Source organism: Alexandromys fortis, unplaced genomic scaffold (genome assembly GCF_014885135.2).
Source record: "Alexandromys fortis isolate MF-2015 unplaced genomic scaffold, M_Fortis_MF-2015_v1.1 scaffold_150, whole genome shotgun sequence".
Lineage (NCBI taxonomy): Eukaryota > Metazoa > Chordata > Mammalia > Rodentia > Cricetidae > Alexandromys > Alexandromys fortis.
This window is the reverse complement of record NW_026068027.1, coordinates 4,081,291-4,150,750: the sequence shown is the minus strand read 5'-3', so window position 1 is coordinate 4,150,750 and position 69,460 is coordinate 4,081,291. Positions and strand designations below refer to the sequence as shown.

General features: G+C 49.6%; 3 protein-coding genes across 5 annotated transcripts in view; 1 reads left to right on the top strand and 2 right to left on the bottom strand.

Moving 5' to 3' along the window:
* The first annotated feature begins 14,133 nt into the window (after positions 1-14,133).
* Positions 14,134-34,562, top strand: Il17ra (interleukin 17 receptor A). The gene is made up of 12 exons (XM_050164095.1): positions 14,134-14,384; positions 22,264-22,288; positions 23,067-23,210; positions 23,873-23,994; positions 24,391-24,517; positions 26,101-26,148; positions 26,260-26,423; positions 27,525-27,608; positions 27,996-28,104; positions 29,059-29,160; positions 30,867-30,908; positions 31,839-34,562. Exons 1-12 carry the CDS (start codon positions 14,247-14,249, stop codon positions 33,338-33,340), a joined length of 2,607 nt encoding a protein of 868 aa, XP_050020052.1. The 5' UTR covers positions 14,134-14,246; the 3' UTR covers positions 33,341-34,562.
* Positions 34,563-41,436: 6,874 nt separating this feature from the next.
* Tmem121b (transmembrane protein 121B) lies at positions 41,437-45,116 on the bottom strand. The gene has a single exon (XM_050164105.1). The coding sequence runs from the start codon at positions 44,881-44,883 to the stop codon at positions 43,171-43,173; it is 1,713 nt and encodes a 570-aa protein (XP_050020062.1). The 5' UTR covers positions 44,884-45,116; the 3' UTR covers positions 41,437-43,170.
* Positions 45,117-57,725: 12,609 nt separating this feature from the next.
* Positions 57,726-69,460, bottom strand: part of Hdhd5 (haloacid dehalogenase like hydrolase domain containing 5) — a 19,844-nt gene continuing 8,109 nt past the window's right edge. The window contains exons 3-8 of one of the 3 annotated variants that reach the window (XM_050164079.1): positions 69,226-69,338; positions 66,135-66,228; positions 64,823-64,856; positions 63,054-63,228; positions 59,898-60,086; positions 57,726-59,726 (exon numbers count right to left, since the gene is read on the bottom strand). In XM_050164079.1, the coding sequence (XP_050020036.1) occupies positions 59,414-59,726; positions 59,898-60,086; positions 63,054-63,228; positions 64,823-64,856; positions 66,135-66,228; positions 69,226-69,338 (918 nt within the window). In that variant the 3' untranslated portion in view covers positions 57,726-59,413. The remainder of the gene's footprint in view (positions 59,727-59,897; positions 60,087-63,053; positions 63,229-64,822; positions 64,857-66,134; positions 66,229-69,225; positions 69,339-69,460) is intronic. The other 2 variants (XM_050164080.1, XM_050164082.1) reach the window with 2 other exon arrangements.

Below are 69,460 nucleotides of genomic sequence, written 5' to 3'. Positions count from 1 at the left end.
TGATGGAGGAAGGTCATTGGCTAATAAAGAAACTGGCTTGGCCCATTTTATTGGTTAGAACATAGGTGGGTGGAGTAAACAGAAGAGAATGCTGGGAGGAAGAGGAAGTGAGGTCAGAAGTAATGCAGCTCCTCTCAGAGCCAGACGCCTCAGACAGAGAGGCATGCTCCGTTCTCCCGGGCAGATGCACGCAATGAAGCTCCTCCGACCCAGGATGGACGTAGGCTAGAATCTTCCCGGTAAGCGCACCTTGTGGTGCATACACAGATGATTAGAAATGGGCTAAATTAATATGTGAGAATTAGCCTAGAAAAGGCTAGATAGAAATGGGTCAAGCAGTGTTTAAATGAATACAGTTTGTGTGTTGTTATTTCGGGCATGAGCTAGCAGGCAGCCGGGGTGCTGGGGATGCAGCTCCGCCACTCCTATTTCAACACGACCCCATAAATTCATTGCAATATTGCCTACATATGGCCTTAATTTTCCTATTTATCACTCTAGCCCTATACACTCAACCCATCTCATGCTTTTCCTTACTCAAGATAGGGTTCCAAGTCCCAGGAGCTGAACATTTACATTCTGAAGAGGCCAATACGGATGCCAAGATTCTGGGGTAATGATACTTACATCAGCACCTGTGTCCAGCAGGCCAGTAATAAAAAATGCCATTTACACACACTCTCAGCTTAGGTCTCTCATCTTTCTACAAGCAATACATCATTATTGCTTGTAACGGTAGGCATGGGGCTTCCTAATTGTCCTGACGAGGCACGTTCTCTGCAGAAACTGGAAATGACTGAACCATGTTTGCCATGGGGGCCTGTGAGGCCCCCCTTTTCACGTTTCCCATCTGTATCAGGTTGCCTTGGCTATCTCTTGTAGACCTGCATTCATTCATCCAATGTCTACCTTTTCCACATCTTCTACATAAACCTGAAGGCTGAGTCCTTCTATTTCTGTTATTTCTAGAAGATGCATTATTATTATTTCTGAAAATCCATTGTCTACAATTCCTTTTCATATGACCCATTTTGCCACAATTAAAACATTTGGTATTCTGGTGTCTCCTTTTACCATTGGAAATTGCTTCTTCTACCCATGCTTCAGTGCCATAATCAAATGTATCAACATCCAGTGTATGCAAGACCCATTCTTCCAAGGGTGCTGATCTGAACCTTAAAGGCCCCAAAATCTTTTTGCATTCCACATTTGCATTTTCATAAGCCAAAGACTCAATCATTATACGTCTTGCGTCAGGGTCAGGTATCCCTATTTGCACAGCCTTAGTAAGTCTTTGTAAAAAATCACTAAAAGGTTCTCTCAGACCTTGTTTAATTGTGACAAATGATTCCATTCTCTGTCCTGGGTCTTGTACCCTGTCCCAAGCCCTTAAGGCTGCTGTAGTGCATATGGAGAGTGTGTTTTCGTCCAAATTAGCTTGTTCCTGAGGGTCAGAAAAGCGTCCTTCACCTAGAATTTTATCTAGGGAGATGTCACTTCCCTTCGCCTTTTCTTGCTGTTCTAAAAGTCTAGCCTCTTGCCTGAACAAGCATTTCCATTTTAAGTGCGGCCCACTCTCAAGGACTGCAGAGCTCAGCTGGAGCCAGTCCAATGGCGTAGCTCTGCTTGTGGATGCCCAAGACTTTAGCATCTCTTTAACAAAAGAGGAATGCATCCCGAAAGTCATGACAGCCTGTTTAATTTCTTTGAGATCATTCATACGGACATGCTCCCATGTATCTTCCTTAATGACCCTAGGGTTTCTGGAACCAATCACCTTCTCTGTTGTTATTACTGGAAAGGCAGGTAGAGCTGTAGGTAGAGATTTGTGGAAATTGTCCCGGAGGGATTTACCCACAGATGTAGTTAAAATTTGCCTTTCTACCGTTTGTTCTTCTTCATCAGAATTTAGAAATTCCTCAATCTTTTCAATTCTATTCACCATTGCCTTCTGCAATGTCTGTATCTCCTGTCCAGAATTATGTTCCAAAGCCTTCATTGAGGATTCTAAAGTATGAAGTTTGTCCATTAGAGATAAGTTCTCATCTTTGGACATAATTTTTATGGCATAAACCGTGCCTTCTTATATTGACAATCTTTCTGCCAATCTGTCATAAGCTTTAGACAAAATCCGATTGTCACATTCAGCAGTTTTAATTCTCTCAGTTAATATTCCAGTTCCTACAGAAAGTGACTGAAGCTTACAATCCAAATCAGCTGTTCCCTCTTCCATAGTAATGAATTTCTCCTTAATATCAGCCTGTACCTTTTTTAAATTTTGCTCAGTTGATCGAGTCATGTTAAACAAAGATCTGTTCTCTTCCTGGAGAACTTCAAACTGATTCTTGTTATCATTCTCAATTGTTTTTAAGCGTTCAACCTCTGCCTTAAGAATCCTGGATTCGTCTTGTATAGACTTTATCATATTTCTTTTTTTATCATATTTCTATCAAACCATTTAGTGCCAAGGAAAACTACTAATCCCAGAAGGATCCATAGATGTGGGGTGATAGACACCTCTTGTAAAATCTCCCACATGGTATAATTAAAAAAAACTGTTAAATTCTTAAATGGTAACGTGTTCAGAAATTTTATTTATAAAAGAATTTTTTTTTTTACCTGCAACGACTGGTTCCTGCCGGTGGTGGTCTCTGTGGTTTTGGAGCCTGTCTTGGAACTAGCTCTTGTAGACCAGGTTGGCCTCGAACTCACAGAGATCTGCCTGCCTCTGTCTCCGGAGTGCTGGGATTAAAGGCGTATGCCAACACCACCTGGCCAGCCTCGAACTCACAAAGATCCACCTGCCTCTGCCTCCCAAGTGCTGGCGAGCAGACGGGGCAGAATGGGCCTGTGTGGCCGAGTGTATCTCGGGGCCCAAGTCACGAACTAAAAAACGGCACCCAGGAGCATGCTGTTAGCTAGCGGGCTTCGCGCTTGAGTCGGGGGCAAAATAGCCCGACATTGGACGCCAACAGGCTACTGGTTTAAATTAAGAGTTTAATATCTTAACTGGCAAAACTGAGAAGGTTTAGCCATAAACAGCATTTTTTATAAAACTGTTGTAGAATAAGTTTCATATTTAATATACACACTTGCCATAGCTGAATTATAATTAATATACTGTATTTGTTGATTATTGTATACTTTACCTGTTGATTTATTTTTTACCTGCTTGAGTACCTGTTAGGCAGCTTTAAGCTCTCTATTGGAAATTGTTTTTTGTAAAAATTTTACCTAGCAGCTCAAGGTCTCCCATAAGAATATTATAACTAGGGTTTTAACCATTGGACATCCAACCAAAAGTTTATAAGCTATCCTCCTCTTAAGTTTTTAGTCTGCCTTGTAGACAGGAAAAAGGAAGCATTTCAACCAATAATGCTGGCCTAGAAAAATGAAAATAGATCCATATCCATCTCCATGTAAATTTCTATGCCCTGAGGCAAGTCCCAGTGTTTGCAGCTTCGCAGACCCTCTGTGCTCCTTGGACGTGGAGCTGCCTAGAGCTCCTTGGCTTTGGAGCTGCAGCTGCTCACACTCCACTGCAAACTCCGGAGGCCTCCATAATTCGAACCAAATGAATATACCTCCCTTCCTTAGCGTACCTTGTTCAGTGGCAAAATTCAGCTCTCGACCAAGCCTATCCCAGGATGACACATTAAGATTGCCAGAGACGGCAAACCAAGAAGCAATTGTGTCATTCTCAGCTAAAAAACTTTCCAAAGCGCTCTGTAACAGCTCATTGAGAGCCAAAAAAATCAGGTGTGATGTTGAAGCGCCCATTCTAAAATCCTATTCTTCCTTTTAGTTTCATTTTAAACCGTCCACTTTGGTCGTGGCTATACTTTCTTTAAACCGTCCTCTGTAGTCGTGGCCCTATTACCCCCACTCTCCCTTCTTCTACCGGCGAGAGCGGAAAACCCACTTTTGTCGTGGATCCCCAACCTTACCTGGGGACTGTCTGGTGCACCCCCTGACGGGCCACCATCTGTTGTGTGACACCGGAGCTCTTCTCACGATGTCACCACTCCATGTGTTGGGTTCTGAATCCTCTTTGGCCCCTCACTTGGTACCAAAGCTTGTCCCAGCATCCCGGGTTTTGGCACCAGTTGCGGCGAACTCCCTGACCAGCAGGAAGGAACAGCCACCAGATGAGGATTCTTCCCAAATCACACTTTATTGGAGCCTCTTGGTTATAGGGAGAGCAGGAAGCGAGGGGCCCCGAGCTCTGAGCTGCAGCTGCTTATATAGGGAGTCTGCCAGCAACCTTTGATACTTTGATACTTTGATTGCTTTTCTGGAGATCTGGCCGGAAAGAAAGCAGGGGAACATCCTTGTCAATTACAGACCACAAGGAAGTTCCCCTGCCGGTCAGGTCGAGTGTGGGCAGCTAGATCACACGACTCACCCTGTTTTCTGGTGGAAGAACTGCAACCTTTAGTATGGAAACGAATCGTGCCTGGATTAGCCAATGCGTGCCTGTCGATGCTCCTGGCCACGGAATTGGCCCTAAGCACATATGCGAGAGGCATGGTTCCACTGCATTGCCTAATATGGAGTTATTTATCAAGCGAGGCCGGGGCCACATGCCATCTTGTAATGGTAGCCACTCAAATCGGCTCCCAGCACAACCCTTAGGTGGGTGGAGTAAACAGAACAGAATGCTGGGAGAAAGAAGCTGAGTCAAGGAGTGGCCATGATTCTCCTACCGGACACAGACGCAGGTTAAGATCTTCCCTGGTAAGACACCTCATGGTGTTACAGGGATATTAGAAATGGGTTAGATCGATATGTAAGAGCTAGCCAATAAGAGGCTGGAACTAATGGACCAGACAGTGTTTAAAAAAATATAGTTTCCGTGTAATTATTTCGGGGCATAAGCTAGCCATGTAGGCAGCCGGGTGCCAGGGACGCAGCCCCACTGCTCCTATTACAACACTTAATCCAGATTTAATCCAGAGAGCCCTATCAGTCAGCTCCCAGGAAGAATCAGGAAAGCTGATTTCCCTGAAGTCATGTTATAGAGCTGGGAGGAATAATTATCCCTAGATGAGATAATGTTCTTACCTTCCCCCAAAGCTCCCCACCCTGGCATCTGCTTACAGAGTTCCTCCCATGCCACACTGCTAAGCTTGCTCACTTTTCTGAGTTTTCCAGGCTTAATACTATCAGTAAAGATTGTGCATGCAGGACTGGAGAATGGCTCAGTGGTTAAAAGCACTGAATGCTCTTCCAGAGGACCTGGGTTTAATTCCCAGCACCTACATGGTGGTTCACAACTGTCTGTAGACCCAGTTCTGAGGGATGCGACACCCTCTTCTGGCTTCCGTGGGCACCAGGCATATATGCAGGTAAAAACACTAATATATGGCCATCAGCAGTGGTGTACGTCTTTAATCCCAGTAGGCAGAGGTAGGTAGATCTCTGTGAGTTCAAGGCCAACCTGTTCTCTACAGAGGTTGTTCCAGAACAGCTAAGGCTACATAGAGAAGCCCTGTCTCAAAAAACAAAAACAAAAACTTGCATATAAATGAACTGATTAATTAAAATTTAAAAAGATTACATATCTAGTCATGCAATAACAGGTAACCATGAAGGTGTGGAGAGCCTCCTGCCATGAACTTTTGTTATCTTGCTTCAGCCATAAAGTGAGGCACTCTTCGAGTGCAGAGGTTATCTTCGGTCTGAGCTCATAAAAACATGCAATGCAAACAGGCTATAAGCCAATGTCCTTTGACACTGACTCTGTCCACATTAACTCCTTCAGCCCAGACTGTAGGCCTCACCGGGAGGTGCGGCAGATCAGACGCCCGAAGGAGAAAGGACAAGGGGCTGATTTCTATCTGGTTCTTCAGGACACATAAACCACACATAGACACCTGCAGCTGAGAGGCTCACTCAGACATGTGAGGAAACAGCTCAGTCGGTAAAGTGTGTGCACAAGAATGAGAACTTGATAGCCTAGTGATGGTGGTGGCCCATGTCTTTAATCAGGAGGCAGAGACCAGGCTGGCCTTGAACTCACAAAAATCCACCTGCCTCTGCCTCCCAAGTGCTGGGATTAAAGGCGTGCACCTCCACTGCCCAATGTAAAATCAATTTTAAAGAGGGGCTAGAGAGATGACTCACTGGGTAAGAGCACTGGCTACTCTTCCAAAAGGCCCAAGTTCAATTCCCAGTACCCATGTGGTAGTAGTTCACATCCAGCTGAAACTCCAGCTCCAGGAGATCGGACACCTTTGGACCTCTGAGACCACTAGACATGCATGCGGTGCACATACATACATGTAGGCAAAACATTCACATATATATATATGTGTGTATATATATATATATATATATATATATTTAAAATAATAAAACGAAGGGCAATTGAGGAAGACACCCAACATGGGTTTCTGTTCTCCATATGTATTTGCACACACGTGCACATGAAATTGGCATGTACAGTCTGCATACATCCACTTGATCTACACAAATACACACGACAATATGATAACCAAGTCAGTATGACTCTGGGGGCAAGGAGGAGAATAGAAAATTCAATTTGATTGACTGCTGGTTGTCCACTTTGGTAGACTGACAGATGCCTAAATATTTCCTCATCTTACGAGTTAAACAATCCGACAGTTTGGTCAAGGACCTAAAAGGAGCAGAAAAGTGGAAGCACCTCTCGGAACTGTCAAAGGGAGATACACACCCCCCACCTGCCGCAATGCTTGATAATGAAGTGGACAAAACAATACTCTCTGTGCATGTCAGCTTCTTTCCCAAGCCACCACATTAATTTCTCAATGGATTCGTGAGCAAAGTGGCCTTGGTGACAGAGATGGAGGGTGTCCAAGAGCAGATCAAGATCCCCCCACTGAAGCAGGAACTGCTTCTGATGAGTGGTCCCTGACTAACAGTATATGCCAATGGTGAAGTCCATGAGGAGTTGTTTCCCTAGGCCACCATCCGGATGGTAATGGCAAGTTGATGACCTTTGCCCTCCCCCACCACTGTGAGAGGAGAAAGCTGTCCTCCTCTTTCCTGCCCAGTGCTTCTGCCAGCACCCCCATCTATCTGTAGACACAGGGACTGTCTCGTTCACTGTCACACCCACACATCATCCTCACAGATCACGACTGATCAAAGAATGAATCTCACAACAAGGAAAGTTGAGCAGGGGGTTTGTGCCTATGGATTCTTCCCACAATCCCCTATTACCCAGAAGCCCATGGGAGACTTCCTGAATATGTAGTCACAGTGCCAGCTGTGAGATGACACCCTAAAAATATAGAACGTGTCTCAAGGGTAGCGCTGGGTGATGTGAGTCAGAGACCTTGTACTGGGAACCAATGGGAGACAGTGAGACAAGTTCGTTCATCATCACCCCTTATAGAACAGCAGAATTTCTTTGTTTCCCATTGAGAAGCCCTGAACTTCCCTGGACTGGAGACCTAGGGTCTCAATGGGAATTAAAAGACATAGCAATGACTCCACCTTTAACGAGGTTACTACTGCTCAGTCCGTGGGGGCTCCGATGCCACAGAACCAGTGAGCGTAAAAAGAGGTTAAACTATTGGCTGGCCCAATAGACCCCAGCAGCAGTGGGAAAGTGGGCGGTGCCGCACAGGAGGGAATGAGGAGAACCCAGCATACTTTCCCCACCCAACAGTAAAGGTCAGTTAGAAACTAACAAGGAACATAATCAAGCCTCTCAGTGATGCTTTGGGTCCTCTCACCAGCGTACCAACCGCCAACTGGAGATGTTTTTATTTGCGAACAGAGAAATTTTTGTTTGTTGTTTTGGCTCTTTCTGTTTGTTTGTTTTGGAACTCACTCTGTGGACCAGGCTGGCCTTGACCCACAGAGATCTGCCTGTCTCTGCCCAGCAAGCTTGGCATTTTTTATGCAGTCCCTGCTTCCTCCTCTGTCTTTTCTCTTAGTGTTTTGTACACAGGTTGTTACAAGTTAACTTGAGGTTTGGCTCTTGGACAAGAGCGCCATCAGTGGGGCTGTACCTGCTCAAGTGCCTAGTGTGATGGACGGGATGTCTGTGGGGGCAGTTTGCTGCTTTAGGAGGGAGAATGAGCGCATCTCCCCCTGTGGTCAGGGCAGCTGCAGCTTGAGGGGTTGAAGCAGGGGTGTTTCGGTGTGTGGATGTTCAGACGTAGGAGGATGTGTATGGAAGCTGTGTGGTCAACAGGGCACGGTGCCAGCTGTCCTTTATTGCCTCTCGGCTCCAACTGTTCTCCCCATGCATTCAAACCAGAGCTGCACTGGGGGCACCTTCTCCTTTGCCAGATGCCTTCATGGTGGGATTGCCAATGAGCAATCCTGGAGAGACACGGGGACAATAAGGAAGGAAGGGGCTTCATTCCAATGTGCTGGTTTCTGGTTGGTTCTCTGTTGGCAGGGGCTCGGCAGCACTCACCGAGCAGCCCTTACGAACTGGCTCTTATCGAACCCTCTGCCAACCCTCTGTTCCTGCGGGTCAGCTCCCACAGGTCACCTGGTTTGTGGCAGCCACCTTCTGGCTCTTAGGAGCTGCTTTCTGAACTGCTGCATCTGGGTCCACTTTACCTCTGTGTAGATAATCCTCTTTTCCTTGTTAATACTGTGAGAGTCATTTTTTAAAATGTATTTTATGTGTTTGGGTGTTTGGCTGTATGTATTTCTTTTCTTATTTTTTTAAGATTTATTTATTTATTATGTACAGTGTTCTGTCTGTATGTTTGGCTGCACACCAGAAGAGGGCACCACATCTCATTATAGATGATTGTGCGTCACCATTTGGTTGCTGGGAATTGAACTTAGGACCCCTGAAAGAACCGCCAGTCCTCTTAACCTCTGAGCCATCTCTCCAGCCCCTCCTGTGTGTATTTCTGTGCTCCACTTGTGTGCCTGGCACCCAAGAAAAACAGAAGAAGGTGCTGGATCCCCTGGAACTGGAGCTAAAGAAGCAGTAGTTATAGATGGTTGTGGATCATCATGTGGGTGCTGGGAATTGAACCTGGGTCCTCGAGAAGAGCAGTCAGTGCTCTTAACCACTGAACCATCTCTCTAGCCCTGAGCATCTCATTCTTACTGGTCTCTAATATTTTATTCTTTTCCTTTCCACAAAAGGAAGCCTGGTTTTCCATCCCTGGCTTATGATGTGATGTCTCCATCAGAGACTTCATTCCTCCCTTTCCTATTGTGAAAACCCTCAGAAACCATCATAGAGCTGCAGGAGGCCTTTCATGCTATGGATGGGTTGGTGTAAACTCCTGACAAGGTTGCTCCCAGAGCCCATGCCGACCTCCTTATGCCAGTGAAGGTGCCCTCCAGATCAGGCCCCGTTCTACATGCCCAAATCACTTCCTCTGTCGCTGGCCCCTCTTGAGAGAGACGAGACCCTCAGATTGGAAGCCTGCATTTGCTTTGATTTTGAATATACATCTCAATCATATACAACCTCAGGGATGTTTTGGCCAACAAAGCAGGGCAGAGACTCAGAGACTGATTTTCTTCTGCTTCTCTTGGTTTGGGAGTTGTCTTTCAGAACCTCACCATTCACCCTAATGTTCCTATATCAGGAGAATGTCAAGGACAGCAGTCTTCAGTGCTCCCTCCCCTACGCCCCCTGGATTTACTCAACGCCCTCCTTCTACTGCCACCACCCACACAGGCAGGCTCCCTTATTCTTCCTGGACCTGTAGTTCCCCATTTTCAGCTCAGCCTCATGACTGACACCTCGGTCACACTCTGAAAACCCCCAACCACCAAGGCAGTGTTCTATAGTGCAGTTCTCCCTTGGTTCTTGTGTGGGGCTCATGTGGGCCTCTGTGCTGCTGGTTACTTCTGTTTTAGGGTTTCTGTCGGGCTTGGAATTCGAGTGCCTCTACATCCAGGGCCATGGGACAAGACCACAGAGTGTACCTCCCAGAGTGGGAATCAGTTCCCCAAGATCCTTGGTAATAAAAGGAGAGCCTTGTATTGGGCCTGGGGGTGTGTTTCAAGAAAAATGACCACACAATCCAACGTGATTCAGCAAGGCAATAAGTTTCATGTCTGCAGAAGGGCGCACAGTCATATCAAGGTGAGCACCCAAGCACATCCAGTGGGAGTCCTGCTGGCATTGCATTCCTAACTCAAAGGGTCCTGTGCCTAACTCTGGCTGGCCGGGCCTTTGCCTCACAGTCTTCCATGACCAGCTAGCTGTGAGCATCCTTCGCAGAAAGAACAACTGTGAGCATATATGTGATTACAAGAAGTGTTGGCCCCAGAGGAATTTGAATTCCTACCAAGTGGCTTTGAATTTTTTTTTTAAATGGAGCTTTGTGTTATTTAATCCTCTGATAGAAAAGACAGTACATTTTTGCCGGAAGCAAAGACCTGTATTTTGAGACCTGTGTTTTGTTTATCTTAAGTTAAGTAAGATTCACCTTTGCAGGGCAAGTTCCAGACCTAGGAAATTAACCTAGTGATTTCCTTTGTTAGTTAATATCTCTTTCTCTCAACCAGAGACCTTCCAGACCTGAATTCCAGCCTTCCGGACTTTCCTGACACCCTGCACCCCCCCACCCCGCCTGTTTGCTATATGAGAAAAAATAAAATTTGGCAACTTGATCAGAAAAGCCTGTCTTGCTGTCGTTTCTTGTGTCTCTTGTCCCCTCCATTCCTCTTCCTCCTCCAGGTTTATCAGGGACCCTCTGTTCTTGTCCAGCTGGACCAGATAGACATTTTGTTTATGTTTCCCACACTTAAGGTATGCCTTTTTAAAACAAAAACCTCAGTGTCTGTATGGGACACTTCCCCATGAGTGTCAGGTCAGGGAGGCCCTGGAGACTCCCAAAAGAACATTGTCTATTGCCAATGATCTTGACTGCACCCCATAACTAGATAGATGGTAGACACATCTAGGTTGCTGAAGACACGACACACTTTTCAGGACCCAGAAGTCCACCTGGCCTGACCGGAAAACTTCCTGTTGGCTAGCTTTCACAGTGTCCTTTCCAGCCCCCCCCCCCCAGGCTTACCACTGGGACACTCTCTCTCTCTCTCTCTCTCTCTCTCTCTCTCTCTCTCTCTCTCTCTCTCTCTCTCTCGTTTTTCGAGACAGGGTTTCTCTGTGTCCTGGAACTCACTTTGTAGAACTCACAGAGTTCTCTACCTCCCAAGTGCAGGGATTAAAGGCGTGCACCACCACTATTCGGCAGTAACACAACTCTTTATGACTCTTATGGGAGTAATCATAAGATTCTGGCTGAATTCGAGACCTGTCCCACAGGAAGGAATTCGTGCCTGGTTCTGCAAACACCGGAAAGTCCACAGTTAGGAAGGTCAGAGTTTCTAGAGAACCTTTTCATTTTTTTCTTCTTCTTCTAAATACTCATGTTCTGAAATTGCCTTCTAAATATTTATAGCCATGGGTGACTGCTGCTCTCAACTTTGGCCAAGGAAACTTTTTTAAAGGAAACTTCTTTTAGCAGTGGGCAGCAGTTAATGCAGAGATTCATAAAGGGTAAAAGCGCTGAGAACGCATGTCTGTTGAGCAGTCAGACCTAAAGGAGACATTTGTATCCACTCCCCACCCCCCACCCCCCATCCCCAGGCTCAGGAAATAGCCTGGAGAGGGCACAGAAAGGATAAAAGAGCCAGAGGATGGGGAGGAGTACTGGGAAATGCTGTCTTCTGCTCATAGCATGACAGTTGCACGAAGCCAGCATTTAGGCGGCGAGGGGCTCACAAGGCCCCACCCCAGCTGAGAAGCTATTGGCGGTTGATGGCTGCAGGAGAGGGTGGGGTTAGAGTCGATTTTCTCTGGGTGTGTGTGGCCTCTGAGAGTCTGCCCACACTCCAGTGAATGGCCCCACACCCTTGGGTATGTGGACGGGACTAATTGGGCTCAGTGAGTCATTTTTAAAGACAGAGACCATGAGCATGGGAGGGAGCTATATGGGGTGGGCAGGGGAAAGGAAGAAAAGAGTGGGTGGGTGTTGGCGAGTTACATTGTGTACATGGATCAAATTGTCAAAGAATAATTTTCAAGGCAAAAAATAAAATAATAATGTAAGTTGTATTGGCATAGCCACTACTGAAGAGTCTGTAGACCAGTTCTGTGTGAGCCTCGCATGCAAACCATTCCTTATGTGTCCGGTGGCAGTGGTGCAGTTCATGCACAGGTAGCAAGAGAGGTGAGTGCCAGGCCAGCTGATGGTCCTGCCAAGCACAGTGGATGATCAAGAAGGCCCAAAGGGGTGGAGACAAGGAGAAACACTTCCACTGAGCACACTTGTGCCAGACACTTTCCTACAAACTTGAACAGTGATGGACTCAGTCCTTAGACTGAACTTAAAAACCGGGCACAGCTATTACTGTATTATAGATAAGATAACATCCCATTTCTGCTAAACCAGATGGCGTTTAGATTGTGCTGCTCCTGGGGCGACAGCCGAATCCCCTAGCCTCTTGCAGAAGCCCATTTCTGTATTGGGAACCTCTCTCTGCCTACCAACTGCTACTCTGTCAGCTGCTATTGGGGAGCTACCCCATGGACTGTGTCTTTCTGGACTTTGCCAATCGTCCACTGTCTACCCAGGCCAAATGGAATATAATGATAAGCTCCTTGCGGGTAACAAAGTAGGATTTTTGGTGTCAGGAACCTGCTCTAAGAATAATCCGGGGCCTGGTGCTGTTGCTGTCTGACTCTGTCTCTTTTCATCAGTACGCACCTGGACTCCGGGGTCCCAAATGTCTGGATCTGGGAGAAGCCCTCAGTCTGTTAGCCAAGCAAGGTCACACCTCTCCATTCTTCCCACGCCTCCAGCCTGGCGCTTGCGCTCTGTGTCTTGCTTCAAAACTGAAAGCACACAAATACAAATCACCACCCAAGACCCTTGTTTCCCTCCAAGCCCACAAGCCTCCTTTCGCCATTTCAATCACCTCCTGTTCACAGTGGTGGAAAGGCCAGTCTCTCCAGTGGGCTCCGGAGCGCATCCCAGGAAATCTCAGGGACCCCATCCATTGTACTACCCAGCCCCAGGACCCCCCTTCCTTTAGTTCTCAGCTTCCACTTCTCTGCAACCCGGATCAGCATGGAAGCAAGCTCTCCCCTACCCAGCCGTTCTGCACTCTACTGCGCCCCACAGCGAGGCTCCTCCAAAGAACTGGCTGTCTATACAGACTCCCCTCCTCCGATTCACTCTTAATCCTTTAATCCTTCCCACTCCGCAATGTTCTTCCACCGCTTTACAGAACGAGGTGTTTGCTTTACTCCAGCTATGGGATGACTGATTTCACAGTTCAGATTGGTTTTTTTTTTTTTTTCACTTGCCTGACATTTCAGAGCTCCGTATCCAGTTAAAGTAATTCTGTTAATGGGACTTCATGGGGCGTTTACTTTCCAAATACTTCTAGTTTTATTGTTTAAGGTCATAGGTCACACTCTAAGCTCTAAATGTCCTTGGACTTGAACTTTCTAGATAGGCAAGAAAAGAAAAACTTGGCTCAATTTGTGGTTCAACTTACTTTGTAATTTTAAGGAATGGCTATGTAAGTCATACCACAAGTGTTGGGGAAAAACAAAAACAAAGCTGCATGCAATCCTTTAGCGCTAAATCCTCCGTGAGTGACATAAACAGATCTCACAGTGTTTGTTGAGCGTGGGAATGTATGATTCGAAGCTTAAAGGGAGAAAGAAACTACAGTATTTCATGGACTTGATAAATGTGACTTAAACTATACGGTCCAGCCATCAAAAACTAGAAAGATGTGCAGGAAAATTAGAACAAATGAGCATTACGACGAAAAGATGGGCTCATTTCTCTATTATCAGCGCTACAATGTATAAAACATATAGAGTGGAAAGAGACTGAGAAAACAGACTCCTTTGCGTCCCCAAGCCGGGGACTAGACGAAAATGACTAAATGGAGAAACAGATCTGGACAGGGTCAGAGTAAACGGGGAGGGTACGATGGCAAGGGCACTCCCGGCTCCATAGCAAGTTGGCAGAGGGCGGGGCCCGTAAGAGGCTCCAGTCCTCGGGGAGCCAAGGAGGCCAAGAGCGCACCTGGGCATGGCGGGGGCGGGGCCAGAGGAAGGCCCGCCCCGCACAAAGCCCGCCCCCCACCCCTCCCGGCCCGCCCTCGAAGGAGCCGGAAGCCGGGGGAAGGAGACCGTGCGAAGCAGACGAGCTAGAGTCCCGGGCTGGGAAAGCCCGTCTTGGGCCCTTTCAGGCCGGCCGAGCCAGCCGCGAGCGCTCCGCGACGGTGCCTGGGCCATGGCGACTCCGCGCCACCGGCCGCGGGTCGTTCCCGGGCCCGCGCTGGGCGGGCTGCTCCTGCTGCTGAGCTTGCTGGCCTTGGGCCGCGCCTCCCCGCGCCTCTTGGACTTCCCAGCTCCGGTCTGCGCGCAGGAGGTGAGACTGAAGCCCGGCGGAGCGGGGCGCAGCGAGGATGCTGGGGACGTCGGAGGTGGTGGAGGGGTGTCGTCGGACCGGCGGCGGTGGGAAGGGCGGTCGGGAGCGCGAAGAGCTGTCGAAGGTGGCGAAGGCCGTCGGGGATGCGAAGGGGTGGGTGGCCCAAGCTCCTGCGGGCCCGGGGAGGGACTCCGAGGAGGCCCCGGGCGTGAGCTCCGGGAGTGGAGTTGCGGTGCCTTCGCGGGATGAGAGGGACTTCTAGGGGAACTACGCGGGCGCCGGCAGCGTCACTGGCAGCGCGAGGCAGGAGTGACAATTCCGTTGGGGCCTTCAAATTGGGAGACGGAAACACCAGAGCCTGGCAGCTCTGGATGGACAGGGACCTAGAGAAGGGGCCTTAACCGGTTTGGACTGGCACCCATCTCCATGCTGCCTAGGAAGTCATCCTCCAGCTCCACCAGTATCAGTCACCCCAGCCCGGCCACAGGGGTCCCCACAGGTTGGGTAGTGCGGACCAGCCCGGTGCCTGGGGGAATCAAACAGGATGTGGCCTGGCCACCAGCGGAGGGCTGTCAGATACCGCCCAGCGTGTCTCTACATCACCATGTGTCCCAGAACCGAGAATCCCAGAATTGAGATTTAAACACGTGGGATGTGCCGAGTTGGAAGTCTGCCAATTTGTGACTGCCAAGGAGGAGGACCCCCCGCTGCGCTCGTAGGAAATTGACACACCCTTGTCAGTTGAACTTTGCTGTTAAACCTGACAATCATTGTCAAAAAAAAAAAAAAAAAAAACAACCACCTAACCGATGCAAAAACAGACCGTCTGTTCTACAGATAATTTTTCCTCCCCTTCTTCCCTCCAAGCCTTCTCTTTCCTCCACTGGTTTTCCCAGCCCCTTCCCCTCCACTTCACTGCTGACCCCAGAAACTATGTTCAGTAGCTGAGTCAGAGGATGTGAAACAAAAGGATAGTTTTCCTTATCTAAGTATGTAGATTTACCAAAAAGAGGGTGGAGAGAGGGTGACTATTTCACAGGAAAAAAAAAATGTGTTTTTAAAAAGTCTGAGTGAGAGCTGTTGGGAAATGTCGTAGTGATCCCCATATTGGGCAAAGCAGAGTGACATCTTCAGACAGGACAGAAGTGTCACAACACCGAGGCCTGCTGTTTGTGGTTAGTCGTTTGCCAACGGCCTTTTAAATACAAGTAAACTGAACCTGAAGAGAGATCTCCTGGGACTACAGTGTCGGGGTGAAGTTGTCTTGATGTGGGAACTGTCTTGCAAAGGCAGCCAGGAGCTAGTGTTCTTTGTACAACCGGTGAGGTTGCAAAATTCCAGGGAGAAGAAAAATAACTTCCAGCTGGGCTGTTTCTCACTGAAAAAACATTTGGGTGGTTCTGTGCCAGAGTGGGGGCCTCAGAAACAGTTTGGTTAAAGTATTCATTCCTTCTGGTGGAAGGTGCTTGGGCCAGTGTCCCTAGGTGAGGCAGTGTCTGGCTGGAGGAGGTGGATATCTGTGGGTCAGGAAAGGGAGATGGGGTGAGAACTGAGCTCAAGGGGTTGTAAAGTCTGAAAAAGCTATAAAAAATAAAAAAGGCTAACCTATGTTCCAAGCTACCAGCGCTGTCATAAAGGTTTTGGGTTTTGTGGTTGTTTTGGTTTTTAATTTAGATTCTGTTTATTTTTTATTGTATGTGTGAATGTTCTGCCCTCACAGATGTGGCTGGTGGCTGTGGAGTTAATAGGCTGTTGTATGCCCTGGAACTAGAGTTAAAGATGGTTGAAACATAGTAGAGCATATACGTTTGTTGTGTGATAAGGCCTCTCTTGGGTATATTCCCAAGAGTGGTATTGCTGGGTCCATGGGTAGGTTGATCCCAAATTTCCTGAGAAACCTCCACACTGCTTTCCAGAGTGGTTGCACAAGTTTGCATTCCCACCAGCAATGGATGAGTGTACCCCTTTCTCCACAACCTCAGGGCAGAGAACCCTGATTGCTTTTTGGGCTGACGAGGGAGGGGGACTTGATTGGGGGAGGGGGAGGGAAAGGGGAGGCAGCGGTGGGGAAGAGACAGAAATCTTTAATAAATAAATAAATTTAAAATAAAATGGTTAACTGAGAAAAAAAAAAAAAAAGATGGTTGAAAGCCACCCTGTGGGCGCTGCAGCTCTCACCAGGCTCTCGCAGCACAGCTGCTTCTCACTGCTGAGCCATCCACCTTTTTAGCCCCCTAAAGGGTTTGACTTTAATTGGAGAGGTGCTGGTGGCCACATTTCTCTTCAGCTTCCCCTCTCTTTCTTCCCCTCTGCTGGCTCACAGACAACTAAACTCCAAAGGCTGGCAGCTTCCCTGTTCCATTTGTAAAAGGGGCTGGAGCTAGGGGTGTGACTCAGTGGTCTCTGGGTCCAGCCCCAGAACTACAGAAAAGGAAAACCCACACTGTATCCATGACACAGTGTGGTTTATTTCCACACGAGAGGACTGGGTGGGACCTCTTAGAGGGAACCTGCCACTTTCTAAAAAGAAGAAAATGGCTGTTGAAAACTGATTTAGCTCTCAATGACTCCCTCCTGTGACTGGAAAGAGGGAGGCTTCAGCACACCTGCCTTCTTTCTTGCTCCATGCTGCAAGCACAGCCTAGGGGCTTGGTAAATACGTGTTGTGTGAAAGTACAAAAGAATAGAAGAAGGAGGGGAAGGTCCCCTGCTTTTCAGGTGGAGGTAAACTGAGGTAATCACACTTCTTCTGGCTGCCTGGAATTAGCACCTTAAAACTGGGGTGACTAATCTCCCCAAGAAAGTGACCCTGGAGACGCCATAAGTATTCCCCTGAATGCTTTTTCTTTGGTCTGCCTAGACTTCTTATAGTTCAGGTCCCCGCTAACTGCCATTCTTCAGGAAAGCTAGCAAGCAGTGCCCTGTTTACAGACAGGATGTATGTTACCATGACCAGTTCGTTTTCCTGAGTGCTTGCGGTTTTGACTCTTGGTAGAATGACTGTTTGGCATCGCCCTTTTGTGTGTGGTTGCCGGAAACTGTGCTCAGCCTTATCACTCTTCCCTAAGTCAAAGAGTTGTGCTCTGTGGTGCTCCTATGGTGGATGCTCTCCTGTAGGCAAAGCTACCGTGCCAGTGATGTAATCAGCAGGGAGCAAGCAGGTCCTGCCCCTGCTGACCAGCTCTCACCCTGGCTGCCCACTGCCTTTGTCAGGCTCATCTGCCAGCAGAAGACTCTGGCATCAGTTAGCAACCAGTCTGGAGCTCAGTCAGAAGACCTGGCCCCAGGCAAGCTTCCGCATCCCTTGAACTGCAGCCCTGTATCCTCCTCTCTAACAGGAGTGGTGCTCTCCTCACGGGTTGTGGGGAGACCTCAGGTTGTGCGCACTGGGATAGACCTGTATCAGGCTGTTGGTAATGTTGGCTCAATGCCCAGAGCTGAACCGTCATTCACTTCTTTTAATCATCCTGCTTTGAGTTCAGAGGAGAGGAGCAACATCTCTTCACTGGAGTCAGGGTCACAGTGCTGGGGCATGGTTCTGGAGCAAAGCAAGCTTACTGTAGATCTGGAACCTGGAGCCACCTAACGGTGGAGAGATGTTCTGAGAAGTGTCTTTGTAGGTGACTGTCCTCACGTGAACATCACAGAGTGCACACACACCGACCTGGATGGGACCATCAATGGCTTTGTAAACAGAGACTGCTTGTTCATTTTCCGGTCTCCCAGTTCTGAATAATCACATGGAAACTATATTAATTACAAAACTGTTTGGCTGATGCCTCAGGCGTATTTCTAACTAGCTCTTACATCTTAAATTAATCCATTTCTATTCATTTATATTTTACCACGAGGCTCGTAGTTTGTTACCTCTTGGGCACCTACATGGCATCTGCCTCCTTCAACAGCTACATGGCGTCTCCTTGACTCCACCTACTCTCTCTCCATATCTCTGTTCAGATTTCCCACCTGGCTTTACTCTGCTAAGCCATTGGCCAAAACAGCTTCTTTATTAACCAATGGTAATAAAACATATTCACAGCATCCAGAGGGGAATCCCACATCCTGGTTTGTGTAACCTCTTGATGTAAGCTAAGATGTGGTAAGCTGCTGCCAGCATCACAGTTTAAAGTACAGGATTACCCTCAAAAATAATGATTAAAAAAGGGGCAGTTCGGGCTGGAGAGATGGCTCAGAGGTAAAGAGCATTGCCTGCTCTTCCAAAGGTTCTGAGTTCAATTCCCAGCAACCACATGGTGGCCCACAACCATCTGTAGTGAGGCCTGGCGCCCTCTTCTGGCCTTCAGGCATAACGCAGAAAGAATATTGTATACATAATAAATAAATATTTTTTAAAAAAGGGGGGGCAGTTCAATGAGTCTCAGCTGCTATCATAATCTCTTCATCATTCTGAATATTCTCTGATTTCTATAAGGTGGCTAGCAAAGCTATTCATGAGAAAGTAGCTGATAAATGATTTTTTGGGTTTTTTGTTTGTTTGTTTTAGTTTGGTTTAGTTTAGTTTAGACAGGGTTTCTCTGTGTAGCCCTGGCTGTCTTGAAATTTGATCTGTAGACCAAGCTGGCCTTCAACTCAGAGAACCAACTGCCTTTGCCTCCCGAGTACTAGAATTAAAGGCATGAGTCACCACTGCCCAGAACTAAATAATACACTATTTTTAGATCTATCTATCGATCTATCTATCATGTCTACAGTGTTCTGTTTGTATGTTTAACTGCACAATACTAGAAGAGGGCAACAGATCTCATCATATGTGGTTGCGAGCCACCATGTGGGTGCTGGGAATTGAACTTAGAACCTCCGGAAGAGCAGCCTGTATTCTTACCCTCTGAACCATCTTTCCAGCCCAATAAATAATATCCTTGTCTTTCTATTTTGGGGGAATGAGTGGTTGGTTGGTGTTGGTGTCTGGGATGATATTCACACTTGCCTGTGTGATGTTGCGATTGAACCAGACTGTACATGTGCTAAACATTTCCTACTGAATGATGCCCTTACTCCTAGGGATAGGAATTTTGAAAGGATTAAGGAGGAAGCTGGGGAGAAAATTATTGGGAAAAATACAGAACAAGTTTTGTATTAGTAGTGTCCAGAGATACATCAAATGGGTCTTATATTATTAAGAAGATTACGGGGGCCAGGGCAACACAGACAAACCCTGTCTCAAATAAATAACTAAGATAACGGGCTGTTGTGGTGTGCAGTGGATAAAGGCACCTGCCTCCCAGCTGACAACCTGAGTTCTGTCCGTGGGATCCAGAGGGCGAAAGGAAAGAACCAACTCCTGAGAGTTGTCCTCTGACCTCTCCATATGTGCCAACATGTGAAATTCATACACACAACAAATACAAACAATAAAGAAATTGCAGGGGCTGAGGATGCGACTCGGTGGGTAAAGCGGCAAGCGTGAAGCCCTGAGTTCAGATCCCAGCAGCCGCATAAAGCAGCTGGGTGTGGCGGGTGCACCTGTAACCCAGTGCTGGAAAACAAGAGCAAGTGAGTCCTGGGCTCACTGCCGGCTTGAAGTGAACTCCAGATTCAGTGAGAGACCTCGTCTCAGAAAAAAATCAAATAAGGTAGAAAGAGAGACCCTGTTTCCAAACAGCAACAAAAGTTAGGAAATGACAGAGGAGGGCGTCTTGACATCCACCTCTAGCTCCTACGTATACCTGCACACATGTGCGTATGTACCTCCCACCCACACTAGTGTAAACTCTATACTGGAATTAAATTAGAAGAAAAGGAGAAAAGGCTCAGTGGTTAAGAACCACTGCTCCTGCAGAGGACCAGTGTTCAGTTCTCAACAACCATGTAGTGGCTCATGGCTGCTTCTAACTCTAGTTCCAAGGGATCCTGCTTCCTCTTCTGACTTCTGAAGTCTGCAGGCTGCAGGCATGTGTGTGGCATACAGACATACATGCAGACAAAACACCTATACACAAAGTAAAAAGTCCCCTATTTCCTTCCCTAAATAGCATTTTTATTTGCTTATCTCATTTTAAAATCTTTTGTTTAGATTAATATCATAAACTTTCATTTTAAATTCATTTTTATCAAGTAATATAGGGATTCCTTTAAAAGATTGTGCTGGTGTATTTAAAACAATAGCTCCCCACGTCACACCTAAACCTGCTCACCAAAGGCGGTCACTTAGGATAGGTCAATCCCCTCCTTTTGCCACCCTCGTATTTGTAACGTGCCCCTCGCCTACTGGTAGTGATGAACATCACCTCCCCTGCTGGTTCCTCACCATTCCGCCTGCACCACAGTGATCATCAGCCTAGTGTAGTTACAGCAAGGCAGCTGCTGGTTCTGGTGAGGCCACGGGTAGATTTTGATAGAATTGTTCTGGTAGTTTCTCCCCGCTCTCTTTCACAGATGATCATATGTCCAGTTAGTGACAGGCAAAACTGAAGCAGCAGCTCTTGAAGTACCAAGCTGCCAGATGTAGCATGCTTGGCCGCCAAGTGTCTCCCAACCCCTCCCACTTTGCTGCAACTAGTAGTGGGTAATAGAGAGTTACCCCAAATGGGGTTTATATGTTTGCCGTTTCTGTAAGAGTTCCCAATCTCAAGGCCAGTTTCTGTCCCTCTGTGTCCAATTCACAGGAGATACTGTGGTGTTTGTCTGTCAGAGTAAGCAGAGACAGTCAGATGGGTCTTGCTCTAAACTCGCAAGGACCATTTGGCAGGCTGTGGTGTGAGTTCAGGGACAGTGAAGGACAGTTAACCAACCACAAAGAACTGGGTCAGGTATAAGAAGGCTGGACCCCCGAGAGCATGTGAACTGATGTCCCAAACAGGTAGGACACAGATGAAACAGCAGACTCAGAAGGGATCCTGGCATGACATCAGGACTGTCCCTTGGCCCATTTTGTGAATGAAGCCTGCCTGGGGCATCACATTGCCCTGAGTCCTGCACTCTGGTACTGACTCCAGCTGGGTAGGTGTCAGTACCCATCGTACATATGATGCATCGTACATATGATGCATCGCTGTGCACCCATTACCCAGCTCCCTTCAGCTTCACATCTGACTCTGGTCATGGGGTGGGTTGGGCCAGTCTGGGTAGTTGAGCAGAGCTTGAATTCCAGGGCTTTGCCTTGCTGCCTTGCCAGCTCCGGCTCTGGAGTACTAGATGCCAGCTCTAGAGGAGGTACCCTACCACCTGGGTCAGACACTGTCTAGGAGGTGGCTCTCTGAGCGCTGTTGCTAGCTGAGCTGCGCATAGTGATTCTCTCAGGGTTCCGTGAGCTGTATGTTGATGCCCAGTCTGAGAAGCCCTGCCCATGAAGAGATCCTGTCTTGAAAAGACAAACGAACAAACAAAAATGTAAATTTGACCTTTCACCTCTTAGGAAAATTGAAAACCTCAAAAGGTTTTTTAAGGACTTCCTTTGCCAGACAACCCTCTCTGTTTTGTTTTTTGTCTTTGTTGTTTAAATTCGCAGCTCATAACAGTTATTCAAAAAGCCTCCAGTTCTAGCCCTGCCTGGTGGCCTTTAATCCTAGCACTCAGAGGCAAGCTGATCTCTGTGAGTTCCAGGTCATCCAGGTCTTATATAACAAGCCTTGGGCCAGCCAAATCTACATAGTAAGACCCTGTCTCAGAAGCCAAAAAAATCAAAACAAATTAAAAAGCCTCCAATTATATGTGTTGTCTGCCCACCACACTGGACATGTATCTCCTTGACTGGACAGAGGGGACAGAAGTGCAGGCTCCTGACCTGAGAACAGCGCAGCCCCCAGATATGAGGAGACAGGAGGGCTGTGGGAACTGTTCTCAAGGGGGTGTGACAGGTGGGCGGGCCGTGGCAGCCTGCTCTTCCTCATCTGTAATCACAACTGCTTTCTTCCCACAGGGCCTGAGCTGCAGAGTCAAGAATAGTAAGTCCTCTTTTTTGTTCCACTTATTGCTGCTCTGTTAATGAAGTGAGGGCCTTCTGCTGACTTCCGCAGGAGCGTCCTGCCTGCTCTGGGTGGGGTTATCATTGCTGGGGCCATCTTGTGTATAGGCTCCAGTGCCCCTCGTGGAAAACCTTCATTCGTTATGCAGAAGCTGGGCAGTACTAGGTGCCACCCGGGTTAGTACCCTAGTCTACCTGACCTTATACCTGATCCATTCAGTTTGTCACAGGCATCCATGGTGCTGGCTTGCTTTTTTATTTTTATTTGTTTACCCATTTGTTTTTAAATTTTTTATTTTGTCTATGAGAAGTATTTTCCTATGCTGGATATAGAACCCAGGTCCTCAGACACGGCAGACAAATACTCACCACTGAGCCACAACCACGGCCCCTGGTTTGTTTGTTTGTTTGTTCTTAACTGATGAGTCACCAGTCAGTGTCAGTGTCACTGGGAGTGATGACATAAAAACACAGAAGCTCTCATTACTGCCCCTTCCTCCTGTGCCCCCCATTTCCAGTGACTGCTTCTTTTCAAAACCCTTCTCTCCAGATGTTCTTTAGACCCAGACTTTGGTGAACATCCCAACCAGCATTAGAAAAGAGCAGGCAGGGCATAAAGCTTGCCAAGGTTACAGCCGGAAGGTCGAGAACATTTGCAGATGCTGAACCATCCATGTTGGATCTTGTAGCTCTCAGGATGCTTTAGGAGGTGCTCAGGGTCTTGGTTACAGGTCTCTGATAGTTGTTCTCCTGGCCAGGTACCTGTCTGGATAACAGCTGGATCAACCCTCCAGACCTGACCCCGTCTTCCCCCAAACATGTCCATGTCCAGCTGAACTTCTCCACCCAGCATGGAGAGCTAGTCCCTGTATTGCACATTGAATGGACACTGCAGACGGATGGTGAGTGGCCACATCAGCCAGGGCTTAGGTTTGCTCTTCTGAAGAGCACTGCTGACTCGTGTTTGGTGCTGGAAAGCTTTGTCCCCTATACAGCAAGAGCTTCTCTGGTGTTAGATATGTGTCTACAGAGTGTCTTCTATCCACACTGTCTTTGTGAAAGGCCTTTCCTTGCATTAACTTTTTATTACGTGGAAAGAAAAAGGCAGTGGTTAATTATATAAATAATTCCAAATATTTGCTAGAAAAAAATGGTAGCAGTTTGCCAGCTGCTTTTTCTCCTAGCTTAGGAGCCAGCACTTTTTAAAACATGCTCCAGACCTCGTTAGGGGGGGAGGACTGCAGAATTTCTGAACAGAGCAAGCCGGGATCTGTGAAGAGGCAGCAGCAAGTGTTCTCTGTAGGACCTACTGCTGTGCTCTATGCCTGCCACTGGAGCAGTCTCTGAGAGGGTGAGGAGGGCTGTCTTTGTCATTGTGTCCTGCTGGCTCTGGCCACAGGGTTGCAAAGTCTTTGTTTGTACTACTTCCTAGTATAGAGTGTCCCTTGTCCTTGTCCTGCTAGAAGGTACTTTCCGCAAGTAGGGAAGTGGGGAGTTAGGGAAGTGTTACACCCCGGGGGCTGGGGTTGTTTTGCATCTGTGTGCCCCTCTTTCTGGCCTGCAGCCAGCATTCTGTACCTCAAGGGAGCAGAGCTGTCCATCCTGCAGCTGAACACCAACGAGCGGCTCTGCGTCGAGTTTGAGTTTCTGAGCAGCCTGACAAATCAGCGTAACCAGCGTAACCGGGTGAGATGGCAACTTGACTGTTCAAGATGGCTGCCTGCTGGGAGCCCACCCACCCTTGCTTATTATTGTGCCTCCCACTTGACCTAGCTATCTTTTTTATTTTTTAAATTCCTAGTGCTGAGGGCAGAACCAAAACATTCTGTCAGCCTGTTTCATGTGTGTGTGTCTCCCCTATGCCCATCATTCTTCGGCATGTGAATGGCATGGCTTTCTACATGGATGTTTTTTAAACATGTAGAAAGGACAATGGCCTCATGCCTCTGATTTTGGATATCCTTTTATCTTTTTTTTTTTTTTTTTTGGCTGATTGTGGGGAGGTATGAGATTGGGACTTTGGATACAAGTGGCTGAGGATGTTTGTGTGACCCATTCCACCTCTTTTTCCTGTGTCCTCAGTGGCGGTTTTCCTTCAGCCACTTTGTGGTAGATCCTGGCCAGGAGTATGAGGTAACAGTTCACCACCTGCCCAAGCCCAGACCTGATGGAGACCCAAACCACAAGTCCAAGGTCATATTGGTGCCTGGTAAGAGTGCCCTTCCAAGTGTCCACTTGGTACTGGGCTCTTGGTGAAGAATCAATCAGGGCGCTCAGATAGCAGAATCCAACCTGCTCCACAGTGGCCGCAGATCCAGGGCCTGAGAGTGCCTCCCGCTGAGGCTGAAGCCTTTATGTCTTGAAGACAGAGTCTGTCCTCTGCTGACATGTTAAATGTGTAGAGATCCCAGGGGTGTGTTGGCAGCCAGAGAAGTTCTTCCATCCCAGAAGATGTCAGCTCCTGAAAGGGTGGTGCCTGTGCTGTCCTCCTGGACCTGGCTTCCCTCACTTTGTTCACGCCCCACATCCCACCTGCATTTGTCCAGCACGCATCCTGCATCCTGTCCTCGCCCCACCAGTCGGTGCTGTCTGTGGTCACCACCAGCCACATTTGAACCACATCTTTCTGTGTCATTTTTGTTTGGTTGGTTTTGGTTTTTCGATATAGGGTTTCTTAGCAGCTATAGTGCCTGTCTCTCTGTAGACCAGACTGGTCTCAAACTCACAGAGATCCGCCTGCCTCTGCCTACCAAGTACTGGGATTAAAGGCGTGCGCGCACCACTGCCCAGCTTGTTTGTTTTATTGGTGACTGTGGAGAGAGAATTCAGGGCCTTACACACTGAGCAAACACTTTACCACTTAGCCACACCCCAGCCCAAGAAATGCTTGTTAAAGATGGCAACAGCTCCTCCTCCAGAAGCACATGTCTGCTCTTCTGCTTCCTTTGTGTATGGAGTGTTGTCAGTTCACTTCCACTGGTTTCTTCTATAGAATTAACCTGAGAAAAACAGGAATTTCCACTGTATGTGCAGAGCCCAGGGCCACATCACACACGGGGGGGGGGGGGCGGGGGGGGGCGCGGGGGGGGGGGGGGGGGGGGGGGGGGGGGGGGGGGGCTCAATAAGTACCTGCTAAATGACTGGGAACCCGTTAGAAACACTGCTTCCCAGGTGCTCAGTGGCAAGGTGCCTGTCTGGGTTTGATCCTCAGTTCTATGAGCACAAAAAGAAATATATGAATGAATGGATACATGCTGACACTTGGCACCCAGCCAGTGGCGGACAGAAGGGCTTCTGGAGTAGAAAGGTAGAGGCCAAGCTGGACGAAAGACGCATACATAGAAAAAAAAAAAACAGGGATTTCTGGCCACGTGAAGCAAGCTCTGACTCAGGATCAGTATGTTTGAGTCAGGAGGGCTCCCTAAGATAGGAACCAGGTTGCTCCATTTGATGGGATCTCTGGCCAGGGTCAGCTGTCTGGGCCTGGAGCAGGCTGTGAAGGGGTGTCTTTGAACAGGCTCCCCAGGGGCATAGCAACCTTGGCCCCTGTGTCAAAAATGTGCAAGAACAGACTGGGTTTAGTGGTGCATGCCTTTAATCCCAGCACATGGGAGGCAGAGGCAGGTAGATCTTGTGAGTTTGAGGTCAGCCTGGTCCATAGTGAGTTCCAGGACAGCTAGGACTATGTCGAGCAGCCCTGTCTCAGAAAAACAAAACGAATGCCCAAAATCTTCAGGAACAAACTCTCTCAAGGCAAAGACTTACTGATTTCTCCTTTATTGGGGTTGGCAGACTGCGAGGACCCCCGGATGAAGATGACCACATCGTGTGTGAGCTCAGGTAACAGGCTGAACCAGGAGACCTTGACCTGGGCACATTAGCATGCACAACACACATGCTCATGGACACACATGCTCTCCTCATTCCCAACTCACCTTGTACCCTTGGCAGGCAGCCTGTGGGATCCCAACATCACTGTGGAGACCTTGGACACCCAGCAGCTGCGAGTGAGCTTCACCCTGTGGAACGAGTCCACCCCCTACCAGATCCTGCTGGAGAGTTTTCCACACTCGGACAACCAAAGCTGCTTTGATGACATTCAGCAAATCCCTGCGGTACCTGTATTTCCTGCCCCCTCAGACACAGATTAACACACCTCCCAAATCCTCCAATTTCCTCCCTTCTGGCTAACCCTATTGCCAGAGCCCAACACTGTGCTCAGGTGCACCTGGCTGTTGCTTTTCCCTCTCAGAAGGCAGAGGGTTCTGGTATCTTTGCGGTTTGTTGAGAATAGTTTGTGAGCATAGCTAAAGTGACTGAGGAAGCTTTAGACTGTGAATCTAAATACAGAGGTTTAAGTTCTCTCTTTCCCAAGCCTGTGGTGAAGCTCAGATTGGATTGCAATTGAAAGTAAAAAATGTCTCTTCCAAAGCTTCTGCTGTCTTCTCCCAGACGAGAGAAGTAGATTAAAGTAGTAAGGTATTAACTAAAATTTTATTTCATCCCATCAATCTTCTGGGGATTTGGCTTAATAACATCACTTGATTTGCATTTAACAGATGTAAGATAAAGGTTTGCAATCCTTAAATAACAGAAGTTAAACTTAAAAGTTTGCTTAGGCCTTTGAAGGCCTTGGGCTAATTTTGTCCTAAACTTGTAGTTAAGGGAACTAATTATTGGGGGAGGGTAGTGGGAGGGTTTAAGTGGCAAGAATAATTAGAGTGTCAGGTTTTGTTACTTTCTCTGCTTCCCTGATAGTTCATTGTTTTGAGGATCCCCTCATGACTAAATCTTCAGTTGTTAAGCAAGCCCACCGCCCCACCCGTAGTTCCACAACCCATCTAGTGCATGCTCTCCACGCCGCCACATTCTTGCCTGGCCTCTGTATTTATTCTACTTTCTCTCAAAACTTATTTGGAAATTTAAAAAGAAATGAGATTAAGACAGAGGGAAGTAGGTAAGATGAGGCCAAGAGAGCAGAAAGTGTGCTGTGCTCTCTGCACACCTGCCGCATACGCATAGAGCAAATGTGTCTGAGTTCACCACAGGCTAGTCACCCTGCAGAAATGACAGTTTTCCTGGAGCGGAAATCAGAAAAGCATTTCTCCCTCTGGGCTTGTAAGAGGGGCTCTGGCCCACAGAGGGTCACTTTCACAACAGCTTTCTTTGGGGATGTACAATCCCAAGTTCTCACCAGCTTCTGCTTCTCTCTCCAGCCCAGACAAGAAGAATTCCACCAGCGAGCCAATGCCACGCTCCCTCTAAGCAACTCTAACTGGTGCTGCCGCCACCACGTGCAGGTGAGTGGGTAGAATGGCAGGAGAGTAGTGTGCGCAGGTGGCCTTCCTCTGAGGCAGGCAAGGAGGGCAGCTCCAGCCACTACTGGCTAGGAACCTCTGGCTGCCTTCTCCTCCTGCTCTTCCCAGCCTGATATGAGTGGGAAACCTGGTCTAACAGCCACCCTGAAAAATAAGGAGCATAGGCCCATTGAGATGGAGTCTTACCGTATTCCCCACGCTGCCTTGAGGAGACTACCTTGGCTTCTCGAGCCCCTGGGGTCTAGGTACACACTACCACATGCGGCTCAACAGCTACATGGAGTCCCGAGCCTGGCCAACCAGGGCCTGTCACTCACATCTGATCCCAGAGTATGAGTAGGCATCTTCTTCACCCTTCTGCTCCCCCAGGTCCAGCCCTTCTTCAACAGCTGCCTGAATGACTGTTTGAGACATGCTGTGACCGTGTTCTGCCCAGACATCCCAAAGACCTCAGGTAGGAGAGAAACGGTTGTTGTTGGTATATATGGGGTAAGTGTGGATGAAGTCGTCCATGGAGAAAGGTCCTGACTGTGCGGAGAGGGAGATTTAGTTCTGAGCTACGGTAGTGAAGGAGGAACGCAGAATGACACCCGTGGGCTGGACTCACCACCTTGCACAGCTCTGCACCTGGAGGCAAAGGGCTTTCTTTGCCTTTCTTACCAACCCAGTTTCCTTGGCTGAAGAACGGGATAGTTATTCCCACCAGGTTAGAATTATGTACCACAGAAGTGCTTTAACACGCCAAGTTCATGTATGAGAAAACTGAGGCACAGGTATTAATTTGCCAATGTTCACACAGCAAAGACGTCGCCCCGGACTCCTACTTGAGCTTGTAGGGATTGGCAGCCACGTGTCCCTGGCTCTCAGCTTCTGCCGCGTGCAAATCAAATGGGGGCAGGTGTGGCACAGTGGTGGAAGGAGCCTTGGCCCCCATAGAAAGAATGGTATTGCTTTGAGCTTCGGCTGAAGGGGCTCCAGAGAGAAAGCTACACCAAGTGTATGGTGCCTGGCTGCAGGGTTAACGCTGTCTGTGCTGTCTCTGGTGGGGTAAGACATCAGCGAGCATCTCTGATAGGTTAAAGCCATTGGTGGGCATCTGTGATCGGTTAAGGTCATTGTGGGCATCTGTGATAGGTTAGGGCCGTTGGTGGGCATCTGTGATAGGCTTGGGTGACTGCTAATCATTAAGAGTAACCCTGTCCTGTTTCCTTTTGTTCTATTACAGATTCTCTTGCAGGTAAGTCCTTCCTACAGTCAAGGTCATTCCCAGGGGACCACACGAGGCCCCAGCTGATCCCTGAGCCAATCCAGGAAGACAGGCTGTACCCACAGCCAGCCAAAGGGTGAAACCATTAGTTTAGCCTGGTACAGGACAGAGCCTGGGCTGGGTATGTGGGGCCCACCTAGACTCACACTGTTCTGCTTGTCACAGACTCTATTCCCCTGTGGGTGTACGGCTTCATCACGGTCATTGCCATTCTGCTGGTGGGCTCTGTGATCCTGCTGACCATCTGCATGACCTGGAGGCTTTCTGGTAAGGAGTGTGCTGGGGCCTCCTCTCTTCTCTTTTCCCATGTGTCCTCCCTTCTTGCCCCAGCCTCACAGTCTAGACCTGTCATCCTGTGTTTAAGGGGTGTCCTTCACTCTGCCCTTCCATGCCTAATTAAGATCTCAGCTATCAGAAACCTAGAGCCAGGCACCAGTCTGACCTGGAATCAAAGATCAGCTCCATGTGGAGCTCCTTGAGCCTCAGGCTTCTCTATGACAAGATGGCAGTTCCAATGATCTGCACATCCTCAGGTGCAGGGAGGGCTAAAGGGAACAACAAGCGGGAATTCTCCCACAGAGCTTGGCTCCTGGTGTTTGCTCAGTGCCTTTCGCCACAGTGATGTTTTTGTTGTTCAAGTTAGTGTCGCTAAACTCAACAGATTGGAAGGAGCTAGGTTGGGATTTCCCCGCATCAGCCACGATCATTCAGACAGAGCAGCCTGAACAACCTCATCCTCAAGTCCCCAGCCTGTGCCTCTGAGCACAGAGACAATCCTGGGGCAGCAGAGTGTGACAGAGAAGACTGGGGCTCTCAACCCTGACTCAGAGAGCGGACTTTGCTCTCACCAACGAGTCACTTGCCCTTAGGTTTCATTTCCTTTTCGGTAAAATGGGTGCCTCCAAGAACCTGGAGTAACTGCTCAATCCCCACATCCTCTTCTACTGGCCAAGTTCTAATCAGGAGGAGGGGGATGACAGGCTAAAGGGCTAAGCTTTCCCTGTCCTGGGACAGAATGTGTCTTCAGTCTTCTGGGAAGCTATTTCTACACTTGCCGATATCCATGTAGACTATGGTTCATCTTGAACTGTGGGGTCCACAAGATCTGGGCAGAGTCATATGGCATCTCAATGTTAATGCTGAACCATGCCCAGCTGCTACTACGTTTCCTGCTGTTTCCTAGAGTGTCCCCAGCACAGGGAGTTGAACAGGAGAAACCTCACTCACTAGTCATTAGACTGGCTTTGACAGTTCTGGGCAAAGACCCAAAGAATGAGGGTTGAAATTAAGATTCTAAATCTTCTTTAGGAGCCGTAATTTAGAGGTAGAACACTTGAATAATATACATGGGGCCCTGGGTTCCCTCCCTGGACCAAAAAGAAGTAATCCTCCTGGTCATGTGTCCAAGGGCAACAATTACCTAAGAATATAGTTCCCCTTCCTCATCTTGAGAACATGAGGAGGAAGTGTAGCAAGGGCCATGGGGCTGCTTCTGGGAGGCAGTGTTGTAAGATGTCTGCTTCCTGCGTGGACCGCCCTTCCCTCCAGTGGAGTCTGCTTACAGAGGTCTGGGAAGCAGAACCCTAGAGAGGGGCTGCTAGGGAGGACACCCCAGCTCAGGTCTCTGGCTCCCCACTTGCTGAGTACCGCAGATAATCCATGCCCCAGCTGACTGAAGGGCCCAGCACTTCCCACACAGTCTCTAGACTGTAACACCACAGACCCATTCCTCAGGGAGAAAGATGGAGTGTCGGGCATTAATAGCTCTCTATTCATACAGCTTCCTGGAGCAGCTGACTTGGCCCTCACACCCACACAGCTATATGCCTCTGTCTCTGCAGAGGCCCGGAATATCTTGTCACCAACTAGGGCCTGCTCCCTTGTTCCCTTCGTCACTCAGTACCACTGGCCCGACACCTGTGAGCTGCTCCCTTTTCTCTTGAAGGCACTCAGTAGATTTCTTTTCCCTGCAGGTTCTGATCCTGAGAAACACAGCGATGACTCGAAATGCAGCGGTGAGTAGCATGTGCGCTGTGGGCGCAAGGCCATTCTCTAAAGCCTGGCCGTGAGCTCCTGGGGTAGATGGATAGAATGTGTCTCTAGTCAGACTTTCATACCAGAGGAAGGCTCCATCCTCACTTAGGACACGTATCCACCTCATGCAGAAAGGGCTTTTGGGTAACCAAAACACAGGGCCCAGAAATTAGAAATTTCTTTTTCTAATTGCTTAGCCAGAAAAGGGAAGGTGAACATTTTGTAGGGAGCACTCTTCCTGAGTGGGTGTTTCTTTTCCCTAGGCAGATCCTTGTACCTTTTAGTACTTTTATTTATCTTGATTTAGGAGATCTAGAGGTCTTACTATGCAGCCTTTCCTGGCCTGAAACTTACTATGTAAATCAAGCTGGCCTAGAACTCATAAAGATCCTCCTGTCTCTGACTCCCAAGTGCTGGAATAAAGGGGTGTGCCACCACAGCTTTTTTTAAAATTTAAAATGATTAAAGTATCAGCCAATAACCAGATGGAACTGTGGTGGGAAGAGTGTAGGGGTGAAGGAGGAGGGAGATCGGTTCTTCTTCACGCAGGCCCCTCACTGATTTCTCGAACATCACAGCAAGGCAGTGTAGCAGCATCTGGCCCACCCAGAAGGCTGTTAGCTGAAGACAGATAGCCAAGCTCTACCTTTGGTACAGGTAACTTGTAGGCTGTCTCTAGAGCAGTGGTTCTCACCCTTCCTAATGCTGCAGCCCTTTAATACAGTTCCTTATGTTATGGTAACCCCCCCAGCTATAAAATTATTTTTGTTGCTACTTCATAGCTATAATTTTGCTATTATGAATTGTGATATAAATACCTGATATGCCATAAGGTTGAGAGCCACTGCTCTAGAGGGCGCTGCCCAGGTCCAGCGTGTGAGCATCAGCTCGTATTCTCTTGTCTCTCACAGGCAATTCGCCGGTAGCTGAGCTGACTCCCCCACCTCTGAAGCCCAGGAAAGTCTGGATCATCTACTCAGCCGACCACCCCCTCTATGTGGAGGTGGTCCTCAAGTTCGCCCAGTTCCTCATCACTGCCTGTGGCACTGAAGTAGCTCTTGACCTCCTGGAAGAGCAGGTTATCTCAGAGGTGGGGGTCATGACCTGGGTAGGCCGACAGAAACAGGAAATGGTGGAGAGCAACTCCAAAATCCTCATCCTGTGCTCCCGAGGCACCCAGGCCAAGTGGAAGGCCATCTTGGGTTGGGCTGAGCCTGCTGTCCAGCTACGGTGTGACCAGTGGAAGCCTGCAGGGGACCTTTTCACGGCAGCCATGAACATGATCCTGCCAGACTTCAAGAGGCCAGCCTGCTTTGGCACCTACATTGTTTGCTACTTCAGTGGCATTAGTAGCGAGAGCGACGTCCCTGACCTCTTCAACATCACCTCCAGGTACCCACTCATGGACAAATTTGAGGAGGTTTACTTTCGGATCCAGGACCTGGAGATGTTTGAACCTGGTCGGATGCACCATATCAAAGAACTCACGGGGGAGAATTACCTGCAGAGCTCTAGTGGTGCGCAGCTCAAGGAGGCTGTGGGTAGGTTCCAGGAGTGGCAAACCAAGTACCCTGATTGGTTTGAGCGGGAGAACCTCTGCTTAGCCGGTGACCAAGATCTCCCATCCCTGGATGAGGAAGTGTTTGAAGACCCACTACTGCCACCAGGGGGAAGAATTGTCAAACAGCAGCCCTTGATGCGGGAGCCTTCTGAGGGCTGCCTGGTGATGAATGTCTGTGTCAGTGAGGAAGGAAGCGGGGTAGCAAAGCTTGATCCGCAGCTGTGGCCACAGAGAAAACCCGTGGCTCAGACTCTCCAGACCATGGTGCTGCCGGCAGAACAAGTGTCTGCGGCTCATGTGGTGGAGCCTGTCCCTCTCCCACATGGCAGTGGAGCTGCGGCCCAGCTGACCCTGGCAGAAGACAGCGAGGCCTGCCCGCTACTGGGGGCCCAGAGGAACAGTGTCCTCTGCCTCCCTGTGGACTCAGATGACTTGCCTCTATGTAGCACTCCGATGCTGTCACCTGACCACTTCCACGGTGATGCAAGAGAGCAGCTAGAAAGCCTGATGCTCTCGGTGCTGCAGCAGAGTCTGAGCAGACAGGCCCAGGAGAGCTGGGCGAGGCCCGTGGTGGTGCTCAAGGAGCCCTGCACTTCCTCTGAGGAGGAGCAGCGGCAGTCAGTGCAGTCGGACCAGGGCTACATCTCCAGAAGCTCCCCGCAGCCCCCTGACTGGCTCACAGAGGAGGAGGAACCAGAACTGGATGAGTCATCTGAGCCTCTGTCTCCTGAGGTCCTGCAGAACCTGAGGAACCTCCAGCGGCAGCTCCTCTTCCAGGAGCTTGAGAAGAACCCTGGCTGGGACAGTTTGGAGCCACGGAGACCAACCACAGAAGAGCAGGCTCCCTCCTAGGGCCTCCTGCTGCTGGTGCTTTAGCGGATGTACATTGTACTGGTGTGGGGGGTGGGGAAGCGGCAGCTTTGGAGATGTGCGTCTCTGAGTTTGACATAGTGGCGTATACCTGAAGTCCCAGCACTTGGGGCCTGAGACTTGATCCCCTGAACCAGGGGATTCAGGGCCAGTGTGGGCAACAGAGCAAGACCTCAGAAAAAAAATATAGACATTTTGATCCTGATCCCTAAACACCCCTTTTACTCGATAGGCACATCTGGTCATCATCATACAAGAATCCACAGCATGTTTCCAGGCTCTCATAGCCAAGTGGGTCACTCATTCCTGGAGCATCTGTTCTGTACCTTACTATGCATCAGGATTGGGGATTAAAAAATAAGTTACATGACACAGCCTTGGCCACCAAGAAACTTAAAAACCAGTAAGGATGAAAAGTTAGCCAGGATGATAATAGGAGACATGAGGCTGCTGCCCTGGCCACAGAAAGAACCCCAAGAGCCTGAGAGCGGAGGTCCTGGGAGGGGAGCAGCCTGTGGCTTGAGTATTATGCAGGAGCTGGAGCTCAGGGTGGAGAGAACTTTGAGGCTAGGGTGGGAGCAGCTGGGGACTCATTCCTAAGTGGATCTGTTGCCCTGTGGGGGAGGAAACTGCATGCCAAATATACCCAGAAGTCTTCTCAGATCCATTTTGTACAAAGAGTCAAGATAGAAATGGGGGCTGCAAAACTTAAGAAGCAGGAAGAGGCGTGTGAAATCCTGAGCTCAAGTGCTGGCAGCCAGTCTGTGGGAGGGCTGGTGCGTGGTTCTTCATGGAGTGCAGCCACCTGATCCCAGCAGCTTGGGGCCCAAGACCCCTCAGTTCTACCTCAGGGTTTAGTAGTGGAGCAAAGTAAGATGTGGGGGTTTTGTGATGGGGGACATGGCAGTGGGCAACACGGCGGGCCCTCTGAGATCAGAGGAAAGTATGTCACTGTGGGCCTAAGGCGTAAGGAAAGGTTGTGTAACGTAGCTCCTGGGATGCCCTCTTGGGGCAGATAGCAGGTTTGGGTCCTAGAGAATACACAGGTATGCAAGCCCTGAGCCCCATGCTGTCCACTGCCAGCCCTTCAGTCTTCAGGGAGAAAAGAACTACAGAGTCTGTGGGCAAAGCAAAAGCAGTGTTTCCGTGTGTGCATATGTGTGTGCCATAATGAAGACTTATTAAAGTTACTGCGTTGGTAAGAGCTCATAGTTGTTATTGATCACCTCTCAACCATAAGTAAAGAAGTTCCAGATAAATCTTGCCTGGTATTAGCAAGTCCTTAAGGTTCCTAGTCTCAGTGTGTGGCCCATATGCAGCCCTGCCGCAGCTAAGGGCCAGGGGAGAGAAAGAAAGCCCCTCCCACCCATCAGCCTTTGCCAGCTGTTTCCTCTCAGAAATTCTGGCAGTGAGCGTCCTTGGGTCTGGATGCCAGTTAAGCTTGTGACATCCCCCTAGCTTCACCTGTGGATGAAGCATCAAGGGGCTCTCCCAGCAGTGAGAGCCCCACAGCAGCACAGATCTGCCCCCATAGTTTATCCTCTCCAGCTTGGCCCAGTGCTCGTAACCCTCAGCTTCCAGCTGCTGCCCATTAGAGGGGATCAGTAAATAGATCCTTCTGCTCCCTTTTTCCCCCTAATATCTTCATTGAGACGTTCACACATCAGATAGTTTACAGTCGGCCCTCTATTGAGTGGTTTGGTGTTTTCAGAGTTGAGCAGCCGTCAGTAGAATCACCTTTACAACAGAAAAATGAAAGCAGGAAAAATGAAAAAAGATGGCTCTACAGGTAAAGGTATTTGCCAGCAAGCTTACTATCCTGAATTCAATCCCTGGGGCCCACCTGGAAGGAGAGAACATGATCTCAACACGAATTTCATGGCACATACAACACGTGACACACATGTCAATTAACAGGAATAAATGGAACCCTTTTGGGGGGGGCTAAGTATGACTCAGGGATAGGGCACTTTCCTAGCACACACGTGTCCTTGGGGTTGGAGGTAGCTGACGAGCATGCACTGCTCTTGCAGAGGACCAAGTACCACACACCCACACGGCAGCTCACAATTACCTGCAACTCCAGTTCCAGGGGATCCACTGCCCCCTTTTGGCCTCTTCAGGCACCAGGCATGTGCACGGTGCACATACATACAGCCAAAACACTCATGTACAAAAGTCTTTTTAAGATTTCATTTGCAGCACTCGGGAGGCAGAGGCAGGCGGATCTCTGTGAGTTCGAGACCAGCCTGGTTTACAGAGCTAGTTCCAGGACAGGCTCCAAAGCCACAGAGAAACCCTGTCTCGAAAAACCAAAAAAAAAAAAAAAAAAAAAAAAATTTCATTTGCAAGAAGAGCACCCCACTGATAGACGCCACTGCCCCCATGTTCTGCTTTCTTAACTCTTTGGTCAGCTCCTAGAAAGTAGCAGGAGAGGCTTGCTGAGTAGACAACATCAGTGAGCACATGACCAGAACGCACATGGGGCATGTACCCCAAACCAACTTCAGTGCATCCTCAGGCAAGCTCCTGACTGCGGAGGTGGCTCTGACCTCTTCCTACTTGAGCCTAATCAAGAAAGGAGGTGGGGGGGGGGGGGATAAACAAGGAATAAGGGACAATTAGACGGTGACCCGGGCATCACTTGATAAAGTGTTTCAGTCCAGATCTAGTTTCTGGCAATGCTTTGGGAGGCCCAGTGCTCAGTCCCTGCGCCATGCATTCTGGCTGGCATCTGTGAACGTGAAGCTCCCATTCTAAGTAACCAGTAGAGCAGGGCTTGCTCTACTCTGGCACTTCCTGAGAAAATGGCTCACCAAGGGCTGCCAACACCATGGGCTCTAGCCAGTGCAAGGGAGCAACAGCCCCAGCGCTCCCTGGTGCAGTCAGTGCAGGACCCGCACCGTCAGGGCTTGAGTCTCACATCTCACAGGGAGTGTCCTGGCCCCACTGCTCACCAGCTGAACAGCTTTGGCTATGACATCTCTCCAAGACTTCAGGTTACCATCTCTGAAATGGGCGCAGCAGTAGCTCCTCCCTCAGAGCGGTCTGTAAGGAGCTGGTGAAGTTCACAGGAGCAACACTGAGGTCTCCCCACCCAGGAAGTGCTGAAAACACGTTAACCACCCTGGGCCCCTCTGCAGCGCCCCACCACACTGCCGCCTCTCCCAGCCAGTCCAGCTCTCTCAGCCTGTGCCTCTGACCTGATTCTAGGGTGGAGCAGCTTGTGAATCCTGAGGCGTTGTTCAGCCTCCTTTCCTGCCGTTTACTGCGCTCTCCCTCTAGTGTTTGCTTTCTGAGATTATCAAAGCCACCTCTGTCCACCAGCGGCTCACACTGACAGTGATACGTCATTGTGGGAAAGCAGCCATAGGACAGCACGCTAGCTACAGAAGATTGTTATGAAGACTGTAACACACCAGTGCTTCCTCAAGCCTGTGGGAGGAGCTGGCAGAGTAGTGCGCTCCGACTTTCTGCTTCACCTCATACCCCAGTTGCTCCCAGGGCCACCTCCTTGTTCCTGCTCTTGCCCTTGCTCTCCACATTGTGGTCTCTCCTGACTCCTGGTCTCCACCCAGCCCGTCTATATTGGTCACCCACCCTGTGGAGCCAGCCTTTGTCTGTTAGTGGAACTTGACATCTGTTTCGTTGTTTACAAATGAGTAGAGGTCTTGCCCCCCTGCCCTGTCCACTCCTCACCTGGATACATTTCCCAGAGAATCACACTTGGGTTGTGGCTACCTAAGTAGGAGCTGACATCCAGATTCTTCATCTCAGACTGGAGAGGACGGCGGCATAACCTTGGCCTGAGGAGGGTGTGACCACACATAACTTGGCACAGTGCCCTGTTTGTTGGCCTTATTCTCGTCTTCCATGAGACCTGCTCAGAAAGCAAAAATCAGTTTTGTTTTCAGCTACAATTGAGCTTTGCCACAGGGAAAGTTGACCCCACTGAGCAGCCGGTATCTGAAGGCTTCTGTGGAGGGAAGGTCTGAGAGGTGATAGACCCAGGTTTAAAGCAGCTTCCTCCTGCCTGCAGGTAGCCTTCACAACTACTTATCTTCCAGTGCTTCAGGAAAAGGAGCTGACGCCACCTTATAGGTGAACACACCGGGGTAAGGAGCTGGTGTGCGCCAAGCCTGGCACCCCAGAGTGTGATGTTGTCGTCTTTGTTGGCACCAGCTCTGCAGCATGGTTTAACCTGTGGTTGCCTCCCTATCCCCACACTGAACCTGTCTTCCGGAGCCCTCCTCCAGCTTCCCCAGGTGTCTCTGAGGAGCTCCAGCTGGCCAAGCCCAACGGGCACTGCTGGCTCGCCTGGAAGATATGTCTAAAACTGTGTAACAGGCCTGGCCAGACTTAGGAAGCCATGACACTGGGCCTCATGGCCTGTAAATATCTTCTGCATACATCTTGGCCTGTGACATTTAGCACAGGCTCAAGAAAAGGATCATTTTGGTATAGGTCAGCTCGTTTAATTCTTTTTAAAAATGTTATTAGTTTTATTTACTTGTGTATTTATTTTGTGGGGAGGGAGCTTGTGCAAGTGCCATGTATACCTGCAGGGGTCAGAGGACATCTTGTGGGACAGCTGTCTTTCCATCACGAGTCCAAGGACGTGAGCTCAGGTTGCCTGGATTAGTGGTGAGTGAATGCCTTTGCCCTCAAACCCACCTTGCTAGTCCGCCTCATTCCATTCTTTGGGTGTTGCTTTGTGTATGTGACTTTTTTTTTTTTTTGAACAGGGTTTCCTCTGTGTAGCCCTAGCTGTCCTGGTATTTATTCTCTAGACCAGGCTGGCCTTGAACTCACAGAGATCCTCCTGCCTCTGCCTCCTGAATGCTGGGATCAAAGGTGTGCGCCACCACAGTGCTGTTCTCATTTCAATCTTAACATGGTCCTTCAAGGTGGCTGCCATGGCCCCTGGTTTTTTTTGTTTGTTTGTTTGTTTGTTTGATGTGTGTGTGTGTAAACTTATTTATTTGATGTCTGTATACCACATGTGTGCCTGGTGCTCGAGGAGGCCAGAAGAGGGCATCAGATCCCCTGGGACTAGATCAAGCTGTCTCTTGATAGTTGGTTAGGAGCCCTGTAGTGCTGGGAATGGAACATGGATCTTCTGGAAGAGCAGCCAGTGCTGCTAACTTTGAACCTCCTCTCCAGCCTGTTTTGATACAGCATCTTGCTCCGGACTGGTCTTGAATACTCGCCCTCTTGCCTTACCTCAGTGCTAGGAATGCAGGCTTGTACCGCCATCTCCCTCTTCTAACTGCTGCTTTAGAAAAGATGAAATACAGCTGGGCGGTGGTGGCGCACGCCTTTAATCCCAGCACTCAGCGGGCAGAGGCAGGGGATGGGATCTCTGTGAGTTCGAGGCCAGCCTGGTCTATAAGAGCTAGTTTCAGGACAGGTTCCAAAGCTACAGAGAAATCCTGTCTCAAAAAAAAAAAAAAAAAAAAAAAAAAAAAAAAAAAAAAAAAGAGAGGGAGGGAGGGAGGGAGGGAGGGAGAGAGAGAGGGAGGGAGGAAGGAAGGAGAGAAAAGATGATGAGCTAGCTCCAGGAAGGAATGAGAAGCTCACGGCCACAGCTAGGAAGAGGGAAGGGGTCAAGCATGGGCTCTCATTTGCCTCCAGAGCCCTGCTGGTGACAACAGAGTGTGATCTGTAATACTGGCTGCCTCAACACTAAGAAAAATAACTAGGACTTAATTTTTCTGAGCTTCTAGTTTTACTTTTAATTACTTCTATTTTTTAATTTACTTCTATCTTTAATTTTAATTAATTTGTGTATCGGCATATGCTTGTGCACTTGAGCGCAACGCCCAAGGAGGGCAGAAAGAGTACGCGATCACCCAGGGCTGGAGCTATAAAGAGCTGCCAGCGGCCCATGTGAGACTCTTGACCACGGAGCCACCTCTCCAGCCCTACAAGTTTCTTTGGCTGAAAACCCAATGGTCTGCCTGAAACTTAGTAGTCTCCTTCCTGTCTGTCTGTTATTTAAACAATGACTTTACTTACACCGAAATGGTGCTTCTAGTTGAGGAAAGCGCGACATCATAGGAGAGAGTAATGAAAGCTGATTTCTCTCCGGGCACATCCCTGTAGTCCCAGCCACTTTGAGGACTGAGGCAGGAGGATCCCTCGAACTTAGGTGTTTGAAACCATCCTGAGTAGTAGAGTAAGAACAAGGAGGTTCACCTCTCCTGCCTTCCACCCTGGTAAGCTACTCCCAATGTGAAAGCGAGGCAGCTCAACTGGGAAATTCCTCTGTGAACAGAAAGCCCAGTCAGACATTCCCAGGCCCAGGCCACAGTGCACTGCCTTCCCACATCACACCAAATACTGGTGAAGGTGTGCCCATCACAGCGACACCAACCTACAAAACGATGACAAGTGTCAGAGTGACATTTAAGAATTCAGGGAGGAAATCAGGACAGGAATGGTCTTACACCACACAGGAAGCGTGTCACAAGTCTCGAGTTTTTTATTTTCAGAACAGAGTCTGGTTTTATTTTTAAAAAGAGGGAAAAAATGTGATAAATGCTAGCGAGGTGCCGCTTCTCTGTTTCTTCTGGGCTCGAGTTCCCAGCTCTGCTCCCCACACACCCGGGCCTGGTTCCCAGCATGTTGGACAGGAAAAGCCTTGATTGGACAAAGCAGTGCACACCTGTTTCCTAGGGAGGCTGAAGTAAGAGGGCCACCTGAGCCCCAAGATTCTAGGACAGCCTTGGGAACACAGTGAGACAGCACTCAAAGACATTTTTAAAGGGTGGGTGCAAGTCTCTAGAGAGAGCGCAGTCTTTAGATTAAGACTCTGCGATAGAGATGCAGCCCAGGAGGCTTCGCTAGCATTGCCACGCGTGCTTGAGGCCCTGGGCTTGCTTACTCCTCAGCATTGCAAAGAAATTAACTCCTCTTTAGAAACAGGTACCATTCGGAACACAGGTAATAAGCCCTCCCCTTCCAGGCTCACCTGCTAGGAGCAGGCAGAGCTAAATTCTGAGCCCAGGCTTCTTTCCCATGATCTGTTCTTCTGGTCCAAGCCTCAGGACAGTGTACTGTCCTGGTCATGACACGTTGGGGACGTCTCAAGTATGATCCCTATCTACAGACACCCTAGAAAGCAAGAGGGGGGAAGGGCCTTAAGGGTCACGTGTGAATGGGACAGGGAAATGAGTAAAAAGACCCAAAATAAATACATCAGAAGGAAGGAGCCGGCCCCCTGGGCACAAAGGACTCAGAGAAGACGTGGAAGAGGAGGCTGGAGAGGCGCTGGGCCCTCACTAGGCCCTCACGGTCCTGGCCTCTGTCACAGTGGCCATGCGCTCATGTCTCTTGATGTGCTAGGGAGATGGCAGCCTTCCATCCTAAATCCAGTGGCAGTCTCTCAGCAGCAGACAGCAGTCACACAGGAGAGGGATGGCTATCCAAACAGTAGAGGGAGGGTGGGTTGGGGGCCAGACAGAGCCGGCCATGGCTCAGACATAATTTCTTTTCACAGTCATTGAAATTAGGTAGCGAGAAACACAGCGAAGCTGGAGAACAAATAGGGAGGAGTGGGAGGAGCTGCAGCCCCAGCCAGGGCTCAGGCTCAGGACTGCGAGTCCAATCAGGAGAGGAGTCATCCGGGGTGAGGAGGAAAGGCAGGTGTGTTGTGCAAAGCAGCCGGTCAGCCAGCACCGGCTGAGGGTGAGAGACCAGAGGCAGAGGCGAAGAACTCACGGACTGTAAACATCCTTCACATGGCCGCTCAAAGAACTGGGTAGGCCCCCCCCCCGAGAGGCAGGAAGGCCCCCCTGAGAGCCGGGCAGCCCCCCCCCCCCAGAGCTGGGGCTCCAGCCAAGTTCAGCCGCTCCTGTTTCCATCCACATAGATATCCTCAGCCCACAGCCCCAGGCAGTTGAGGAAGAGGAGCCCTTGGTTCTCAGAAGGTCTTAATAGAGCCAAAGGGGATGAGGGACTTGCGCCAGGTTGCTGAGTTAGTAGTCAGTGACTTGGCACTTTGGGCCTACCCCTGTGCTGTGGGCTTCAGAGGTCAGCATCAATGGGCCCTGCAATGCCTGTCCCCCAACCTAGTCTGCTAACCTCCCTTCAGCTCCCCCAAGACCAGATGCAAGGCAGGAGGAGGACTGTCCTCAAGTCCACCCTGGATAGCTCATCTCAAGTCTGCCTCCAATGGCAAAACTATGCCCAGAGCTTTCAAGTTCCAAACTCAAAGAATATCATCCTAGAAAGGTAACTGAAGCTGGGCATGGTGGTGCATGCCTTTAATCCCAGCACTCGGGAGGCAGAGGCAGGTGGGTCTCTGTGAATTAGATCGAGGCCAGCCTGGTCTACAAAGTGAGTTCCAGGACATCCAGGACCGTGGTACAGAGAAACCCTGTCTCGAAAGACAAAAAAAAGAAAGAAAGGAAGAGGGAGAGAAAGAAAGGTAACTGGGGCCTAGAAAATAAAAAGAACATAGCATTCAAATCTAGCAAATGACAGGCAGAACAGATCACAGCCCCTTGTCTAGGTTCATTACACCACACAAAACTCCCAAAACAAAGGGGAGGGGAACCAAGATTCTTCAGGTTCCCCCACACACACCCAATCCGCTGTGGGGGTGATTATATCCTGACCTTGCTCCCTAGGCTTCTGACCCTTGACTCCCCTCAGAACCCTTATCCTGCATTAGAGATTCCAAGGGTAACATCCCCTGTCAAGACTAGAGTAACCAACCCTGACTTTCCTTGAAGGACAGCCCTAAGGAGAGCTTCACCGTGAGGGCCCCGTGGGAGAAAGCTGGGCCAGGAGGGTCCCGCAGCAAGACTTCTCCCTGAGGAGACCTGAGCAGAGGAGAGAAGAAAGGTCACCGCCCTCTCCGCTCTATGCCGAGCTCTCCAAAAGAGCAGGTGGCGTCCCGGAGGGTCCCTAAGACCTCACACACCTTTGACCCAGTAAAGCAGGCGCTCTGAACCCAGTTCCAACCCAGCCAGTACCAACAGAGGCAGGATAAGAATTCTGGTGCCAAAGGAGGAACCGAAAGAGCGAGCCAATGGCTGATACTCCACAGACCCTGTAATATCTGGTACCAAACCCCAAAGGGATTCAGTGTCCATGTTGAATGCAACTTCTGAGTGGATTTTGTTTTGTTTTCGCGAGCAGCATCAATGTGTGATGGGATGAAAATCGAAAGCACAGAGGTAGAAATACACACTCACCCAAGAAAGGGCATCGCTGGGTCCTCACAGCAGAGACCCTCTCCTCCCCAAGCTGAGAACAGGAGCAGGAGTGAGGACGACCCTGGGTGAGCTTCTCCCTTGGAGTGTGGCAACTGAACAACTCCTGGGCATCCCGGTCATATCCCAGGTGGCATGTGGGGGGGGGCAGCAAGACCTCCCTAGATCGCCTTCCCACTGCAAGGGGCATGGGACAGACATCCAGAGAAACACCACACACACACACACACACACACACACACACACGCATGCACGCACGCACACACACACTTCATCTACCGAAGCCTACCATCCCTGCCTGAACACCCCCTTCCTCCAGTCTCCCCCACAGAACGAAGGCAAGAAGAGCAGGTGGCACATTCATCCAGTCCTTTGAATGTCAGAACAGGCAAGACTTTGGAGAAGGACCATGGTGAATATGGACCCTCCTCCCTCACAATATATTGCTGGTCTCCCTCCAAGTAGTCTCCACCCATAGGGTGCAGAAGAATTCGCTGGCCATCAGCCTTATCAACAGTGACCTTTTCTAAACACAGCCAAGGAGGCCGGAAACTCTCAAGCCAAGAACAGAGCCCCTGCCCTTCACCTTTTTCAGTTCTGAGAGGCCACAGCTAGAGTGTTGACATAGCCATGAGGACCCCCTTCATTTTCCAAGTGGCCCCGCTGGGACCCTCCCTGAGGTGGCGGTGGTGGAGGTGGTGGGGGGGCAGAGGGAGGAGCACCATAGCTGCTTCTGGCCCGACTTGGGGAAACCCAACTCCCTCGGTCCCAGCAGCCTTCCAAGGCCTCCAGGCCTCGGCAGCCAAGGAAAAAGAGGTTTTTGAGCATGAAGATGGACAGCGGCTGTTGGTAGCTCACGACCAAGAGGCTGCGCAGCGCCAGCAAGGGCACGTCCACCAGGCAGCCGCCCAGCAAGCGCAAAAGGCGGCTGCAGCTTCCAGGCCCGGAGGCCTGGCCCCAGGACGGAGCTGCTGCGGTGGTGTTCAGCTCGTACAGCCAGAGCACTGGGGAGGCAAGCGTGAGGAAGTAGACGGCGATGAGCAGGTAGCGCAGGTGCGCGGGAAGCGGCACACGGCCGTCCAGCATCAGCTCCACCAGCGTGAAGCTGTCCAGCAGGTCCAGACACGTGCCCAGGAAGCAGCCCGCAGCGCGATGCTGCTGTGGCTGCAGGAGCAAGGGACCCGCCGAGCCCGGGGGCGCGCCCGCCTCGCTGATGGCACGCACCAGGCTGTAGAGCAGCGGCACGGACAGAGCCATGGTGAGGCGGAAGCCCGTGGTGCCAAAGGGCGCTCGCAGCTCGATGAGGTCCAGGATAGACGTTCCCAGGATGAGCACAACCTTAGGAGTGAAGGCGATGGAGTAGATGAGCCAGGCCAGGTAAGCAAAGGCGAACTCGCCCACCGCCCCGGCCGGCCCTGGCCCGGCCCCCGAGCCTCCTCGGCCCCCGCGAGCCTTAGCCCCGGCCCCCGCGGACGCCGCAGTCGGTAGGTGCAGAGGCGGCGCCGAGTGGTGGTGGAGCTGATGGTGGTTGTGCGCGCTGCTTGCTGGACCGCCCCGACGGCCCCGGCTGTTCTTGGCGAAGAAGATGGCCCAGCCCACCACCACCACCAGGTCAGTGGCGATCCAAGAGCACCAGTACAGGTCGGTGACGGCGATGAGATACAGGTCCAGCAGACCACCCTGAGCCAGCAGCAGCACCACAGACAGCGCCTGGTAGCCCCAGCGGCATCCCGGGCTCGGCAAGCAGCCGTGGCGCCGACCCCTGCGGCCGGGCCTGGAGGGGCGGCCGCAGCAGCAACAGCAGCAGGAGCAGCAGGAGGCACCTCCGCCCGTCCCGGTGCCGCCTGCGCCCGCCGCTGAGCGGCTCCCGGGACCCCCGACGGCCCCGGTTGCGGCGCTCGCGCCAAAGTCCACGGCGGTCATGCTGCAGGAGGAGGTGGGCGTGGAAGTGGAGGAGGCGGCGGCGGGCGCGGTGGCGGAGACCGGGGCGCCCCCTTGAGCCGGGGGCCCCGGGAGCGCGGCGGCGGCGGCGGGCACCAGTGGCTTGCTGATGCTAATGCTCTCGTCGTCGTCCTCTCGCTCCGCGCCTGTGCTGCTGCTAGGGGAGCCGCCGCCCCCGCCGCGTCTGCCGCCGCCCCCACCGCGGCTGGTGCTGGTGCTGGTGCTGCTGTCTCCCGAGCCTCTCCGGCCGCGGGAGGAGCCCCCCCGGAGGAAGAGGGGCTGCAGCCGGGCGGCGGCGGGGGGCAGCGGGAAGGAGGCGGGCGCGGACGAGAGCGCGCGAGGGTGGCCCAGCGCCGGGTGCATTGTCCTCGGAGGGGCTCCCGGGGCTGCTGGGCCGCTCTCTCCCCCGCCAACCTCGGGCTGACGAGGCGGCCGAGGGAGCCGGGGCCAGCCGCTGCCGCCTCCTTCCCAGCTGCTGGAACTCGCACCCGGGTCGGGTGGCAGCGAGATCCGGACTGGAGCGGCCGGACTGGGCGAATGGAGACGCGGGTGGCTTGCGAGGCGGGGGTGCGAGAGAGGAGCCGGGGAGCCGAGCGGACCGCCGGGACTCTCGGAGAGGCGGGGGCGGAGGCGGGGAGCGGGCCCAGCAGGCAGAAGAAGAAGCTGGCAGCGGGGAAACCAGGACTGGATTCAAGGGGGAGAGGAGGCTAGAACAGAGGAGAAAGCCTGGCTAGCTGGATCAGCAGGACCGAAAGGAGGGGGAACTAAGAGCTCAGTGGGGCGGGCAGGGTGTAAGTAACCTGAAGGGCTAGGTGGTCTTGGTCTCAGTGTAGACCACACCTTCCTGCCTCCGAGCACCTTGCTCATTTCTGCCCCAAGTCTGCACAGTGCCTAAAGGAGGAAGCGGCGTGCCAATTTTCCCGCTCTCTGCGCTGCCGGCCACTTTGTATCTCCTCCCTTTAACGCCCTGAGAACTCAAAAGGAGTGATTTAAAAGAAAGAATAAAAGAGAACCAGAAGGTGATCGGGATGATGTGTCTCCATTGGTAGCGATCTTGCCTTGCATGCATTAAGTCCTGGGCTCCATCCCCAGCACCAAAATAAATAAATGAATAAATAGATAAATTTAAATACCCAAAGTTCAGAAAGAGCAATCCCGAACAAATATTGCCTATTTACACATCCAACACTGTGTCTTCTCTCCCCGGTGGGATCTCAGTTTCCAGTAGCTGGGAAGGCTCCCCGGATACAATTGCTGAGAAGAGAGCCTAGGAAAGGGGGCTGCACTGACTAGCTCTGGAGTTAGGGGAGGCCAGAGCCAAGGCATGAAGTAGATCTGGAGACTGCCAGGTGGGGGTGGTTCAGAGAGTACCCTTTGCTTACTTAGCCAGGATCATCTTCGGTACTCTCAAAGATTTTTACCTAGCATAGATGAAATGCTGGGTTCCTCCCCAACACCCCATAAAACTAGACATGGTGGCCCACGTGTGTGTTTCCAGGTCTGAGATAGAGCAGAAGAATCAGGAGTTCAAGGTCATCCTCAACTACTTAGCAAGTTTGAGGCCATCTTGGGTTACACGAGACCCTGCCACAAAAACAAACAAGTTAGGGCAGGAGTTGAAATAACAGGGAACTATGTTTAGCAAAGAAGGGAAAAGGGTCTTTAGAGGTGTGGAGTGCATACAAAACAGACTCCAGCTAGGCCTGGCCTCACAGGCCAGCTCCTCCATAAGCCACTCAGGAAGCTGAACCGGGAGCATTCTAAGTTCAAGGCCAGCCTGGACAGTTCCATGGGCTGATTCTGCCCAGAGGCTGGACCTCCAGATAGGACCCCTGTTTTTAGGGGTAGGGGAGGAAAAAACTACTATATAATTTGAGACTCAGAAAGGTTCCACTCCCAGCCCAAAGGCTTGCTGGTGCCTTACTCCCTGTCTCATAGATTGTATGTCTCTGGCCCCGATGTCACCTCCTCAAAGTTGCTGCCACAATTGTCTGCCTGGGGGCGGGGAGACACCATCATGTTGGTGGCCACAGCCTTGCCCTTAAATCTGCCTCTTAGGAGAAAAATCTGGAGCTATAGAGATGGCTTAGTGGTTCACCCGCTAATTTTATAAAGGACCCAGATTCAGTTCCCAGCACAAGCCTGGCAGCTCACAACCATCTGTCACTCCAGTTCTAGGGAATCTGGCGCCGTCTTCTGACTTCTGCTGGTACCAGGCATGCAAGTGCTACACAGATGTACACGTAAACAAAACACTCATAAAGTAAAATAAATCTTACTCAGAAAGTAAATAAAAAACCAAAAAAAAATTCTACTTTTATTTTTCAAGACAGTGTTTTTCTGTATAGCCCTGGCTGTCCTGGAACTCTCTCTCTCTGTAGATCAGACTGGCCTTGAACTCACAGAGATCCTCCTGCCTCTTCCTCCCAAGTGCTGGGATTAACAGAATGCACCATAACCTGTGAAAAATGAAATTTCAAAGAAGAACCTGCCTCAGCTATGCCTACTTTGTCTGGCTTCTTAGAGAATGGTCTAGACAAATCCAAGACGCACATATAATTTGGAACTTATGACTTATGCAATCTTACTACCCCTCACCCTGGCTCAGACAACCTTTGCCCAAATGTCCAGAAGGCAGAGCAGGTGGAAGTGTGGGACCCCACAGCCCCAGCTTCATCACACAGCCTGTGGCAGCTGAGGCCAGTCAGCTCACCTCTCTGTGCTGGGGATAATGCTCTTCTACACTGTAAAAACTTGTTCATTTGTGTTGGTTTAATAAAACACTTATTGGCCAGTAGCCAGGCAGGAAGTATAGGTGGGGCAACCAGACTAGGAGAATTCTTGGAAGAGGAAAGGCAGAGACGCAGTCACAAGCCAGATGCAGAGGAAGCAAGATGAGAAAGGCTTACTGAGAAAAGGTACCAAGCCACGTGGCTAACCATAGATAAGAATTATGGGTTAATTTAAGTTGTAAGAGCAAATTAGCAGTAAGCCTGAGCAATAGGCCGAACAGTTTATAGTTAATATGAGCCTCTGTATGTTTCTTTGAGACTGAATGGCTGCAGGACTGGGTGGGATAGAAACTTCCATCTACAACTCTGAGCTTCACACTGATCTGGACAAAGTGACCAGCACTTACTTTAAGGAAATTTTGTGTTGAGAGATTGTGTGTGCAGCTTAGCCTAGTGCTGGCTCGGAGTGCAGATTCTGTTAAAGAAGCTGGTGTTTATCTACTCAGTCTACACCTCAGTCTCCCAGGGGACACCTGCTCATAGCATGGTGGCTGTCATCTGAGCCAGGTTCCTTCTCAGGCCTGCAGTCAGGGGTCTGCTCCTCTAAATCTTTACCCTTTAGCAAGTACTAGGGAGTATATCCCTAGTCTTGAAAAAACAAAACAAAACGACAACAACAAAAAAGCACTGGTTCTTTTCTTTTTCTTTTTTTTTTTTTTTTTTTTTTTTTTTTTTTTTTTTTTTGAGACAAGGTTTCTCTATGCAACAGTCCTAGCTGTCCTGGAACTAGCTCTGTAGACCAGGCTGGCCTTGAACTCACAGAGATCCGCCTGCCTCTACCTTCCGTGTGCCAGGATTAAAGGCGTGTGCCACCACTGCCCAGCAAAGCACTGGTTCTAAATCGGCCTTCATAAACCTCATGGTATGGGGGAGCCCACTGTGTCCCCTGGTGCCAAGGCCACTCACTTGGGGCAGAGGGGAATTGACTGCTTCAAAGATGCAGTCTGTGCTCGCTCACATCCAGGTCCAGCAGTCGTCTGGGTAAAAGGGGGAGCTGGGGAACTGCCAGGTTCTGATGGGAGCGATTATAGCCAGTTTCCTAGTCTTCCCCGGGGAAAGCGAATGTGGAGGCTGGCCTGAGATCCCTTCTTAAGCCAGTGAAGTGGATGAAGAGATAAAGGCAGCTGAAAAGAGCTGAAAACAGCAAAAGCAGTGGGACTCCTGAGCACACTGGAGAACCCAGCCCCCCGTCACCGGTCCCCCGGCTGCAGAGCCAACAGTCAGGATGACCCTTCATTCACCAGGGCCAGATCATTTTATTTAACTATCTTTTGACGTCTACTATCATCCAATGGGATGAACTTCCCTTTTATTTCATCATTATTGACTTATGTATACAGGTGTTTTGTCTGCATGTATCTCAGCACCACCTGTGTGCCTGGTGCCCGCAGAGGCCAGAAGAGTTAGAGCTGGTCGTGAGCCATGGCTTGGATGATGGGAATCGAGCGTGGAAACAGCCGCCAGCATTCTTAACTAATGAACCGTCTCTCCAGCTGCTACACAGAGTTAATTTTTTGTAAGAGGTTCTTTATCTGAATTTCCTGTAGATCCCAAACTCCGAGTAACAAGAACACCAGTAATCAGGCTAAGTCAGCATAACTATGGGATAAGTTAGTGGCCAGAGGACTGGGGGCATCTCTCCTCTCTTTGGATTGGATAATTTCCAGCGTTCTCTAACCTCCCCCCCCCCCCCCGGCACAGGGTTGGGGATGGGGATGAGTTAACTACAAACATCTCAGAAGGATCTAGAAAAGGAAAGAAATAGTCACAGAGCCCCTTACAGGCACCTGGAGTGGGGGTAGGGGTCTGTGCTGGGCGCCTTCCACATAGCACCTGGAAACGGAATACACAAACTCAACCTACCCAACTCATATTACTATTGAAGAAGTGCAGACTAACTAGGGTTCTGCCTGTCAGCCTGGCTCCCATTCTCTTCATAAACTCGGATGTCAGCAGCTCAGAGACATTGGAGGAAGGGTCAGTTAAATCTTAAAAAAAAAAAAAGAAAGAAAAAGACTTGAGTCATTCCCAGTGTGCCCTCCGTCTCTGTTCCCTGCTTGTGAGCTCTCTAATGTCCTTGCTGCTATGTCTTTGCTATGCCATCATGGACTCTAGCCCTCTGAAACCATAAACCCAATTAAATACTTTTTGTTGTTGTTGTTGTTTGAGACAGGATTTTCCTATGTAGCTCTGGCCATCCTGGAACTCTCTCTGTACACCAGGTTGGCCTCGAACTCTGAGATCTGCCAGTCTCTGTCTGCCTCTTGAGGGCTGGGATTAAAGGTGTGAGTCACACCACCCTGTTAAACACTTTCTTTTATGAAAGTCATGGTGTTTCGTCACAGCAAGAGAAAGGTAACTAAGACACCCACCCACTTTGGACAGCCTCATTCCCTGGGCTGGTATCCCGGGCTGCACGAGGAAGAGAATGTAGGCTGAGCACAAGCATTCACTATTCTCTTTCCTGGCCGCAGATGCAGTGTGGCCTGAAGCCTCAAGCTCCTCACCCTGCGACTTCTCTACCATGGTGGACTGTAGCCTCAAACTGTGGGGCAAAATAAAACCTTTTCCTGTAAGCCGCTTTTGCTGGGGTATTCTACCACAGTGAGCATATTCTAAAGGCAGAGCATCTAGGTTCAAATCCTGCCTCTACCACGTAGAAGCTGATTGATTAGCTATAGTCCTCTGGAGGACCAGAATCAATAGAATGAATCCGTAGTAAAAGGGGATTAGTTAGACTGGCTTCCAAGGTACAGTCTGGGTAGTCCAACAACACGTGTATTCAAGCTGGAGAGGATGAGAACCTCTCTCTGCTCAGTCCATGAAGCTGGATACCTCAGCATTCAGTCTGGAACTGAAGACTGAAGGATTCCCAGAGAGCCACGTGGTCTTCAGTTAACACTGAGTGGAAGAGGGTTGGTTCTGTTCTCAGTGAGGAGCAGCAGTGGTGGTGGCGGCAGCCTCATCCAAACTCACGGTGAGGACAGGCAGACAAGCAGTCAAAAAGCCAGGGTTCCCCTTGGACTTTCTATCTGTGCTGCCACTGGCAGGCACCACCCACATTTAGGGCGGGTCTTCCCATTGTAAATAACCTAATCAAGAAAAGCCTTCCGGACTAGCCCAGAGTGGTCCTGCATCTTGTCAAGTTGACACAAACCATCACAGACGCCAAGTGTGAGGTGACGGTTGGTCTTAGCTGTCAGCTTTCCTGGAGCTATTTAGGATCTCTAGATGTGACTGTGGCGGCATCTCCAGAGAGAACTGACATGCTGGGCAGTGTCTGAGAGTGAGAGGGTTTCCCTCTAATTCGGATGGCACCAGACAACGGGCTGGGGTCGTGAATGGAAAAGTAAGAGGAAGCCAGCAGACGCATGCAAGCTGCAGTCTTCCTGAGCCCATATGTCTCTTGCTGCTGCCGTGGCCCACAAACATCTAACTTCTGGGCCTTATGATGTGACCTCAAAACCAGTGACTCTTCAGGAGCTCTCAGGCCCTGCTCTTCCTTTCTTCTCTTAAAGAAAATGAACCCATTCTTATTTGTTCATTTCTTGCATCTGGATTATTCTTCAATGACATCGTTGGCCTGAGATTTTTCACCATCATCCTTAACCACTACACAACTGTAACCAACCATTTTACAGGGTTTTCATTCTCCACCAACTTTGCAGAGGCCTCTTTATTGCCCTAGTTTTTTGTTGTCAACATTTAGGTCAATTTGGGGCTCAGCACACATGACCTTCACTAATTTTGACATGCATAGTGTATTAGTTCTAAAGGAACAGAACTGATAGAAGGAGCACACACACACACACACACACACACAGGATTCACTAGAGTGGCTTACAGGCTGTGGTCCAGGTAGTACAGCGATGGCTGTCTACCAAGAATCCCATAGCTGTTTAGTCCACAAGGCTGGATGTCTCAGCTGGTCTTCAGTAGATGCCAGAATCCCAAAGAAGCAGACTCTAATGCAAGTGAAGGGATGGATTTGCAAGCGAGAGTGAGGGGAAGCAGGCAAACAGCAAAATCTCCCTTCCCCCACGTCCTGTATAGGCTGCCCCTGTAAGAGGCGACCCAGATTAAAGGTGGATCTTCCCACCTCAAAAGATCGGGATTAAATGTGGGTATTCCCACTTCCAACGATTTAAGAAAAACTCCTCACAGGTGTACTCAGCTGATGGGTTTTAGTTAATTTCAGATGTAGTCGAGTTGACAACCAAGAACAGCCACCACACATAGGCTCATCAATGCAAGCACACAAAGACGAGCTTGGCACAAAAATCCTAAAATCAGACACTTCGACAGCAAACATAGGCTTAATATCTGATTTAATATAGAGCCCGATCTGCTGGCTGATGAGCCTCCCGTCTATCTACTGACTAAGCTGTGCAACCTGCAGCTTTTGCTGGGGAGGAAACAGAGCAGGAGGAGCAAAGGAAGAAACAGACTCTTGGGTAAAAGGAACGTGCCCTGCCCTCCAAAGAGAACACTGTGGCTCTGCAGGAAGCGTTGGTAGTTAGGGTGGAGGGAGGTGGGAGGGCGTCAAGCTAGACGCCTATCCTCCAAGAGAAAAATGGCACAGCTTTGGAAGCGAGAGCTGAAGGAACCTGGAAGCAAATGTGCCAAACCTCTGTCAACTTCCTAGCCGTTCACACTGTGTGCTGTCTTCTCACCTCTGGGCCCCAGGCAGAGAAACAGGCACCCTAACATGACCTGCCTCAGCAGAGCAGGAAGCCCTGGGAAATGACAGAATCATGCTAAACACACACACACACACACACACACACACACACAATTTTAGCTCGTGTGTTTTAAAATTCCTCCCTGAAGGCAGCATCGGGTTGCTACAGCAACCCTGGCTCTGTAGGGTGTCCGGGTTGCCACATGCCCCCTGCACCTGCAGTCCAGGGGTGTTCCTCAGCAGCTCTGGGGGCTGCCAGAGTGGACCTCTGACACGGTGCTCCAGCAGTCACATCTGTTCACTGCCAATGCCTGACAGCAGCCTTGTCCCAGATTGACAATTTCATGGAAAATACGGGCTCATCAGACAGGGTGGCACAAGCCTATACGGAGCACTGCGGAGGTAGAGACAGGGGATGACTTGAGTCCAGGTGTTCAAGACCAGCCTAGACAGCATCCTGAAGCCCATCCCCCAACATAAAATAAAAGTAAACTACAGGCTCATTGCCCACCATGTAGGATTTCTTGGGTTCGATCCCAACATTGATGTAGGGGGTTGGATGGGGTGGGGTGGTCGTGGGGTGGTCGTGGGAGCCAGGTGTGGTGGTATATACTTGCAATCCCTGCACTTGAGAGGTGATGGCAGGCAGCTCAGGAATTCAAGCTCATCCTCCCTTAAAGCAAGCTTGAAGCTAGCCTGGGCTACAAGACCCTATCTCAACAAAAACAAAATGGAAGTGTTGAAAGCCTTGCCTCGCACGCACAAAAGCCCTGACTGAGTTCTACTTTCAGCAATGCAAGAATAGTTTCATTGTTTTAAATATTTTATTTATATGTATGAATATTTTGCCTGCATCTATGTCTGTGCATGACACGTGTACCTGGAGGTCTGAGCAAAAAATAGTAGTTTTCAAAAGGCTTACATCCTATTCAAATTGATATATGGCCTTTTTGCTTGTTTTGTTGGTGTTTGTTTGTAACGACTTTTTGGAAATCTAATAGAATTGGCTGTTCCAGAGGGCTTTTGTTTTATTGCCTCATCAAAACACACGCAGTCACATTCCCATCTCGTTTGATATTGAGCAAATGAAGGCAGTTGGTTTTGACTCTAGTCTCCACTTCGCATTTGGCTAAAGCCCCTGGGGACAGGACCGGACCTGCTGCTGAGTGGCGGTGCCCTCCTCCCCACAGAGCCATATACACAATGTCAGTACACATGCCAGGGTTCTGTACCCAGTCAGGAGTCATATATCATGTCCTTACAAAACCTGGGCAAGTAAGAGAAGAAAGGACCACTGTTCACAGTCCCTGGGACTGTGCAGAAGGATCTGAGCTAGAGTCCTGGCGCCCTCGCGTGGCCACTCTTGTTGTTGCCCTTCTGGTCTCTTGAATACCTGCTGCTCGCCACACAAGGTCAACCTGCCGGGCCCAAGGAACAGCTAGCTCCTTGACTGCAGCAGCGCTTGGAGGAAGATGATGATGATGCCTGGCCAAGTGGCAGGAATGATGGTTCTGAAAGGAATAACTGAATGGCTTCTGCCTTTGTGCCTTATTTGTAAAAAATGGGATAGGTAAGCATTGCCTCTGTTGCCAGGCAGTGGTGACACATGCCTTTGATCCTAGTACTTGGGAGGCAGAGGCAGGCAGATCTTTGTGAGTTCAAGGCCAGCCTGGTCTATAGAGTGAGTTCCAGGACAGCCAGGGCTACCCAGAGAAACCCTGTCTCAACTCAGCAGGGACCTGTGTTTTCCATGCAAGCCTGGCAACCTGATTTCAATCCCCAGAACCCACATGTAGGTGGGAGAGAACCCAACTCCACAGAGCTGTCTTCTGAACTGCACACATACCTCCACACACACTACACACATAGTAAATACAATTTCACAAAATTTGGAGTCAGGTGTGGTGGCTTCTGCCTATCATACCAGCACTGGGAATGTGGGGACAGGAGGATTCTAGGGTTCACTGGCAGCCAGACTAGCCACGTCTGTAAGCTCCTAACTCAGTAAGAGACCCTGCAACACACAATAAGGTGGTGCGGAGGTTAAGAGCGCTGCTGCTCTTCCAGGCGACCCACAAGGAGATTAACATCTGCGATTCCAGTTCCAGGGGAATCTGCTGTCTTCTTCTGACCTCAGCAGGAACCAAACACAAATACAGTATGCGCTGCACAGATATGCTGCAAGCGAAACAACCATATACATAAATAAAATTTAAACATTAGATAAACTAAAATAAGGTGGAGAATGATTGAGGAAGACACCAGGCACTGACTTTTGGCTCCAAATGCATGTGCACATAGGTGTGTATGCACGCTCATATGCCTCCACACACACACACAAAGAGAGAGAGAGACAGAGATACACAGAGAAACAAAACAAAAGAAATAATCACCGTCCAGATGTCAAAGCACATTCATCTAATCCTAGAATTTGGGATGTTGAGACTGAAGAATTGCTGAATTCACAGCCACACTAAGTCCCAAAGCAAGATTCCGGCTAAAAAAAAATAAGTAACTGTGCTAGGGACATAGTTCAGTTGGTAGGGGGCTTGCCTAGAATGCACGAAGGCCTGGGTTCGAGCCTCAACATGGTATAAGTCAGATGTGGTAGATTATGTCTGTCATCAACACAGAAGGTGGAGAGTCAGAGCCAACCCTGACTACCTAGCAAGCTTGAGACCAGCCTGGGATACGTGAAACTAAATATATTTTGGGGGTGTGGGGTTCAATGCAGGGTTTCTCTGTGTAACCCTGGCTCTCCTGGAACTCACTCTGTAGACCAGGCTGGCCTCAAACTCAGAGATCTTCCCGCCTCTGCCTCCCGAGCACTGGGAATAAAAGTGAGCGCCACCACAACCCAAAACAATAATTTTAAAAAAGTAAATTAAAAGCTAGAAGGTGGTGGTGCATCATGCCTTTAATCCCAGTGTGAGTCAGAGACAGGCAGATCTGTGAGTTTGAGGCCATCTTGGTCTACAGAACAAGTTCCAGAACAGCCAGGATCACACAAAGAAACCCTTTCTCAAAAACAAACAAAAAGTACATTAAAAGGCAAAACAAAGGGCTGGAGAGATGGCTCAGAGGTTAAGAGCATTGACTGTTCTTCTAGAGGTCCTGAGTTCAATTCCCAGGAACCACATGGTGGCTCACAACCATCTGTAATGAGATCTGGCGCCCTGCAGGCATACATGCAGGCAGAATGTTGTATACATAATAAATAAATAAAATCTTTTTTTTTAAAAAGCAAACAATATGGCAAGAAGTGTTGTTCAGTGGTAGACTACTTGCCTAGCACACTCACGGTTCCCTCCCCTGCTAAATAAACCACAGCAGTAACAGCTCAGTGCCATCCAGGTGCCGGGCACTGGAGTTGTGTTGCTTGGTTCTGGTCCAACAGGCGCTCTACCACTACTCTTGCTAAGCAGAACGTGATTCTTTAATATTATTTTGTTTTTGTTTTTGTTTTTTTTTGAGACAGGGGTTCTCTGTGTAGCCCTAGATGTTTTCGAACTCACAGAGATCCGCCTGCCTCTGCCTCACGAATGCTGGGATTAAAGGCGTGCGCCACCGCTGCCCAGCTGACTCTTTAACATTTGAAAAATTATTACAGTTATATATTTTAAGGGTGTGAGGGCACATGTACCACAGAGCAGGGGGTCGGCGGCCTCCTTTCACCACATGGCCCGCCCCACGCAGGCCGGAAGTCAGATTGTGCGCAAGCTCCTTGACCCACCCAGTCGTCTCTCTGACCCCACAGCCTGAATCACTGTACTCTGTCCCTGCCTGGGTGAGCGGGCCTGGGTGACCACACCACGGTAGCCATGGGCGCATTCTGGAAAGTTCCATCCTCTCCCTCCGTGCAATGTGCATATCCAAGCACAAGGATGATGGGACAAACTTCCATATTCTCTTTTCTTAATTTATTTATCTTTATTTTATGTGCATTAGTGTTTTTCTTGCATATATGTCAGTGTGAGGGTGTTGGGTCCCCTGGAACTGGAGTTATAGGCAGTTGTGAGCTGCCATGTGGTTGGTGGGAATTGAACTCAGGAACTGTGGAAGAACAACCAGTGCTCTTAACCGCTGAGCCATCTTTCCAGCCCCCCAAACTCCCATATTCTCAAGCACAGCCCTGAGCAGTTCTTGCAGTCACAAAATGCTGAACCTGGACTTCCTAGTGCCCAGAAAAAAATGGTTCTATATGAGAAATTCTGGACTTTAAAAAGCTCAATGGCTCCCTCTTATTTTTTGATTCGGGGCTTCATAAAGCAAGGCTGGCTTTGAACTTAATGTAGTCAAGAGTAACCTTGAACTTTGGGTCCTCCTGCCTTTACCTCCCGAGTGATGGGATATGGTGTGTGCCACCATGCCTGGTTTGTGTATGCCAGACCCTCTAATAAGGGAGTCTCCAGCTCTCATTTATTTCTGACAGAAGCCTGCAGCAAAGTTACAGTGAACACAAACTCCCCGTTGAGAAAAACAATGAAGTCTTGAAAAAGTGAAGGAAATGCGCCAGATCATCCAGCAGAGTAGCAGAGCTGAGATTCATTCCAGGTTGACCTAGTCTTCCTTCCTGCCATAGTCCCCAAGGAAAAGGGGATCCCTACAGGAAGGCAGGCGGATCAGCAGGAACCAGCTATTGAACACACGTCTACAGACAGAATGCTGCCAGGTCCCACAAGCCTGTGCGGGGGACACGATGATGCGGCCCCAACCCATGGAGCTTCTATTTCAGTAGAATAAGATGAGCAAGTATCTATTTAGGTCTAGGAATGTAAGCATGAGGAAAAACTTGGGCAGGTAAAGGGGGTGTGAGCTGCCATGTGGGTGCTGGGAATTAAACCTGGATCCTCTGCACGAGCAGTGAACTACTGAGTCATCTCTCTAGGCCTGAGAGAGCTATTTCTCACAGATGTCTGAGGTGACCTGCCCACAAGCAGGGAGGAAAAAGGAATGGCATAAGTGTAGGACAGAGGCCCTGGGAAGGACATGCTGGGGACTTCTGGGTATACACGGTGAAGGAGCAGGCAAGGGCCACAGGTGAGGTGGTGGGACGGCAGGATGGAGAGGTGGTTGCGCTGTGGTAAGAAATTGTGGCTTTTACTCAATGAAACAGGAAATCACAGGAAGGTTTTGATCACAAAATAGATCCAATCTATAACCTGACTGATTTATGGGACAATGAGAGAACAGCAGAAGGGGGGTAGAGAGGGAAGGGACGAGACAGGTAAGGAGTCTTGCGGGGAGTGCAGGAAGCCTGAGCGTGTGGAGTTCTTGCGTTGTGTGTTGTTGGCATGAGCAGGCATGTCAAGGACCCCTAGCCTCAGACCCATGGGAAGAGTGCAACCCCACCCCACCCCCAGGGGAGACTGAAGAACGGCAAAGTCTTCCTCTGATCCACGTGCAGATGTTCACACATCTGCACAAAGTGTCCATCATCGCTTTCTCTCTGGGATACTACAGCCTCAAGACTGCTCCCTTATAGAGCCTGCTCCTACCGAGTACTTAAAGCTCCTTCTCGTGCAGTGGACACAGTAACTCTGCCTCATTCATTATCTGTGTGCACTAACCCATCTCCTCGTTCAGATGTGTGCACTAACTAACCCATCTCCTCGTCATCTGTGTGCACTAACCCAGTTCTCTGTCCAACCCTATATAATAGACATGCTGGGCTCACAGGGTGCTGCAGCTTCTCCACCAGAGCTCAGTGGTGGAGAACCTAAGCTTTTTTCCCTTCCTCATCCTATCTCTGGGGCACAAGAAGAAGGGGGACCTCAGTAGGGGCAGGAGGTGAAGGTGAGCAGCACTCCCACATTGTACACATCAAGAACAAAGCTGACATGGGAAACAGGGGAAGAAAGCATGACTGTAAGCCTTAGGGAGACAGCAGGGGAACTGTGTGACTTGTGAGGTGCCAGAGTGGGTGGGCCTGTGGATGGTGGGCATTCAACAACTGCATTCAGCTCCCAGGACACCAGTTCTCCATTCTCCTCTCCCCCTGGCCACTCCCTCACCTCTAAACAATGAAGCACCCAGAGGGATCAAGAAGTTAGTCAGGTGTAGCCAATGGTTTTTTAAGAAAACTGAGCCCGGCATGGTGGCACACCTCTGTAACTTCAGCACCTGGGAGGTGAAAGCAGGTGATCAGGGTTCAAGGCCAGGAAGACAGGGAGACAGGATAAGGCGGGGGTGGAGTCAGGAGTTTGTACCTGGTGCACCAAGGACTACAGTAGAACTGGGCAGGCACTGACTGGGGTCCTCAGTCAGGGGTTTTTGTTTTGTTTTTTAATTTTTACTTCTTCAGACAGTAGTATGCTATGTGTCCTAGGTTGTCCTCAAACTCAAAATCCTCTTGCCTCGGCCTCCAGAACGCTGAGAACGCCACATGCCATGAGATCTAATTCTCAGTGTTCTGCTGGAGACAGTAACGTTCAAACTATAGCACCAAGGATCTGACAACTACCAAGGTTCTAGGAGAGACAAACAAGACCGAGCTGGAGTAGGATTCCCCGGGGGACAGAACACAGGTAGGATGTACCTCTGGACTCACTGTGGGAAAAGCCCTCGGGACAGACACGAAGATCTGTTTTCTTTTCCACACCAAGAAAGGTGCTAGGCATATGTCAAAGCCAGAGGAAGTCATTCCCAGACAGAGCCCTGCCTGGGATGAGGAGAGGCAGCCGTAGAGGAGGAGACACCATGCTCAGGGAATGAAATGTCACAATTGTTCTGCCTCTTCACTCCCCTCATGGGACAGCCCAGACAAAGTTTCACAAGACACAACCTAACAAATACTAGGATAGCTTTTAATAATAATAATAATAAAAAAAAAGCCCACCAAGTCTGTGGGCAGTGCTCTAAAATACAGCGGAAACCACCATGAGTACCAGAACCTCACTTCACTGGCGTGCGGGGTCCCTCAGTGAGAGCAAAGGCTTTCCAGAAGTTTCCACATAATTGTACGCTGTCCCCGTTTTTAGAAGGCCCTTACTGAAGCAGGTATGGTGACACACACCTTTGATTCCAGCACTCAGGAGGCAGAGGAAGACAGGTGTCTCTGAGTTCAAGACCAGCCTGGTCTACAGAGTGAGTTCCAGGACAGCCAGGGCTACAATAGTGAGACCCTGTCTTGGAGGGGAAAAAAAAAAGTCCTTACTGAGAGGACACGAGGCACAGAGGTAAAGGAACTGGTATGAGGTCAGACTGCAAGAGACACACAGGAAGGACCAGAAATCCATCCCCTCCTGAAATGCTACCCAAGGGTCATTCTATAGCTACTGAAGCTGCGATCTTCTTCAGGAAGTAGTGGCAAGGGCCAGGCTGGGACTTTATGCCTGTGACCTGGACCACAGCCTGGCACACAGGATTCCCTGAGGCGGATGCCCCAACAGCCCCTTGTCTGTGATACATCTCCTTACTATCAAGCCCAACCCTCCTGGCGGAAAACCAGCTGCACAGCTTCATTCACATCATGAACAATGTGGGAGGCCTCTAGGAGCTCCAGACTGAAGCTGAAGTCTCGGTGGCCGTGGAATGGAAGCTGCGCCCCTTCGGAGCCTGGGTCCTGAGAACTGTGTATGCCCGTGCATACCAGGATGGAGACACAGCTCTGGATTGTTGAAGGCTGCCGCTTCTGCTGTCCACCAGTCCCACGTTCCTCCTCTCCACGCTTTGCCATTTGCAGGTGCTGGTTGAACAGGTTGGCGCCATAGACATCAGACACAGGGTTATCACTGGTAGGGCAGCAACACCGAAAGAAAAGAGGAGAAAACCCAAAGTTAATGTGGCAAAGCCACCAGGGCAGAGATCAGCCTGGGAGGAGGGGGTGTGACTCAGCTGCAGGGAGGCCAGGGTAGTGTGGGCAGATGAGCAGAGGAAGCCGGAGATGGAGACAGAGGGCTTACCCTATAGCATAGAGCTTCCTGACAGGGGCAGACCAGCCCCGCCTCTCAGCCTGCTGCCTCATCACGTCCTCTGCGTACTGGTAAGTGAGGATGCTGGGTTTGCCCATCAAGCCCTCATACTTCAGCTCCTTGCCCGTTACTTTCCGGTAGATGGCTTCCAGGCAGAGCAGAAAGGTGCCATGACCAAACCTGCCCAAGAAGAGATCTCAGCAATCCAGTCTTCAGCCCACTGGCCGTTCTCCAAGCGGCCTATGCACCAGGCCTGAATTCCCCTCCCTGCAGCCATTGCGCATGAAGAAAATGAGGCAAGAGCAGGCAATTTTCCCAGGGTAGTAAGCTAGGGTCAAAACCCAATAGCCTCACTCCCAAACCTTCTGTTGGTTTTGTTTTTGTGCTGTGACCAGCAGAGGACAACTGTATGGAGTCAGTTCTCTCCTTCACCTTTACATGGGTTCCAGGATCACACCCATCTCACCAGGCCCCTAATCCCTGAGACTGGATGCTATTCTACAGCCTCCAGCACCATCCTTCCAGTGGCGCATACTGACCACTAGGTGGAAAGAGCATGCCCACGGGTCCCCTGAAGCTAGGTGTGGTTGCGTGTCTAACCTACGTGGGGAAGCGCCACAAGCCAGTCAACAGAAGCACAAGTGCTGGACAGCTTTGATTCGGTGTCCTTAAAACAAGGAGGGCATGCTCTTCTCTGTCCTCCTTAGGGTCTGGAGCTTACATGGTCCCTAGCTGATGATACCTTGGGAGGGTGGAATCTTCAGAAAGTGGATCCTGCTAGGAAACAAGCCACTGGTGGCATGCGCCTGCCTGTCACTCTACCCCTCTGCTCCCAGCTAGCATGAGGGGAGCGGTTTTTGTACCATAATGTTCGACCCATCACAACGTTCTGGTCACCATAGACCCCAAATCAACAGAGCCGAGACGGATCTTTCTCCTTTTAAGTTGCTAACTTCAGTATTTTGTCAGGGTTGCAAGCTAACAGCCCTACTCCACTGCTTTAGATGGCAACCTAAAACGCTAACATGATGCTGACGGTCATTCTGGAGTCTACATGAAGGAGCAAAGATTATGCTTCAGGAAGGTGTGTGTTTCCTTGATAGAGGAGAGACTGAACACAGGCCCCTGATTGCCAACCTGACTTCTTTTAATGAGAAAGCAATAAACTTTCTTGTGTAGAGTGTTTTTGCCTTCCATCCTCAGTGCTAAGCCAAACCCTAATAGTCACTGTGCTTGGACTTACATTCAGGATCACTCTTTTACATAAGAATAACATTTTCTGGCTGGGCATGGTGATGCATGCCTTTAACGCTGGCACCTGGGAAGTTGAGAAGTGATGTGGGAATCTATGTATGCTGTGAATAAGCTTTATTATTATTGGATAATAAAGAAGTTGCTTTGATCTTTGATAGGGCAGAATAGAGAGGTGGGAAAACTAAACTGAATGCTGGGAGAAAGTAGGCAGAGTCAGAGAGAAACCATGTAGCTGCCGCAGGATATAGACACCAGATGCTGGATGGAACCTTACCGGTAGGCCACAGCCTCGTGGTAATACACAGATTAATAGAAATGAGTTAATTTAAGATATAAGAGCTAGCTAGAAATATGTATAAACCAAGTAGTGTTTTAATTAATACAGTTTCTGTGTGGTTATTTATGGTCTGGGCAGCCAGGAACAAACAAGCAGCCTCTGCCAACAGAGAAGCAAACAGATCTCTGTGAGTGCAGCCTTGCTTATACAGGGAGCTCCAGGCCAACCAAGGCTAAATGATAAGACCCTATCTCAAAGAAAACAACAACAAAATAACTCCATTTTCTTTTTGTTTCTTTCTTTTTATTTTGTGAAGCAGGACTTTGCTGTATCCCAGGCTGGTCTGAGGCTGATATTAACTGTGTGTTCTTCTCAGTGCCAGAGTTGCCGCTGTGAACCACCACATCCAGCTAACTTTGAGAGTGTTGAGTAAACAGTCAGGCATGGTGGCACATACCTGTAATCCCAACACTCAGGAGGCAGGTGGAGGATAATTATGAGTTCAAGGCTAGCTTGGACTACACTGAGTCACAGACAAGTCAAAGCTACAGAGTGAGACCTGTCTCCAACAATACAAAAATAATTGTGTGGAAAAAAAAAAGTCTCAAGCCAGGTGATGGTGGCCACACACCTTTAATCCCAGCAGCACTCCAGAGGCAGAGTCAGGCAGATCTCTTTGAGTTTGAGGCCAGCCTGGTCTACAGAGTAAGTTCCAGGACAGGTTCCAAAACTGTCTTGGAAAACAAACAAAACCAAAAACAAAACAAAAAATCTCAAATATGGCTTCTTTGAATGGAAAACTCATCACAAATCTGGTCTATAAACTAGTTTTCCCCTTGTTTTTCAGCTCATAGCTACATACCCAACTCCTACGTGATCCCCATCTAGAATCAACATGTCCTAACCTATGAGTAACAGAGAAAACACCAAACCTCATGCTAAAGAATACACTTTAACTACACTAGGGGGAACTGAGGCAGGAAGACAATGAACTGAAGTCAACTTGAGCTACATGGTTCGGTCCTGGCTCAGAGAGAGAGAAAGAAAAGGAGAAGGGAGCATCATGGGAAGAAAGCCCTGCCTCTTCGAGGCTGTCTAGAACACTCTCTGCTGACCATGATCAGTCTATGGAAAACTGAGAAGACACTAGGTTCTGGAATCCCAGTCAGAGCAGCCATCAGCTGGCTTTACAACAAGGCACCCTGAGGGTCACAAAAGAGGTACTACCAGCCCGAGAAAAGGGCAGGACGTGGGTACCCACAGCTGGGTCTCAGTACTTGGCTCTACACCATGGGAATAATCCTGGTTTATAATCCCAGCTTTCCCCCATCCTAGGGCTCACATACAAAGGCAATCAGAGAAGTGAGGGAACCAGTGCAGAGGGGAGAATCTTGAATACGCACCCACTGACATACCTTAGACTACCTATTTGATGGACGTGTTCTGAGACCAGCAGGGTAAAAAAAATCACTCAACACATCTTCATGCTCAGTAATCCGTAGTTTTAATTTAATAATTGACAAGAAGTAACTCTTGAAAGCCCTTACTCTCAGTGACCATATTAGTGTGGTACCTACAGGGCTTACAGGGAAAAGTCAGGGATACTGTGTTCTTACCTGGGCATCTTGGCTTCAGCCATCCACAGGAGATCCATGTTGCTAGCCAGGACAGGGAGGTGGGGATATGGAGCTGTCACCAGGCCAGTCCCAGGGTTCCCATTGCTAAGGAGGACATCCATAATCAGCTGCAGGTTTGTCTCCCAGCGGACTGGTTCCCCAAGAAGGAGGACCCCTAAAAATCAAAGGCACAGAGATAAGAAAGCAGGGCACTTGGACTGCCCTTTTGTGGTAGGAAGACCCTTCGGAGACAACAGAAGCCAGTTAGCAATACCCACCCAAAGCTACAGGTCTACTAAGGTGCACATCTGGGCAAGAGTATGGTTCCCTGAGCATCCCTGATCAAGCCACGTCCCAGCACCCTGGGCAAACAAAGTCAGGGCCCAGCAAGGAGCACCCTAAGGGTGTCCTTTGTGTCCACTGCTGTTTCACAGAACAGCAAATCTCATGCTGCTGCTCCTGGTGATGGGACTCTACCCACCACACCTTACCCCACAAGAGCTACTGTTCTCCACAGGGCCTGGCTCTCTCAGTCACATCTCTGAGCCTAATAGCCACGCAGAACTTGGGCTGAGGGGAGCCTTGAGCTCTGATCCTAACTCAGCCAAGTTTTCTGTGGAACTGTGCCAGTTACTCACCACTAAACCTCAGTTGCCTCAACTACATTTGAAATGAAAAGAAACATGGGCCCCTGAAATATGGCTCAGGAATCAAGGGCTTGCCTAGCATGAACAAGGCCCTAAATCCCAACCCTAGCAATACAATAAATACATGAAAACTAACGCCTAGAATGGTAGCATACGCCTAGGGCACTATTACCTGGGAGGTGGAGACAGGATGATAATTTACAGATGGTTGTGAGGTATCATCTGGGTACTGGGATTCAAACCTTACGCTGCAAGAGCATCAAGTATTCTTAATTGCTAAGCCTTACAAAATACTCCTGTACAGTTTAACATTTTTTTTAAATGATCATATAATCAAGAGACTCAGCTGGGCAGTGGTGGCGCGTGCCACTTGGGAGACAGAAGCGGGCAGATCTCTGTGAGTTTGAGGCCAGCCTGGTCTACAGAGAGTTCCAGGACAGCCAGGGCTACACAGAGAAATTCTTTCTTGAAAAACAAACAAAAAATTACCAAGAATTGTTCTCCATTTGAGACATCAATTCAGCAATGGCGATTCTGCCCACACACCCGTACTGCACTGTAGATACAGCCTGTCTCTACTGCTAGAGCAGTCCTGCCCACTCTGGTCGGCGCAATCATTTTACTTCTCAGATAACATTTACAATCTTCTCACCAGGACACTTTCTTTACGCTTCGGGTACAGTTGGGGCATTATACTACACTAACTACTTTGTTTGGTTTTGAGATAAGAGTCTCATTGCGAAGTCGAGATTATTAGCCTTATCCTTCAGCTCAGCCCCTGCCCGCCAAGTGGGAGACTACAGATGCACCACCACACTGGCCACTGATTGCTTTCTGATGTGGGTCATGGGAAAGTTATTTTACTTCAGAAAGGCAACAAGATGTTACAAGGGGAGAGCTAAGCAACACCGGACTAAGCCGTCCGTACCTATCTGCTGCAGAGTTGCTGAGCTCACAGTTCTTCACCACAGTAAGAACCATCATACATGTCTGAGTACTGAGCTGAGCCGAGAGGACAGCCAGAGCTAGATGCCAGTGACTCGGGTCCTGGTGTGCAGGGCCACCTTCAACACAGAGAGGGAAAGAGGGACCTACATCTACCCAGACACATGCCCTTTTTACCTTCAATGGCAGAGAAGTCATTCCTCGGGCGCTGCTAAAAGACAAAGAGGCCCATCAATGCTAGTCACCTTCCATTCCTGGAGTATCCAGTCTCTAGAGTGGAGTAGCAGGACAGACAGGGTTCACACAGCTCAGACACCACCTCCAAGGACCAGTGCAAGCCAAGTGGCAGAGGGAACTTAGCAAGGAGAGCACAAAGGGAAGACAAGGCCCAGACTAGGCTCAACACAGGATGAGGAACGCCAAGTGGCAAGTTGGCCAGGAGGGGCAGTGTCAGTTATGCGTCTCCAGGCATGACAGAAAACAAGGTCCTGGTCAAGCAGGTCAATCAGGGTGCTAAAGGAGGAAGTAGCCCGAGAGAGGAGCTCTCTGGGCATGAGGACTCTCTTATCTTCATACCAGTTCTAGTGCATTTCTCTTAATCAGCCTTGGGCCTATTGCAGTCTTGGCTCTGAGATGAGCCACCTCTCCTGTGTTGAACTCAGCCTTGGTGTTATTCTGAGATGTGTTCCCACGCTATAGTTTAGTTCTTCACAGAATTTAGTGACTCAAGAGAAAGCTCTCAAAAGATAGGATCTGTTCTACAACTAGAAAATTCTGGAAGGAAAACTTATAATCTATTTTCTACTAAATCAATGAAGTAAGTTTATTTGTCTAAAACTGTATTTCATCAAATCCTAAATTGTTGACATAAGCTATTAAATATCCCAAAGGAATAGCCGATGGGCACCTCAAGAGCCATACTCCAAAGGGTGGTCAATGAGTGGCCTGGAACTGATGATCCCAAGAAGTAAGAAATCACGGGCTGGGTGTAGCTTAGCAGTAGAGACTTCCCAAGCCGGTACAACCCTGGTTTGACCACCAGAACTGCAAAAGGAAATCAAGCCACTGTGTTCAAATATGAGCTAAATACCAAGGGCAGTGGGAAGACACAGACTCCTCAGTGTTTTCTCCTCACAAGGCAGCCTCTTTGGACTGTGCTTCAGGGTAAAGGAGCAGCAGTGAGTCACGCACCAAGGTTACTAATGGCCTGCAGAAAACCTGGGAAAGCCACTGTTAAATGGAGGAAGTGTTACGACAAAGCACAAGGCGAGGGCGAGGAGCCCACTGCTTCTCTCAGCCATGCTCATCTTCCCAGAGAACAAAACCCTTGGCCAGAGACACCTCTCCAAGCCCAGTGCAGGAGCAACCACAACACAAAATGCAGCTCCCAGCAGAAGGGTAGGAAGATCAACAAGGGGAACCAACACAGGGAATAGGAAGACAACCAGGAGTTTGTGGAGGGTGAAGTGACCCACCCTGTCCTTATTACCGTGGTCTTCGGCCGCCGCTCGAGGTCCACCATGTCCAGCTCTGGGAAGGCTGTTCGCAACTCATCTGTTGTTACCACATTCTGGAAGCCTAGTCTGGAGCAAGATCAGGGCAGCAAAGCTACACAGTTCTGAGGAAGATGTTTTATAGACACCTCAGGTCACGGGTGAGCAGATCCAGAGCCAGTCCTAACCATGGCAGGCAGGGAGCTATCATAAACCCCACTGGCACCAAGTGGCAGCCTGTGGACTGCACAGGCAGAGCAGACACATGCAACACCAGTGTAATCCTTGTGTCCCACTAGGGCACATTCCAGGTACCAGTTCCTACACCAGCAAGACCCAGAGAACAGAGGCCAAACCCATGTGTACTCAAGGAGCTTATGCCACACTCAGGGCCCATTCAAACTGGTGCTCCATGAACAGTATAGTGCAGCCCTAAGTACTGGGTTGGGAGGAGAGTCTTCTGTGGATGCGAACTGGTGAATAGCTGCTTCCTCTGGATTGAAACATTCCCTCCTGGAAGGTGGGAATCCCTGAAAGTTACCAGAGCCACAAGCTCCCTCCCTAATCTCCTCACACTTCCCTCCCCTGGGGAAGAGACACTCCCACCAGCCAAGCTGTGCAGAGAGCCCAGGGAAGCAGCTTCACCAGCCAGCACTCACGCTAGCCTGCTAGCCTACGCTTCTCTGGGATGGGCTTTTGATGACATGGCTGCCTCTCACCCCAATTACCTGGCTGGTTCACTGAGTTGTGGTGCCCTATCTGGGTTGAATAGATGTTTGTTGACATCTCCCCAGGAAAGGCCACCCAACAGTCAGTCACTAAGAACTAAATCACAGCCAAACCCCATCCAGCAAGGAAGGGGTGGTCATGCAGAAAACCAGGCTGACTTCAACCTGCTCTCCTCTAAGATCTGCTGCCACCTTCCTGTCCCTAATTCCATCCACAATCTTAACTAGACATGGTTTCAGATGACTCAAAACCAGTCTCCCCAGATGTTTGTTCTAACAGACCCTCCCAGCAGCTGGGGGCCTGATTGGCTCTCCACTGCTCTGAGCTCCACCAGCCCCAGCCTACCCTTCCTCTCTCTAATGCCCAACTCCACCCATTCCAACTGCCTGCCCTGCCTTCCCAGGAAGTCTTAACCCTTTCCTGGGCACCACCACACCATGTCTGAAGCTACAAGCCACTCTGCTCCAGAGCTGTTTCCCTCTATACTTCGAGGCTTGGTACCTACAACCCATCTCATTCTTTGTAGCTTCCAGTGCATTCCATCTTTTCCATTTTTAAAAACATTGATATAGCTGGGGAGGGAACACGTGTGGAGGTCAGAGGACAACTTTGGTCGTCAGTTCTCCTTCCCCTGGGTGGGACCTGGAGATCTAACTCCCTGCTTAAGCTGAGACGCAGCTCCTTGGCCCTATGCCATCTTTTCTCCTATGTGGGGCTGGGATTCAAACCAAGGCCTCATGCATGATAGACGAATACTCTACAATTGAGCCTCATTCCCAGCCCTCATCTCGTAATAGTTCGTCTTTTTATATGTATAAATGTTTCATTTATGGACATTACGGAACAACCTGTGGAGTCAGTTCCTCCCCTTCCACTGTGTGGGTCCTGATCACACGCAGATGGTTAGGCATGACAGCAGAGCCCCACAGCTGATAGCTTCCCAGCCTGTGATGACTCTCATCTTAATTGGACCTACATTCAACTAAGAGACATGAATCAGGAAAAACTAACTGAGGGGGAAAGGCCTCCCAAGAATAGGGGGCTGTGTTGCTTTTCTTGGTTAACGAATAAAGAAACTGCCTTGGGCTGTTGATAGGGCAGAACTTAGGTAGGCAGGAAAGACAGAATTGAATGCTGGGAGAAGGAAAGAGTCTGAGAGAAGCCATGGATCCTCCTCCTGAGACAGATGCCAATTGGAATCTTTGCCGGTAAGCCACTGCCACATGGCGATATACAAATTAATAGAAATGGGTTAAATGAATATAAGAGTTAGCCAATAAGAGGCTAGGGCTAGGGCTGGAGAGATGGCTCAGAGGTTAAGAGCATTGCCTGCTCTTCCAAAGGTCCTGAGTTCAATTCCCAGCAACCACATGGTGGCTCACAACCATCTGTAATGACGTCTGGTGCCCTCTTCCGGCCTGCAGTCATACACACAGACAGAATATTGTATACATAATAAGTAAATATTTTTTTTAAAAAAAAGCTAGAGCTAATGGGCCAAGCAGTAATTTAATTAATACAGTTTCTGTGTGGTTATTTCGGGGCTAAGCTAAGGGCAGCCAGGATGAACAAGAGGTCTGGCTCTCCTTTTGGAAGTGGCCCAGACATAAGAGGTCTGAGGAATTCAGCATGTACTGAAGCTTTCTCCAGGAACAGTGCCAGACTGAGACTGCTGAGGAACAGTGGATTGAGCAGCTACAGAGTTCACAGGTTCTCTAGTAGTAGATGGCCACTGTTGAACTACCCAGCCTCTACTGTGTAAGTCAAGCTAATAAAGTTCCATTCATAATATATGCTCGTTCTATTAGTTCTGTTCTAAATTAAACATTCTTTCACTGTTTGTGGGTATGCTCTTCCATTCTCAAGTATGAATTCCCTGATTAAGTCACATTCCCAATGCTCTTACCTGGGTCCCTGGCCTGCCTTAGATCACAGCCCAGCATGGTTCCCAGGAAGGATCCAGGGCACATGAACACGCTGCCTGGGAGCAGGGATCAAGTCTCTTGCTTTCTGAGTACATGAGACCAAAAGGGCACTATTTAGTAACAGGAGTGACAAAGACGGATGAAGGCTGAAGCAAAACTCCCACATGTAGTCACCCCAAAAGGTCTTACTTCACTGAGAACTCCTGAGTTTTTAACTCAAGACACAACAGATCAAGACTATTCAGGGATAAGACACAGGATTCTGACATTAAGTTCTGCAGATGGCACTGATGTGGTGGTATGTGGCCTGGCATCACCAGGCACAAGGACCACATGAAGGACCTATCTTGTTCCCCAAGAGCCCACCTCATACCTCTGGCACCCCAAGTCTGCACCCTCCTCTCCATCCAGAACAGCAAAGCAAAAAGGATACGCTCTGGCGTTTTCCACCAGGGGTCCCTGCCCAGATACCAGCATCCGCTTGTTGTGGTACTGCGAGAAGAGTTTCATAGGGCTGTGAGAGAGAATGACTTGGTCTGGATCCACCTACAGAGACAACCAAGAAACAGGAAAACAGGACGATATAGGCTTGAGAGGGAATAACAGGGAGACAGTCAATGGGTTCTGCCACTGGAGGGGAGGGGCTCATTGTCTAAAATACAAAGTAT

Excerpts from the sequence above, each read along its gene's own strand:
- Tmem121b (XM_050164105.1), bottom strand. The coding sequence starts at position 44,883 with ATGCACCCGGCGCTGGGCCACCCTCGCGCGCTCTCGTCCGCGCCCGCC.
- Il17ra (XM_050164095.1), top strand. The coding sequence starts at position 14,247 with ATGGCGACTCCGCGCCACCGGCCGCGGGTCGTTCCCGGGCCCGCGCTG. Across the intron at positions 14,385-22,263 it reads CTCCGGTCTGCGCGCAGGAG|GGCCTGAGCTGCAGAGTCAA; the intron begins GTGAGACTGAAG and ends TTCTTCCCACAG. Across the intron at positions 26,149-26,259 it reads CACATCGTGTGTGAGCTCAG|GCAGCCTGTGGGATCCCAAC; the intron begins GTAACAGGCTGA and ends TACCCTTGGCAG.